The following is a 72089-nucleotide window of genomic DNA, read 5'->3' on the forward strand; positions in this document are numbered from 1 at the left end:
ATCTGCTCGGGCGAGTGTCCGTCTCAGAAGAACACCGTGTGTTGATGAACATGGTGATAGGAAGGATTTCATCCGCGGAAAGCGGATTGTACGAGGCCGCCAGGAGTTTACTGACAGGCTTTGAGGTACGTGAAAAGGTGTACCTTTTGGTAGAGCCGCATATATAAAATGTGCCCTGTATAAATAGTAGCCCCTAAGACTCTGTGTGTCGTCAAGAGTGATGGCGCACAGAGGATCATAACCCCATGTGTAAAATGACACCTTTTTATGAAGGTGGCGAGGCGTTCGGTGGCTAGCCGGACTGATGAATCTGCCGAGCTAAAGCGGCAACTTGACGTGGCGGATGCCGACATCGCGCTTGTAAATAAGCGGCTAGACGAGGCACAAGGTATGCTCCACAGACATCTGATAAGAGGAGTTTGATGCTCATGCCTTATAATATATGTGCTTAATGCAGATGGTGATGCTGCCATGGAGAATATTCGGACGGAACTTGCCCGAGCCAAGGAGCAAGCAAGGAAAAGTGATGCGGTTGCCGTTAAGGCGGCTGAAGAGCTAGCCGAACAGGCTGCTCACTGCCAGAGCAAGAAAGTAATAGCCGAGATGGCTATAAAATTGAGGGATGCTACCGACCGTTGTAAATTTCTCGAACAAGAAGGAAGGGCGGCTCAGAAGGACCTTGAGAAGATCACTACCGAGGCCAAGGATACTCGCTCTGCAATGAGAGCTATGAAGGAGGAGCTGCGTCAGGCCAGAGATATCATGGCTGGAAAGCCCTATATGCTACGGATGAAGTTTGGGGATCCTAAGTATGCTCTGTTAGACCGTCAGTGGAGTGCGAAAAACACTTATCTGGATTTGGCAGCGAGTGCGGCAGACGCAACCGAACACTTCCGAGGTCGAGGTGACCATAAATTGGAAGAACTTTTTTGGTCGCAGTTCCACAATCCAGAACACCCACTTTCGGTATCCAACCGTTTGGCCACCTGGGCGGAGCTGAACAGGTTATCCGGACTCGCCATGAAGTATGTTGTGAGTCGTTTGTGGCCGGGAGAGCCAGAGCCGAAGAGTTATTTTAACTTGGTGCAGCAGTTCCTTGGTTCGGTGTCGCATGTTGATGCAATGAAGAGGTCGGCATGCATAGAGGGTGCACAAATGGCTCTTGCCCGTGTCAAGACATACTGGGCGAATATGAAGGCCAGTGTTGTTGCATCCCGGGATTCGGACAAAGGCCGAGTACCTGCAAGGCACTACTTTGAGGAAGTTCTTCCGGGCGCTCGTTTAATAGAAGCGCAATGCTCGAAGGATGTTGTGTTCGAATAGCATGTGCTATTGTAAAAGGAATATTTTGATAGAATATAAAAGCTTTTTATACTTGTGCTTGCAAGAATTATAATACCTCCTGTGCGGCCGTTAATGTATATGTGTATATAACCTAAAAGATGACAGTTGTTGGCTTCAGCCCCCACGCATATAATGCGGGGGTGTTCGCAAAAAGGCGCCTTTTCACGTCTTGGTCCTACAAAGGAGGTGATAGCGCAGCGAACTAGGCAACCGGACTATAATGCTTTATCACTTTCACTTAGCCATAGGAGTTTGACAGTGGGGCTACTCAATAGCCCCTAGAGGCACCGCGCTCGCCCGAATTCGGGGCGCATGTGTGCCTGACCGGGAAGCGGCCCTTTGTTAATGCGGAGGAATCCTAAAGATTCCGAGAGTCATCGAGTGGTTGACCAGTCTCTCGCTATATCATGACAGTCAGTTTTTGGCTTTCTCTACTGAGGTGCTCGCCCGGCCGAACCGGGGCACAATCGCAGTAGTTCTCCTGGTGCCGCGTTAGCCGATATAACGGAACGTAAGGCGGCAAAACACAGGAGCCGGGCAAACCCAACATTTGACCAAAGACATGATTCGGAGCTGATGCATATAAGGCCAAACTCGCGACGCCGAGCACTCCCTAAGGTATTCGGTCTTTATGAAGACGGGCCGAACCAAAGCCCTTGGTAAAAAAGCCCCTGGTGTCCAGGTACGCGCAAAATTCTGGCGTGGCCACATGCCAAGACGCCAGCCTCCTCCTCGGTTACAGCAAAAACCGGGGGATGTTGTCAACAAGAGACAGTAAAAAAGGTTTATGCAGGGTCTTAATCTAAAAAGAATCCTTGAAACAGGTCCCTACTGCATGTTTGCGCCTGTGTCTCCGTTGTGTCGTATCCTGGACGGGCGTAGCACGGTGTTTGTCTGCGAAAGAGAGGAACTTAGTAAAAAATAAGCGTGCGAGAAATCTGTATTAAAATAAACAAAATATAGTTGGAGCAAAATGGAGTTGTATTGTCTCCTGGCGTAAACACGCGGAGCCCCTTGTACAGGGTTATGCAGCTATTAAGCCTTTGTATGTTTACGCTGGACTCGTCGAGCCATGTCCGGGATAGTAGGGCTGGATCAGTGTGCGGCTGTCCAGGCGGCCGCACCATTACCCGTACTTTGGGGATCAATTGATATTTCCCTTTAATGAGATGATGCCTCGTGGACCGGGCATTTTAAGTGTAAGGGATGCATAATGCGGTATTGTGTTAAAGCGGGCGAAAGCTTCACGTCCCAGTAGCGCTTGATAGCGACTTATGAATGGGGCGATGTGGAAGGTTAGCTTTTCGCTTCGGAAGTTGTCGGGTGAGCCGAACGTGACTTCTAACAAAAGGGAACCCATACTCTGGGTATCTGGACCCGGCGTGACTCCTTGAAAGGAAGTGTTGCCATGGCGAATTATAGCTGGGTTTACCCCCAGTTTGCGGATTGTGTCCTGATATAACAGGTTTAGGTCACTGCCGCCGTCCATAAGGACTTGTGTAAATTTGAATCCGTCAATAATCGGATCCAGGACCAAGGCAGTCCAGCCTGCGTTCCGGGCCCCTCTGGAGTAATCCTGATGATTGAAGGTGATTGGTTGTAACAACCAGTGGCGGTGCTCCTCTGGGGCGGGCCGTGTGGCACGTAGCGCCGTTCTATTTTTCCCTTTTGTCATCTGAAGTGAATTTACTGTTTTGACTTCTTGTGGGAACTTCTTTTGTTCTCCAGTGTTCTGCTTGTGGGGTGCGTCGTCATCCTCGCTTGGTGTGTCGAGCCCCTTGTGTTTGGCGATAAGTTTGTCGGACTGCTTGAAGACCCAACAATCTCTGTGGGTGTGGTTTGCACGTCTCCCAGGAGTACTATGGATTTGACATATTTTGTCCAAGATTTTGTTGAGGTTAGATAGCTCGTCCCTGTCATCTTTGGGGCGGCTTTTTCTGATTTTGCCGAGAGCTTTTGAATTTGGCGTTGACTGCCGTGCTCATCAGGCTGTTATCCTTGATCCGGCGCTGTTCTTTGTTACGGCGCGGTTTCCCGTTTCCATCTCTGAGTTTGGATGTACTCGGGTCGCTGGTGCTGCTTCTTGCCAACCAGCTATCTTCTCCTGCGCAAAAGCGGGTCATGAGGCTTGTTAATGCGGCCATTGTTCTTGGCTTTTCTTGGACGATGTGTCTGGCGAGCCATTCGTCTCGGACGCTATGTTTGAAAGCTGCTAGGGCCTCGACGTCTGGACAGTCGACTATCTGATTCGTTTTAGTAAGAAATCTATTCCAGAGTTTTCGGGCTGACTCTCCGGGCTGTTGAGTTATATGACTCAGATCATCTGCATCCGGAGGTCGGACATAGGTCCCTTGAAAATTTGCCCGGAAAGCATCCTCGAGCGCTTCCCAACTTCCCATGGTGTTTTCGGGAAGGCTTTTAAGCCAATGCCGGGCTGGCCCTTTGAGCTTAAGGGGTGAGTATTTTATGGCGTGAAGGTCATCTCCTCTGGCCATGTGTATGTGGAGGATATAATCCTCGATCCATACTCCAGGGTCTGTTGTTCCGTCGTATGCTTCTATGTTTACGGGCTTGAATCCCACTGGAAATTCATGATCCAGTACCTTATCGGTAAAACATAGGGGATGTGCGGCGCCCCTGTATGTAGGTGTGCCATGATGTTCGGATATTTTTTGCGTTGCATTGCTCAATGGAGCTTGCTTTCTTGGCCCATAGATGGATTTGGTTGGACCGGTTGTTTGATGCGAGTCTTTGGGCGGATCGCGTGCCGTATTGAGTGCGGCGTCCTTTGTCGCTTGAGATCGATCATGAGGTCGTCTATCCGACCTGGTGGCTTCCTTGTTTTTTGACTATGGGGGCTCTAAGGCCTCTTCGTCAAATTCTAGTAGTAATTTCCGCTTCAGATAGCTCTTTGTGTGATGACTGTTGTCGTACTTGTGTGCGGTGTTGAGTACTTTGCCCCATCTGATTCTGAGTGCATCTTCCACTGTTTTGAGCTTCCGCTTCTGCTTTTTCAGGCTACGTGCAGCGGCAACGAGCCTTTGGTGGAGGTTCTGGTGTTCCAGCAACTTGTCCGGTGTGAGGTCGTCCGGACTATTATCTTTCTCGGGGACAGCTTGTTCGGTTTGTCCGCCCTGTTTGGACGGTTGCTCGATGGCATGTTCGTCTTCCGTTGATTTGCCCTACTTTATGGCTGGGTCTCTGTCGAGGTGGGGCTTGGCGCTTTGATTGTTTTTTGAGGGAACGATCCCTGGTTGTGCCCTTTTGATCCTCGTCATTGCTTCTTTTAGGTGTGTCCACCATGTATACATCGTGTGATGAGGTGATTGTCCGGTGCTCTATAGGCGCTGGTTCTTGGTCGTCTCCTTCATCGGCGTCCATACCGTCGATGTCTTCGGAGTCGAAGTCGAGCATGTCGGTTAGATCGTCGACAGTGGCTACAAAGTGGGTTGTGGGTGGGTTTCGAATTTCTTCGTCGTCCGCATCCCAACCATGCTGACCATAGTCCGGCTAGGGCTCTCCTGACAAAGAGAGAGACTTTAGTGAATTCAGGATATCGCCAAAGGGTGAGTGCTGAAAGACGTCCGTGCCGGTGAACTCCATGATCGGAGCCCAGTCGGGTTCGATCGGAAGGGGTGAGGAAGATTCAGAGTCCGGAATGGAGTCCGGCACCTTGGAGTCACGGGCCTTGCAAAGGACTAGGCTGGTATTCGGCTCTATTGTCGTAGAGGTTGCGGCTCCTGGGGCCGCGTCCAACCGACCGTCCCCGACCGGCGCAGTCGGCTCCAAGCTAATGGTCGGAGCGGACACCTGAGCGGCGCTCGGGGCGCTGTCCGGCGACAGAGCTAGATCATGCCCATCGTGATAGTGCGGCATGCTAGATCAAGTCCCCGCGGATGTCGGCTGTGTAGTTTAGGCTTCCAAACCTGACCTGATGGCCAGGGGCGTAGCTTTCGATCTGCTCCAGATGGCCAAGCGAATTGGCCCGCACGAAGCCGCCGAATACGAAGATCTGTCCGGGGAGAAAAGTCTCACCCTGGACCGCGTCGTGGTTGACGATCGAAGAAGCCATCGGGCCTAAGGGTGACGACACAGAGGAACTCTCAATGAAAGCACCAATGTCGATGTCAAAACCGGCGGATCTCGGGTAGGGGGTCCCGAACTGTGCGTCTAGGCGGATGGTAACAGGAGACAAGGGACACGATGTTTTTACCCAGGTTCGGGCCCTCTCGATGGAGGTAAAATCCTACTCCTGCTTGATTAATATTGATGATATGGGTAGTACAAGAGTTGATCTACCACGAGATCAGAGAGGCTAAACCCTAGAAGCTAGCCTATGGTATGATTGTTGTTCGTCCTACGGACTAAAACTCTCCGGTTTATATAGACACCGGAGAGGGCTAGGGTTACATAGAGTCGGTTACAATGGGGGGAGATCTTCATATCGTATCGCCAAGCTTGCCTTCTACGCCAAGGAAAGTCCCATCCAGACACGGGACGAAGTCTTCAATCTTGTATCTTCATAGTCCGGGAGTCCGGCCAAAGGTCATAGTCCGGCCATCCGGACACCCCCTAATCCAGGACTCCCTCAGCGGCGCTTAAAACGCTCCTGCTTGACGGGATCCTCTGGCACGATAAATTCTTCATCACCGAGGCTCACCTCATCCTCAGCGAGAGGCATATAATTGTTATCCTCCGAATCGTCGTTCACGGCCTGTTCATCAGGGCTGGCTCGCCCATCTTCCCGTTCAACCTATTCGAAACTTGGCTTGGCGGGGTCTTTGTTGTCTTCGGCATCGTCCGGAGTGCTATTCTCTCTTGTGCCGGTATCACTATTTTTACCATGGCGTGATTTAGACCGGCACCGTTGACGTTGACGCTTGGACTGTTTCTCGGGAAGTTTATCCTCAACTGGATCCTTTTTGTCATCGCCATTGTCTTCCTTGGGTGTATCCACCATGTATATATCGTATGAGGAGGTGGCTGTCCAGCGCCCTATGGGCGGTGGTTCCTGTTCTTCTCCGACATCATCGTCCATATTGTCGATGTCTTCGGAGTCGAAATCAAGCATGTCGGTCAAATCGTCGACAGTGGCTATCAAGTGGGTGGTGGGTGGGCAACGAAGCTCTTCGTCGTCCGCTTCCCATTCAAGCCGGACATAGTTCGGCCAAGAATATCCTAACAAGGAGAGGGACTTTAGTGAGTTTAACACATAGCCTAAGGGTGAGTGTTGGAAGATGTCCGCGGGGATGAACTCTAAGATCGGCGCCCAATCGGATTCAATGGGTGCGGATACACGCGGTTCGGAGCCTATGGCCGGAGATGAGTCCGAGGTTCCGATGACACAGGCCTCGTTGGAGGTCAGATCTGTGTTCGGCTCTAGCGCCACTGAGTCCGCGGCTTCTGTGGCGAGGTTGAGCCTCCTGTTCTCGGATGGCGTGCTTCACTCCGGATCTAGGACCAATGCGGTTACAGGCTCAATCTCATGCACACAATCTGATGACAGATTTAGGTCATGTTCATCGTGGCGGCAGGGCGTGGCTGTCATGGGCTCGAATACGTCGAAGATCAAGTCTCCGCGGATGTCGGCGGTGTAGTTCAAGCTTCCAAACCTGACCTGATGGCCAGGGGCATAGCTATCGATCTGCTCCAGATGGCCAAGCGAGTTGACCCGCAGTGCGAAGCCGCCGAATATGAAGATCTGTCCAGGGAGAAAAACTTCACCCTGGACTGCGTTGTTATGGACGATTGAAGGAGCCATCAAGCCTTATGGTGACCACACAGTGGAACTCTCAATGAAAGCACCAATGTTGGTGTCAAAACCGGCGGATCTCGGGTAGGGGGTCCCGAACTGTGCGTCTAAGGCTAATGGTAACAGGAGGCGGGGGACACAATGCTTACCCAGGTTCGGGCCCTCTCGATGGAGGTAATACCCTACTTCCTGATTGATTGATCTTGATGATATGAGTATTACAAGAGCTGATCTACCACGAGATCATAGAGGTTAAACCCTAGAAGCTAGCCTATGATTATGATTGTTGTTGTCCTACGGACTAAACCCCCTCGTTTATATAGACACCGGAGGGGGCTAGGGTTACATAGAGTCAGTTACAAAGAAAGGAATCTTCATATCCTAACTGCCAGGCTTGCCTTCCATGCAAAGGAGAGTCCTATCCGGACACGGGGCGAAGTCTTCTATCTTGTATCTTCATAGTCCAATAGTCCGACATATGTGTATAGTCCGGCTGTCCGAGGACCCCTTAATCCAGGACTCCCTCAGCTGTTGCAAGGAATGTTGTGATGCATCGTCGATGCTGCAAGGCGGTGCTCTGAGGACGCCGTTGTGCTACAGGACGATGTTGTTACGGCATGTTGCGAGAGTAGAGACGTCGCCGTGTGAGCCATGGTGCGAGCGCGATGCCACATGGCGAGCGGGCTGCAGTGAGCGATGTAGGTGCTTTGATGACGTTGACAATGATGCTTTAACGACGGGGCAATGACTGCCGCAAGGGTGGATGGGCACCAACACGAGGCAAACTTTGATGTGAGCAGAAACACACATTGTGTTGCGAGGGAAGAGGCCGTGATACGTCCACGAGCAACGCTACAAGGGTGTGGCGTACGAAGGGATATGATCAGCCGACTTGGGCGTGTCACATCAAAATACCAAGGAGGTGACTGGTATTTCCTCTCGTAAAGCCGGCTGGCGCCTAATGAGGCTCGTGTTCTTGGCCAGACTAGATTTTAAAAAACATTGACAACAACAACATGGTACCTATGATGGGAGAGAAGAAAATTGGTCTAGAAAAAGCAAGTTCAACCACCAAGCTAAATCTACACTTCAACTGGTCTCTAGCAACAAGTTTTTAGATTGCACATTCACTGAAGGCTATTAAGATATATGTTAAACTTAATATTGATGCAGTTCATGCAATACTGAAAGATGATATAGGTGATTTCACAGCGGCAGCAAATAAGAAACTTGATATTTGTGTGGATGCTTTTATGACGGAAATTATGACGTTGATTGAGCAAGAACACCCACGTAAATCTTGAAAAATCATCAACTATAACTAGACCAAAAGAATTTCCACTGAGACTCTTGTAAGCATTGGGACCAAAAAGATCCATGTGAAGTAGCTCGAGTGGTCTTCTTCTGGTCATGATGTTCTTCATAGGATGCCTTCCTCCAACCTGTTTACCTGCCTGACAAGCACTGCAAAGTCTATCCTTATCAAATATGACATCGTTAATGCCAAGGATATGATTTCCTTTAATAAGCTTATCAAGGTTTCGCATACCAACATGACCTAATCGTCTATGCCATAACCAACCTTTAGAAGATTTAGCAATAAAGCAAGTTCTAGGTTGAGCCTTTTTAGTGAAATCAACAATGTAAATATCACCTCTACGTATACTAGTAAAGACCATTTTATGATTATCTCTACAAAACACTTGGCAATCTACTTCGGTGAATAGGACATTGAAACTGAAATCAGCAAGTCTGGATACTGAAAGTAAGTTGTAGCCAAGAGATTCAACGAGCATGACATTTTGAATGGATCTATCATGTGAGATGGCCACCTTACCGAGGCCAACCACCTTACCCTTTGAGTTGTCACCGAAAGTGACATACTTTCGAGGACCATTGTTTTCAGCAAGCTCACGAAACATGTCTTTATCTCTGGTCATGTGATCAGTACATCCACTATCAAGAACCCATTCATTTCCTCCTACCATATATCCCCGAAGATTTGCCATAAGACCAAAGTGTCTCATTGCATCATCAAGATCAAAGTCTCTATCATCATCCTCATCATAGTATCCATGTTCAACATCGTCATGTGGTGGATCAAATCCTAGAGAGGGTGATTCGTTAGAGTGAGTTTGACAATGATCTTGCTTATGAATTTTTATAGCTTCAGAAATAATATCACCAATAATTCCAACATCTCCTTTGGCACGCATAAGGTTTGTAAGTTCAAATAGACAATCACCAAACATAGGATCACTTGAATTCATCTTACTCAAGGCAATAGACTTACGGATAATTTCATCTAGATTTTTCAAGGAATAATTTGGAAAGCGTTCCTCGAGAAATTTCCATATAGTGTAGGCACACTCAAGAGTAGGCAAGTTTCTAATCAAGTTTCTAGGCAAGCCTCTAGATTATCAGTTCTAAGCTTCCTAATCATGTCAACTGACTCATCAAGGGTAGGATGCATAGGATCAACATGAGGTGCACAAGGGCTAGCAATGTACTTGTTCAAATGATATTGATTGAAAATCACAAGCATCTCATTTTTCCACTCATGAAAATACTCTTCATCAAGTATAGGCACTCTATGTCTAAGACTCCCCAAAGTAGACTCATCCATCTTCCTCCAATGGTGTTTAAACCAAAGCAATGGAGACCAAAGCTCTGGTACCAATTGAAAGGATCGAGAAGAGGTGTCTAGAGGGGGGGTGATTAGACACTAGGTGCCCAAAGTAGCAGTTTTTAACTTCTTTAAGTTAGAGTGGAGTTTAGACACAAGTTTAACACTCACAATACATAACAAGCAAGCATGCAAAGAGTATATGAGCAGCAGAAAGTAAAGCATGCAACTTGCAAGAATGTAAAGGGAAGGGATTGGAGGATTCAAACGCAATTGGAGACACAGATGTTTTTGTCGTGGTTTCGATAGGTGGTGCTATCGTACATCCACGTTGATGGAGACTTCAACCCACGAAGGGTAACGGCTGCGCGAGTCCACGAAGGGCTCCACCCACGAAGGGTCCACGAAGAAGCAACCTTGTCTATCCCACCATGGTTGTCGCCCATGAAGGACTTGCCTCACTAGTGCTAGATCTTCACAAAGTAGGCGATCTCCTTGCCCTTACAAATTCCTTGGTTCAACTCGACAATCTTGTCGGAGGCTCCCAAGTGACACCTAGCCAATCTAGGAGACACCACTCTCCAAGAAGTAACAAATGGTGTGTTGATGATGAACTCCTTGCTCTTGTGCTTCAAATGATAGTCTCCTCAACACTCAACCCTCTCTCACAAGATTTGGATTTGGTGGAAAGAAGATTTGAGTGGAAAGCAACTTCGGGAAGGCTAGATATCAAGATTCATATGGTAGGAATGGAATATCTTGGCCTCAACACATGAGTAGGTAGTTATCTCTCAGAAATAGGATGCTTGAAGTGTAGGCTTGTTCTGATGGCTCTCTCCATGAATGAAGAGGAGGTGGAGGGGGTATATATAGCCTCCACACAAAATCATGGTAAAGTAGTATCACGCACAGAAGTAGTTTCATCATGCATAGCAGAAGTGGCATCATCAATAACATGCGACATATCAGAGTTCATAGCAGTAGCAGGTTTAGGTGTCGCAAGCTTACTAATAACGGAAGGAGAATCTAGTGCAAAGCTAGATGACAGTTCCTTACCTCCCCTCGTAGTTGAGGGCAAAATCTTGGTCTTAGCGTCTTTCAAGTTCTTCATAGTGATCAACAGATATAAATCCCAAGTGACTCAGAGAATAGAGCTATGCTCCTCGGCAACGGCGCCAAAAATTAGTCTTGATAACCCACAAGTGTAGGGGATCGCAACAGCTTTCGAGGGTGAAGTACAACCCAAATTTATTGATTCGACACAAGGGGAGCCAAAGAATATTCTTGACTATTAGCAGTTGAGTTGTCAATTCAACCACACTTGGATAACTTAGTATCTGCAGCAAAGTATTTAGTAGCAAAAGTGGTATGATAGTAATGGTAACAGTAGCAAAAAAAAAGATAAATGTTTTGGGGTTTTTGTAGTAGTTGTAACAGTAGCAACGGGAAAGTAAATAAGCAAAGAACAATATGTGAAAAGCTCGTAGGCAATGGATCAGTGATGGATAATTATGCCGGATGCGATTCCTCATGCAATAGTTATAACATAGGGTGATATAGAACTAGCTCCAATTCGTCAATGTAATGTAGGCATGTATTCCGTAAATAGTCATACGTGCTTATGGAAAAGAACTTGCATGACATCTTTTGTCCTACCCTCCCGTTGCAGCGGGGTCCTAGTGGAAACTAAGGGATATTAAGGCCTCCTTTTAATAGAGAACCGGACCAAAGCATTAACACATAGTGAATACATGAACTCCTCAAACTACGGTCATCACCGAGAAGTATCCCGATTATTGTCACTTCGGGGTTGTCGGATCATAACACATAATAGGTGACTATAGACTTGCAAGATAGGATCAAGAACACACATATATTCATGAAAACATAATAGGTTCAGATCTGAAATCATGGCACTCGGGCCCTAGTGACAAGCATTAAGCATAGCAAAGTCATGGCAACATCAATCTCAAAACATAGTGGATACTAGGGATCAAACCCTAACAAAACTAACTTGATTACATGGTAAATCTCATCCAACCCATCACCGTCCAGCAAGCCTACGATGGAATTACTCACACACGGCGGTGAGCATCATGAAATTGGTGATGGAGGATGGTTGATGATGACGATGGCGACGAATCCCCCTCTCCGGAGCCCCGAACGGACTCCAGATCAGCCCTCCCGAGAGAGATTAGGGCTTGGCGGCGGCTCCATGTCGTAAAACGCGATGAAACTTTCTCCTTGATTTTTTCTCCCGAGACGGAATATATGGAGTTGGAGTTGAGGTCGGTGGAGGTCCAGGGGGCCCACGAGATAGGAGGTCGCGCCCTAGGGGGGCGTGCCCCCTTGTCTCGTGGACAGCCTGTGGGCCCCCTGGCATTGATTCTTTTGCCAATTTTTTTATTAATTCCAAAAAGTGCCTCCGTGGATTTCTAGGACATTCCGAGAACTTTTCTTTTCTACACATAAAACAACATCATGGTAGTTCTGCTGAAAACAGCATCAGTCCGGGTTAGTTTCATTCAAATCATGCAAGTTAGAGTCCAAAACAAGGGCAAAAGTGTTTGGAAAAGTAGATACGTTGGAGACGTATCAACTCCCCCAAGCTTAAACCTTTGCTTGTCCTCAAGCAATTCGGTTGATAAACTGAAAGTGAATAAAGAAAAACTTTTACAAACTCTGTTTGCTCTTGTTGTTGTAAACATGAAAAGCCAGCATTCAAGTTTCAGAAAATATTATGAACTAACCATACTCACAATGACACATAGCTCTCACAATCGCTCATATCAATAGCATAATCAGCTAGCAAGCCATAATAATAAAACTCGGATGACAACACTTTCTCAAAATAATTATAACATAATATAACGAAATGGTATATCGCTAGCCCTTTTTGAGACCGCAAAACATAAATGCAGACTGACTAAACAATGTAATTCATGGTAAAAGAGATCCAGTCAAGTCATACCCAATATAAACCAATAGTAATGAATGCAAATGACAGTGTGCTCTCCAGTGGGTGCTTTTAATAAGAAGGGTGATGACTCAACATAAAAGTAAATAGATAGGCCCTTCACAGAGGGAAGCAGGGATTTGTAGAGGTGTCAGAGCTCGATTTTAAAATAGAGATTGAATAACATTTTGAGCGGCATACTTTCACTGTCAATGCAACAACTATGAGATGGCTGTATCTTCCATACTACATGCATTATAGGCAGTTCCCAAACAGAATGGTAAAGGTTTATACTCCCCCAACCACCAACAAGCATCAATCCATGGCTTGCTCGAAACAATGAGTGCCTCCAACATACAACAACCCTAGGGGAGTTTTGTTTAATTATTTTGATTTGCTTTGATCTTTTTGGATCATGGGACTGGGCATCCCGGTTACCAGCCCTTTCTCGTGAATGAGGAGCGGAGTCCACTCCTCATGAGAATAACCCACCTAGCATGGAAGATATAGGCAGCCCTAGTTGTAACATGAGCTGCTCGAGCACACAAAACAGAATTTCATTTGAAGGTTTGGAGTTTGGCACATACAAATTTACTTCGAACGGCAGGTAGATACCGCATATAGGAAGGTATAGTGGACTCATATGGAACAACTTTGGGGTTTAAGGAGTTTGGATGCACAAGCAGTATTCCCGCTTAGTACAGGTGAAGGCTAGCAAAAGACTGGGAAGCGACCAACTGAGAGAGCAACAACAGTCGTAAACATGCATTAAAATTAATTCACACCGAATACAAGCATGAGTAGGATATAATCCACCATGAACATAAATATCGTGAAGGCTATGTTGATTTGTTTCAACTACATGTGTGAACATGTGCCAAGTCGAGTCACTCAATTCATTTAAAGGAGGATACCATCCCATCATATCACATCATAATAATTCGAATAGCATGTTGGCACGCAAGGTAAACCATTATAACTCATAGCTAATCAAGCATGGCACAAGTAACTATAATCTCTAAATGTCATTGCAAATATGTTTACTTCATAATAGCTGACTCAGGAACGATGAATCATCATATTTACAAAAACAAGAGAGGTCGAGTTCATACCAGCTTTTCTCATCCCAATAAGTCCATCATATATCATCATTATTGCCTTTCACTCGCACGACCGAACGTTGTGTATAATAATAAGAGTGCACATGCATTGGACTAAGCTGGAATCTGCAAGCATTCAACTCAAGAGAGAAGACAAGTAATATGGGCTCTAAGTTAAATAAACAATCATGCATATAAGAGCCACTAAGAATTTTCAATATGGTCTTCTCGACCCCCAAAGGAAAGAAAAGAAAATAAAACTATTTACACGGGAAAGCTCCCAACAAGTAAAAAAGAAGAACAAGAAATCTTTTTGGGTTTTCATTTTAATTCTACTACAAGCATAGAATTTAAACTAACTAATTTTTTGGTTTTTCTCAAGGTTTATCAAACACACAAGAAGAAAACTAGAAAAAGAAATTTAAACTAGCATGGATAGTACAATGAAAGAGTATGAGCATCGACAACTAGTGTGTGAACATGAATGTAAAGTCGGTGAGAAATACGTACTCCCCCAAGCTTAGGCTTTTGGCCTAAGTTGGTCTAGTACCAAGGACCGCCACTACTCTCCCCGGTGTAATGGGAGGTGTAATCAGGATACCATTGGCTGGTCATCTCCGGGTCCCACTGGACAGATGATGCACGATAAGGGTCTAGTTCAGGTTCCGGCTCAGGTTCAGGTTCTGGAGTAAAAGCTTGAGCTCGATGATTGTTCACCGCCTCCGGTGTGACAAGAAAATTTTCTGCAAGCAAATCAAACAACAGAGGCGCAGGCAAAATAATAATCTCAAAATGTTTCTTATTGAATCTAAGCCTATACAAGAGCATCTTCTCTTCGTTGTCAACAATAAACTTGTGTGCTACCATGCTCTTGTAATCTAAAATGTGAGGAGGTAATTTTGTCTCCTCCTCCTCAAGGTGCCTAATGGGTATCTGGAAATGTTCAGCAAGATGTGCAGCATAAATACCTCCAAATATGGGGTCTTTTGTACGATTCAGGCTAGCCGTTTAGCAACGACGGCACCCATACTAAAAGTATTGTCCCCTAGCAAAGCATGTTGAAGAATGATAATATCAGGAACGCTCAAATTCCCACTATTTCCACGACCAATCAAGCATCTACTAGCAAATATAGCAAAATAGCGTAAAACAGGAAAGTGTATGCTAGAGACCTTCGCCTTGGAGCCCTTCTTTGGCTCCTCTACAACTATAGTTTTAACAAAGCCATCCACATCTTCACGATGGGGTTCATCTAATTCTCCCTCATAAGGTATCCTACATACCGCACAAAAATGACGTAAAGACATTTCTTTGAACTCATCATATAAATGAAAGGATACTGCAGGCGGTGACTTCTTAGGATAATAGTAAAAGTTTTGCACGAAAGTATTTGTAAGTAAGAGATACTGATTGATTCTGTCGTTGATGAAACCGGTGAGGCCTACAGTCTCGATCAAAGCATAAAAGTCTTCATGAATTCCAGCTTCTTTCAAGAAATCCTCACATGGCCATTCGCACGACCGTACTTCCGCTAAGCGAGGAAGATTGTACTTGGCTTTTTCCTTCTCTTTGGCTTGTTTTTCCTGAGAGCTTTGGCTAGAGGAGCCTTTAAAAAGCCTCCTTAACATTTTCTGAAAGTTTCTGAAAATTTAGTAACTTCAAAATAAAAGAGAATAAAACTAAACAAGATTGATAGCAACTACTCCTACAAGTGCCTAGAACCTATATCATGCATTGGAATTGCTTGGGACCTCAAAAAATTAACATGCAAGCTCAAGAACATGGTCACCTAGGCAGCAAAATTTTGCAACGAATAAAGCACTAGAACAAAAACTAATTGGACCAATGGAGGAGTCACATACCAAGCAACAATCTCCCAAAGCAGTTTTGTGAATGGAGCTTTGAGCTAAGAGATCGAAAATCGCAGCAAAACGAGCTAGAACTCGTGCTTGAGCTGGATGGGGATTTTTTTGGGTAGAAGATGGAGTGTGTGGGTGTTGGCATAAGTGGAGGGGAGCCACCAGGGGCCCACGAGACAGGGGGCGCCCTCCTCTCTCGTGGCCTGGTGCTTGCCCCTCCTGCAGTGTTTTCAGTGCCTAAAATCCTCAAATATTCCAGAAAAAATCATACTAAATTTGCAGGGCATTTGGACCACTTTTATTTTCGGACTATTTTTTTAATGCACGAATAAATCAGGAAACAGACGGATAATACTATTTTTGCTTTATTTATTATAAAAGACAGAAAGTAAAAGGAGGGTACAGAAGGTTGTGCCTTCTAGTTTCATCCATCTCGTGATCATCAAAATGAACCCGCTAACAAGGTTGATCAAGTCTTGTTAACAAACTCATTCCGAATAACACGGAACCGGAGAAATTTCGAATGACACTAAGTTACCTCAACGGGGATATGAAAATCCCCAACAATAAGAATATCATACTTTTTCTTGACAGTAGGAGAGGAAATTCAAAACCTCCAAAAATGATAGTTGGAACTTTTTCAATAGAATTGATGCTATGAACTTGAGATTGTTTCCTCGGAAAGTGTACCGTATGCTCATTACCATTAACATGAAAAGTGGCATTGCCTTTGTTGCAATCAATAACAGCCCCTGCAGTATTAAGAAAAGGTCTACCAAGGATAATAGACATACTATCGTCCTCGGGAATATCAAGAATAACAAAGTCCATTAAGATAGTGACATTTGCAACCACAACAGGCACATCCTCACAAATACCGACAGGTATAGCAGTTGATTTATCAGCCATTTGCAAAGATATTTCAGTAGGTGTCAACTTATTCAATTCAAGTCTATGATATAAAGAGAGAGGCATAACACTAACACCGGCTCCAAGATCACATAAAGCAGTTCTAACATAATTTCTTTTAATGGAGCATGGTATAGTTGGAACACCCGGATCTCCAAGTTTCTTTGGTATTCCACCCTTAAAAGTGCAATTAGCAAGCATGGTGGAAATTTTAGCTTCCAGTGTCTTTCTTATATTTGTGATGATATCCTTCATATACTTAGCATAAGGATTTACTTTAAGCATATCAGTTAAGCACATATGTAAGAAAATAGGTCTAATCATTTTAGCAAAGCGCTCAAAATCCTCATCATCCTTTGACTTGGATGGTTTAGGAGGAAAGGGCATGGGTTTCTGAACCCATGGTTCTCTTTCTTTACCGTTCTTCCTAGCAACAAAATCTCTCTTATCATAACATTGATTCTTTGAGTGTGGGTTATCAAGATCAACATCAGGTTCAATCTCTACATCATTGTTTTTGCTAGGTTGAGTATCAACATGAACATTATCATTAGGTTCATGTTCATCACCTAATTGTGTTTCAACATCAAAAATAGAAATATCATTGGGATTCTCAGGTGTGTCTACAGTAGGTTCACTAGAAGCATGCAAAGTCCTATCGTTTTTCTTCTTCTTCTTTTTAGAAGAACTAGGTGCCTCAAAATTATTTCTCTGAGAATCTTGCTCGATTATCTTAGGGTGGCCTTCAGGATACAAAGGTTCCTGAGTCATTCTACCAGTTCTAGTAGCCACTATAACAACAAAGTCATTTTTATTATTCAATTCATCAAGCAAATCATTCTGAGCTTTGAGTACTTGCTCAGCTTGAGTACCAACCATAGAAGCATATTTGCTAACGCGGCGAAGTTCATCTTTAACTCTAGCTAGATTATCACCTACGCGTCCTATCTCGAAAGCATTATTCTTTAACTCTCTACCAACATAAGCATTAAAACTTTCTTGTCTAGCCATAAAGTCATCAAATTCATCTAAGCATGGGCTATGAAATTTAGTAGAGGGTATTTCAACTTTATCATATCTATAGAGAGAATTTACCTTTACTACCTGTGTCGGGTTATCAAGACAATGTGGTTCTTCAGGCGGTAAATTAAGACCATGTATTTCTTCAATAGGTGGTAAATTCTTAACATCTTCAGCTTTAATACCTTTTTCTTTCATTGATTTCTTTGCCTCTTGCATATCTTTAGGATTGAGAAATAAAACACCTCTCTTCTTCGGAGTGGGTTTAGGAGTAGGCTCAGGAGTTGGCTCCATTGGTTCAGGAATTACTTCAGGAACTGGCTCAGGAAGAGTCCAATTATTTTCATTAGCCAACATATTATTCAATAGTATTTCAGCTTCGTCGACTGTTCTTTCCCTGAAAACACAACTAGCACAACTATCCAAGTGGTCCTTGGAAGCATCGATTAGTCCATTATAAAAGATATCAAGTATTTCATTTTTCTTAAGAGGATGATCAGGCAAAGCATTAAGTAACCGGAGAAGCCTCCCCCGAGCTTGTGGGAGACTCTCTTCTTTGATTTGCACAAAATATATATTTCCCGCAAGGCAGCTTGTTTCTTATGAGCAGGGAAATATTTAGCAGAGAAGTAATAAATCATATCCTGGGGACTACGCACACAACCAGGAGCAAGAGAATTATACCAAGTCTTAGCATCACCCTTTAATGAGAACGGAAATATCTTAAGGATATATAAATAGTGAGACTTCTCATAATGAGTAAATAGGGTGGCTATATCATTCAACTTGGTAAGATGTGCCACAACAGTTTCAGTTTCAAGGCCATAAAAAGGATCAGATTCAACTAAAGTAATAATATTAGGATCAACAGAGAATTCATAATCCTTATCAGTAACACAGATAGGTGAAGTAGCAAAAGCAGGATCGGGTTTCATTCTAGCATTAAGAGACTGTTGCTTCCATTTAGCTAATAATTTCTTAAGATCAGATCTATCATTGCAAGCAAGAATTTCGATAGCAGCTTCTTCATTCATAACATAACCCTTAGGAACAACATGCAATACATAATCATTGGGGGGAATGTTCATCATCACTATCATCAATAGCATCTTCAATATTTTCATTCCCCCTAACTCTAGCAAGTTGTTCATCAAGAAATTCACCTAATGGTAAAGTAGTATCACGCATAGAAGTAGTTTCATCATGCATAGAAGAAGTGGCATCATCAATAACATGCGACATATCAGAGTTCATAGCAGTAGCAGGTTTAGGTGTCGCAAGCTTACTAATAACGGAAGGAGAATCTAGTGCAAAGCTAGATGGCAGTTCCTTACCTCCCCTCGTAGTTGAGGGAAAAATCTTGGTCTTAACGTCTTTCAAGTTCTTCATAGTGATCAACAGATATAAATCCCAAGTGACTCAGAGAATAGAGCTATGCTCCTCGGCAACGGCGCCAGAAATTAGTCTTGATAACCCACGAGTGTAGGGGATCGCAACAACTTTCAAGGGTGAAGTACAACCCAAATTTATTGATTCGACACAAGGGGAGCCAAAGAATATTCTTGAGTATTAGCAGTTGAGTTGTCAATTCAACCACACCTGGATAACTTAGTATCTGCAGCAAAGTATTTAGTAGCAAAAGTGGTATGATAGTAATGGTAACAGTAGCAAAAAAAAGATAAATGTTTTTGGGTTTTTGTAGTAGTTGTAACAGTAGCAACGGGAAAGTAAATAAGAGAAGAACAATATGTGAAAAGCTCGTAGGCAATGGATCAGTGATGGATAATTATGCCGGATGCGATTCCTCATGCAATAGTTATAACATAGGGTGATATAGAACTAGCTCCAATTCGTCAATGTAATGTAGGCATGTATTCCGTAAATAGTCATACGTGCTTATGGAAAAGAACTTGCATGACATCTTTTGTCCTACCCTCCCGTTGCAGCGGGGTCTTAGTGGAAACTAAGGGATATTAAGGCATCCTTTTAATCGAGAACCAGACCAAAGCATTAACACATAGTGAATACATGAACTCCTCAAACTACGGTCATCACCGAGAAGTATCCCGATTATTGTCACTTCGGGGTTGTCGGATCATAACACATAATAGGTTACTATAGACTTGCAAGATAGGATCAAGAACACACATATATTCATAAAAACATAATAGGTTTAGATCTGAAATCATGGCCCTCGGGCCCTACTGACAAGCATTAAGCATAGCAAAGTCATAGCAACATCAATCTCAGAACATAGTGGATACTAGGGATCAAATCCTAACAAAACTAACTTGATTACATGGTAAATCTCATCCAACCCATCACCGTCGAGCAAGCCTACAATGGAATTACTCACGCACGGCGGTGAGCATCATGGAATTGGTGATGGAGGATGGTTGATGATGACGATGGTGACGAATCCCCCTCTCCGGAGCCTCGAACGGACTCCAGATCAGCCCTCCCGAGAGAGATTAGGGCTTGGCGGCGGCTCCGGGTCGTAAAACACGATGAAACTTTCTCCTTGATTTTTTTCTCCCGAGACGGAATATATGGAGTTGGAGTTGAGGTCGGTGGAGGTCCAGGGGGCCCATGAGATAGGAGGCCGCGCCCTAGGTGGGGTGCCCCCCTCTCTCATGGACAGCCTGTGGGCCCCCTGGCATTGATTCTTTCGCCAAAAATTCTTATTAATTCCAAAAAGTGCCTCCGTGGATTTCCAGGACATTCTGAGAACTTTTCTTTTCTACACATAAAACAACATCATGGTAGTTCTGCTGAAAACAACGTCAGTCCGGGTTAGTTTCATTCAAATCATGCAAGTTAGAGTCCAAAACAAGGGCAAAAGTGTTTGGAAAAGTAGATACGTCGGAGACATATCAGGTATATATAGCCTCCACACAAAATCTAACCGTTACACACAATTTACCAATCTCAGTGGGACCGAATCAGCAAACTCGGTCAGACCGATTTAGTAAACCTAGTGACCGTTAGGATTTTCGGTGGGACCGACATGCAACTCGGTAGGACCGATATGGTTATGGTTAGGGCACAACATAATCTTGGTAAGACCGATTACACAAACTCGGTGGGACCGATTTTGGTAATAAGCTAACCAGAGAGTTGGTCAGGCAAACTCGATGAGACCGATTACACAAACTCGGTGGGACCAATTTTGGTAATAAGCTAACCAGAGAGTTTGCATTGTAATCTCGGTAGTACCGATTGCTCAAACTCGGTGAGACCGATTTTGGTAATGGACATACACAGAGATATTACAATCCCATCTCGGTGAGACCGAGATCCCTATCGGTGAGACCGATTTGCCTAGGGTTTGTGGCAGTGGCTAAGACATCTGAACTCGGTGGCGCCGGATAGAAAGTATCGGTGGGGCCGAGTTAGACTTTGGGTTTAGGACATATGTGGATGTGAGAAAGTAGTTGAGGGCTTTGGAGCATATCACTAAGCACTTTGAGCAAGCAAGCCATTAAGCAACACCTCATCCCCTCTTGATAGTATTGGCTTTTCCTATAGACTCAATGTGATCTTGGATCACTAAAATAGAAAATGTAGAGTCTTGATCTTGGAGCTTGAGCCAATCCTTTGTCCTTAGCATCTTGAAGGGGTTCCACATCCTTTAGTCCATGCCACTCCATTGTTGAACTTGTCTGAAACATACTAGGTAAAAGTGTTAGTCCAACAAGAGATATGTTGACATTAATTACCAAAAACACCTAGGGAGCACTTGTGCTTTCAGCTTGTCATTGCTATCTCTGGCTTCAAAAGTGCCAGGTTTACTCGAGGTGTTGTTGCTACGAGCTAGCCAGCTATCCTTGCCCGCACTAAAGCGAGTCATGAGCGTCGTAAGGGCTGCCATGGACTTCGGCTTCTCCTGGCCGAGGTGTCGGGCGAGCCATTCGTCACGGATGTTATGTTTAAAGGCCGCTAGGGCTTCGGCATCCGGACAGTCGACAATTTGGTTCTTTTTAGTTAAGAACCGAGTCCAGAATTTTCTGGCTGACTCTCCAGGCTGTTGGATTATATGAGTTAAGTCATCGGCATTCGGAGGTCGGACATAAGTTCCCTGGAAGTTGTCAAGGAATGCGTCTTCCAGGTTCTCCCAACTGCCAATGGAGTTTTCTGGCAGACTGTTCAACCAGTGCCTAGCTGGTCCTTTGAGTTTTAGCGGGAGATACTTGATGGCATGGAGATCATCACCTCGGGCCATATGTATATGGAGAAGAAAGCCCTTGATACATACCGCGGGGTCTGTTGTTCCATCATATGATTCAATATTTACGGTTTGAACCCTTCTGGGAATTCATGTTCCATTACTTCATCGATGAAGCATAGGGGGTGTGCGGCGCCTTTGTGTCGGGCTACGTCACGACGTAGCTCGAATGGAGCCGGTCTGCGGTATTCGGCCCGGACAGGTGTGTATTTGTCATATCTGACGTGGTGGTCATCGTTGTGCATTAGGGCGCACCCCCGTTATCCATAAATCAATCTGGTCTGGCCTGCTCTGTTCTCCAAGTCATACCGCAGGTCATGTATGTATCCCCGAGCTGTTGTGTTTCTATTTGTTCGACGAGGTAGTGTTGTCTGGTGCTCGGGCTGAATTGTCGTTTTATCTCGGCCACGCGGTGGTCTGTCAGCCGCATTATGTGCTGGAAGTGCTGGCTCTAGCGCCTCGTCATCGAATTGAGGTAGCAATTTGCGCTTCAGGTAACTTTTGGTTGGGCGTTTGAGTCCATATTCCTTGGCTGCCAGGACCTCGGTCCATCTATTAGTGAGCAGATCTTGATCAGCTTGAAGCTGCTGCTGCTTCTTCTTCAGGCTCTTTGTCGTGGCTATAAGGCGGCGCTTAAAACGCTCTTGCTTGACGGGATCCTCTGGCACGATAAATTCTTCGTCACCGAGGCTCACCTCGTCCTCAGAGAGAGGCATATAATTGCTGTCCTCCGAGTCGTCATTCACGACCTGTTCATCAAGGCTGGCTCGCCCATCTTCCCATTCAGCTTGTTCGAAACTTGGCTTGGCGGGGTCTTTGTTGTCTTCGGTATCGTCCGGAGTGCTATTCTCTCTTGTGCCGGTATCGCTATTTTTACCATGGCATGATTTAGACCGGCGCAGCTGACGTTGACGCTTGGACTGTTTCTCAGGAAGTTTATCCTCAACTGGATCCTTTTTTTCATCGCCATTGTCTTCCTTGGGTGTATCCACCATGTATATATCGTCTGAGGAGGTGGCTGTCCAGTGCCCTGTGGGCGGTGGTTCCTGTTCTTCTCCGACATCGTCGTCCATACCGTCGATGTCTTCGGAGTTGAAATCAAGCATGTCGGTCAAATCATCGACAGTGGCTATCAAGTGGGTGATGGGTGGGCAACGAAGCTCTTCGTCGTCTGCTTCCCATTCAAGCCGGACATAATTCAGCCAAGAATCTCCTAATAAGGAGAGGGACTTTAATGAGTTTAACACATAGCCTAAGGGTGGGTGTTGGAAGATGTCCGCGGGGCTGAACTCTAAGATCGGCGCCCAATCGGATTAAATGGGTGTGGATACACGCGGTTCGGAGCCTATGGCCGGATACGAGTCCGAGGTTCCGATGACACATGCCTTGTTGGAGGTCAGATCTGTGTTCGGCTCTAGCGCCGCTGAGTCCGCGGCTTTTGTGACGAGGTTGAGCCTCCTGTTCTTGGATGGCGTGCTCCGCTCTGGATCTAGGGCCAGTGCGGTTACAGGCTCAATCTCTTGCACACAATCTGATGACAGATTTAGGTCATGTTCATCATGGCGGCAGGGCGTGGCTGTCATGGGCTCGAATCCGTCGAAGATCAAGTCTCCGCGGATGTCGGCGGTGTAGTTCAAGCTTCCAAACCTGACCTGATGGCCAAGGGCATAGCTGTCGATCTGCTCCAGATGGCCAAGCAAGTTGACCCGCAGTGCGAAGCCGCCGAATATGAAGATCTGTCCAGGGAGAAAAACTTCACCCTGGATTGCGTTGTTATGGACGATTGAAGGAGCCATCAAGCCTTATGGTGACGACACAGTGGAACTCTCAATGAAAGCACCAATGTCGGTGTCAAAACCGGCGGATCTCGGGTAGGAGGTCCCGAACTGTGCGTCTAAGGCTAATGGTAACAGGAGGCGGGGGACACAATGCTTACCCAGGTTCGGGCCCTCTTGATGGAGGTAATACACTACTTCCTGCTTGATTGATCTTGATGATATGAGTATTACAAGAGTTGATATACCACAAGATCGTAGAGGTTAAACCCTAGAAGCTAGCCTATGATTATGATTGTTGTTGTCCTACGGACTAAACCCCCTGGTTTATATAGACACTGGAGGGGGCTAGGGTTACACAGAGTCGGTTACAGAGAAAGGAATCTTCATATCCTAACTGCCAAGCTTGCCTTCCATGTAAAGGAGAGTCCTATCCGGACACGGGACGAAGTCTTCTATCTTATATCTTCATAGTCCAACAGTCCGACATATGTGTATAGTCCGGCTGTCCGAGGACCCCTTAATCCAGGACTCCCTCGGCTGCTGCAAGGAATGTTGTGATGCATCGTCGATGCTGCAAGGTGGTGCTCTGAGAACGCCGTTGTGCTACAGGACGATGTTGTTACGGCATGTTGCGCGAGTAGAGACGTCGCTGTGTGAGCCATGGTGCGAGCGCGATGTCACATGGCGAGCGGGATGCAGTGAGCGATGCAGGTGCTTTGACGACGTTGACAATGATGCTTTAACGACGGGGCAATGACTGCCGCAAGGGTGGATGGGCGCCGACACGAGGCAAACTTCGATGTGAGCAGAAACACACATTGTGTTGCGAGGGAAGAGGCCGTGATACGTCCACGAGCAACGCTACAAGGGTGTGGCGTACGAAGGGATAGGATCAGCCGACTTGGGCGTGTCACATCAAAATACCAAGGAGGTGACTGGTATTTCCTCTCGTGAAGCCGGCTGGCGCCTAATGAGGCTCATGTTCTTGGCCAGACTAGATTTTAAAAAACATTGACAACAACAACATGGTACCTATGATGGGAGAGAAGAAAATTGGTCTAGAAAAAGCAAGTTCAACCACCAAGCTAAATCTACACTTCAACTCGTCTCTAGCAACAAGTTTTTTGATTGCAAATTCACTGAAGGCTATTAAGATATATGTTAAACTTAATATTGATGCAGTTCATGCAATACTGAAAGATGATATAGGTGATTTCACAGCGGCAACAAATAAGAAACTTGATGTTTGTGTGGATGTTTTTATAACGGAAATTATGACGTCGCCATTTGGTTTGAATCTAGTCCAGACAGTTGGCAGTAACCAAATGATAATTAACTCCGATAATGCTGGTCTTGCAACCGTTGTTTCCGAGGACTCTTATCACATGTCAACCCACTTTTTCCATGCAATATATGAACATTGTCTACAGAATGCATTAGCCCATGAATTAGTTACTTTGGCTAGATTCTTCAATCGTAGAACTTGGTTAGATAAAACATGCCATGGGTCGGCGGCCGAGCACGGCACCGCCGTGACGCTCGCGGGCTATTGTGCTAGTGCCCTGTTAGAGCATCTTTAGCCGCGCCTCCAACACGGCGCCTCAAGGCGATTCTTTTGTGCCAGCGTCGAAAAAATGGCCCAGTCGCGTCTTCCAAAGCCTGTTTTTCGTCGGTTTGGTCGAAGTTAGTACCGGCAGACTCAGGCTGAACCCGGCACGCTGGGGCGTCCCCGGGGACGCCGGGGCGAGTGGTTTTGGCGCGAACGGGGGGGCAGGCCCGCCTAGTCAGCAAGAAGCCGCTTCGTCGTCCTCACCACCTCGGTTCCCGCAGGAATCAATGCCAAGGATGGCCAAGGCCGCCACGCTGCCACGCCGGTCAGCCTCCATTGATGCCTCACGGGCGGTAGTGAAGGCACCGCCAACGCGCGTCCCGCCAGCTCCCGCCACGCGTCGCCTGGCATGCCGCCCCCGGGCGCCCCCTGACATGTGTGTGCCGGGGGCGTGGAGGCTGAGTGTCGGCGGCGTCCCGGTGCCGCCGGTGCCTGAAGGGGCAGCACGGCGGGCGGAGATCGCCCGCATCCGCTCCTCCCTGATGAAGGAGCGGCGGAACCAGCCGAGGTACGTGCCCGACAGTGAAACGCTGTGGACGATGTACTTCCAGCGCCGCCGCGAGGAGCAGATCGCCTCCATCAACGGCGCCATTTCCCGCAGCCGCCTCAACACCGAAGGACGGCGCGAGTGGTGGGGCGTCCCCGGCCGCACCCTCGAGGCCGCCCTCGACCACATCGAGACCGGCAACGTGCCGCGCCTCGAGTACCCGACGCAGCCGTCCTTCTCTCGCCGCCACGGCAGTTCCCGGACGCCGCGGCGAATGGAGCCGACGTCCTCGTCGTCGGGCTCCGGCTCGCTCTCCTCCGACTCGTCGGCACTCCGCCCCGTCAAGCCAGAATCGGAGGAGACGCCGCAGCGGCACCACACTCGCAGTGGCGCCCTCGTCATCAACGAGGGTGCCCGCCCCTCCCCGCGCTCCCTTCGTCTGGTCCGGCCGAAGCCCGAGCCGGGCCTGCTCCCCGTGAAGCCGGAGCACGCCGACATGGTGGCTCCCGACGACGAGTCCGCCCTGAAATGGACGAAGGAGGACTACGTCCGCGAGCAGGTGCGCCGCTAGCGCCAGGCGTACGAGGAGCACCAGGCCCGGCGATGCGGCCGCGAGAAGGGCGGCGTCATCGTCCTCGACAGTGACGAGGAGGAAGAGGCCGGGCCGTCTAGCCCCCGGCCGCGCGTCGTCGACCCTGGGCAGGGTTGCAACAGGGACGGTGGCTCCGGCGGGGCGCGCGACGACGACGACGACGGCGGCGGCGGCGACTACACCCGCTTCTACAGACTTCTCGGCATGTAGATGGCGGACGGTGGACGCGGGGTAGTGGCTACCGGCGTTGTTTAGCCTTAGTTTGGCGTAGTTTGCATTTTTTTTTTACAAATTTCAACAAAATTTCGTCGAGTTCGAACCAGATCTCCGTAGTTTTCGCCGAACCCAGGGCAACCTTGCGAGCGATGACTGGGACCGGGCCGCCTTCAGGCGTCAAACTAGCGCCGGTTCGCCTCCAGACAGACTTTTTTTGCCGCCGTGGGGCCCGAACGGCTAGAGATGCTCTTACCATGGCTGCTCGGGCAGGGGAGCTCAGTGAAAACCAAGGTCGGGGCTCGGGACCTCCGTAAAAAGGAGCTACTGAGAATAACTAGGGGATTCAGTTAACTAGGAGTACTTAAGTGTTCTTCCCAATTTCAAGAAAAGAAAGTGTTCTTCCCACTTTCGCTCTGCTCGGACGCGCGCCGCCATGGACAGTTCCTTCCTGCTCTTCCCTCGCTTCCAATCTCATCGCGTTAATCACATTCCAATTCCATCGACACGAGAAATCGGACTGCTCCAGATCATTTGGACTTCGATCTCCCCAGCCTCCCCATTTTTCCAGACACAGAGTTCCAGTTATCTGGTTTCGATGCGAATTACCCAGCGCCATCCCTTCCCCAGTTCTCCAGCCTCGTCAGAGTAGCCGATGGAGATAGATCTGACCCGGGACGCCCGCGACGGCGACGCGGAGAGGGTCGCCGCCCCGCAGAGTAACCGTGCCGTCCGAGTGGAGGTCGTCGCCCAGGAGCGCAACGGCGCCGGTGGCATGGTGGCCGCTGCCGAGGGAAGCGACGGCGCTGCCTTGGAGTCGGTCGGCGTTGGCGCCGAGGAGGGCGTCGCCCCGGAGAAGAACGGCGTCGGCTCCGGTGGCGAGAAGGAGGTCGCCTCGGAGGGGAGCGGCGCCGGCGCCGAGGTGGGCGCTGCCGTGGAGACGAACGGCGTCGCAGTTGACGTCTGGATCTGCCACCAGGTGAGAGCTCCCCTTCTCAACCCTCCCTTTCCCTTCTTTTTGAGCGAATTCGCGAGACGCCAGGCGACTCACGAGGCGATCCCCAATCGCAAACCCTAGCTAGACCCTTCGACCCTCGACTCACTCCTCGCCGCCGTCGCCCTATTGTTGCTCTGGATGCCTCGTGGTCGTCCGTGGCGACGGCATGTGTGGGATAGGCGCTTCTAGGCAGGGCTGCAGCGACGCCGGGTGGCTCCTCCACCGGTGGTGGGAGTAGCTGGCGTGCATGGCAGCCCACGCCCACTGAAGGTGGTGGGCGTTGGCGTTCCAGCTGTGGGCTGCTGGCAATGCAACTCTGATGTGGCCGTACACAGTTCTGCTGGCTGCTCCTACCATGGCGGCACCTGTGCCGCATGCCAGCTCAGGGGGCGTGGTTTTGACGTGCTGCCGACAGGTGCCTTGGTGAGGCTAGGGGTCTGAATGGGAGCTCCAGGAGAGGATGAACGCCGTGCCTTTCAGGGTTGGAGACGCTGATGTCTGAGGGCTTCATCTTCCTCCTTAGAGGCGTCGTCGTGGAGTTTCAGCACCTCTTCCACCCTGGGGTTTCGTGTTCTGGGTAAAAACCTCAGATTTGGCTTGCTGGATCGGCCGCCGCCGCCGTCCATATCCTCCTTGGAGGTGTCGTCTTGGAGCCTTGAATCTCTGGTTCAGGACTGGATGGATCTCGGTGTTGGGTGCAGCTTTAGGAGGCAGGCCTGTGGGTTCTGCCGCATACTTGGGCATTTCGGCTGCAGGTCTAGTTGGGCATGTAAGGTTTCGCCTGGTTTGCGGTGTCCTGGACATGGGCATTTCGGCTGCAGGTCTGTCCTGGCGGCCTAGTTTTGCCCTTTGCAGAACTGGAATCTCTGTCCCGGTAATTAAGTTTTCGTCTGGTTTCAGTGTCCTGGACATGGGTATGGAAGGCATCTACGCTTGTATCGTGTAGTTGATGCTGATGGATAAGTCTACGTACTAAGGTCTTTGTGGGGCTGCAGCACATGGTCCTTTGTGGGCCTGCAGCACATGGTCCTTATGGCAGTTAGGATAGAGTCCTTGACCATCAAGGACTGGCAGTTGAGATAGCATCTTAGACTAGCATCTTAGCAGCATGTTAGCATATGCTTGGCTGGCTAGCAGCCTATAAGTATGTATCCTCAACCCCTCAGGTTGGCATGGCATTGTGTGAGAAATAAACCAACGAAAATTGTCCCAACTCTCCTAGTGTCATCCACAACTATCAATGCTCAGGTTGAAAGGTCTAACAAGTGGTATCAGAGCCTCGTTATCTTGCACCCTGAGCATTTCATGTGAGAAGCCTAAGTCGGTAGCAGCAGCTGCTCCGGCTGCCTCTGGTTACCTCCCTCCCTCCGGACTGTCGAGCAGCAGTTCGTCAACAACCTCCTCTTCACGCAACAGCCCCCCTGCAGCAAGCCATGTCTGCAGGTCGCTCTCAGCACACGGCTACCTCGAGCATACGGCGCCGGCAGGAGGCCGAGCGCGCCGTTGCAGAGGAGCGTGACCGAGCAGCTGTAGCAGCAGCTGCTGCGGTAGCAAGGGTGTCGAGGCTGGCTGCAGCGGAGCTGGCAGCAGCCAGAGCGGAGGTAGAAGCAGCCAGGGCGGAGGTAGAAGCAGCAGCAGCAGCAGAAGCAGCACGTGAGGCTACGGCGGATGCCAAGGCACTCCGAGGCGGCTCCGGTAGCTCCAACAGCTCCGCGGCTGCGGATGACGGCGCCGACGCAGATCGCGCCAAAGTGGCGCAAGAGCGGACGGCGCAGTGGGCAGCCGAGCATGCCTACGCTCCAGGTGCAGGTGTGCACCGCGACGGCGGCTGCAATGACCAGGACCGCGGCCTCTACGAGGTCCGGATTGTGGTCAGGGATGTTGGTCCCAGTGTTGGGTGGCCTACCCTCACTAAAACCAACTACGTCGAGTGGGCCGGGATCATGCAGATCAGGCTCCAGGTGCGGCGCCTACGGGAGGCAGTCCAGGACAGCAACGTCGACCACCTGGAGGATCGACGGGCGCTGGACGCCCTCATCGCCGCAGTCCCGCCCGAGATGCAGTTCTCGCTTTCCAACAAGCGGACTGCCAAGGAGGCTTGGGACGCCATCGCCGCGGCACGCATCGGCAACGATCATGCTCGCAAGTCCACCCTGCAGGCACTTCGTAAGGAGTGGGAGAGCCTGGGTTTCAAGCCAGGTGAGGACGTTGATGACTTTGCTCTCCGCCTCAATACTTTGCTGTAGAAGTTGGTGAAGTTTGGCGATGCCACCTACATCGAGGAGAGAGCTGTAGAGAAGCTTTTTCGGTGCATCCCCGAGAAGTACAAGCAGATGGCTCGGTTGATCGAGTCTTTGCTGGACCTCTCCACGATGACGATCGAGGAGGCGATAGGTCGCCTCAAGGTCGTCGACACCGACGAGCCACAACCTTCCTTGGGGCCCATCACCACCGGCGGGAAGCTGCTCCTAACTCGGGAGCCGTGGGATGCCAGCCTTGGTGACGGGAAGAAGGGGGAGCCTTCTCCCACGACGGGCGGCCGCAAGCGTGGCAAGCAGCGTAAGGCGCGTAGAGGCCCCCCGGGCAGGGCACAAGGACGTGCCGAGGGTGACGCCCGCGAAGGCGCCAAGGACGGCGCCGCTGGCAAGCCCAAGCCGGCACAAGACAACAGTTGCCACAACTGTGGCCGGTTTGGCCATTGGGCCAATGAGTGTCGGCAACCACGACAAGGCCAGGCTCACGTGGCACAAGCGAAGGAGGAGACGGCTCTGTTCATGGCGCATGCAAGCATTGAGCTACCTTCAGCGACTCCAGTCGCAAAGGCTTTCATCCACCTCGATGAGCCAAAAGCACATGCTCTTCTCGACGATGGCTCCGGGAAGGACAAGACTACGGGGTGGTGCCTTGACATCGGTGCCACCCACCACATGACCGGTCGAAGGGAATTCTTCGCCGAGCTCGACTCCGATGCGCGTGGCTCCGTCAAGTTTGGGGATGCCTCCGCTGTGGAGATAAAGGGCGTCGGCTCTGTCATCTTCACCACCAAGACGGGAGAGCACCGGCTGCTCACCGGTGTCTACTACATCCCCGCGCTAAGGAACTCCATCATCAGCTTGAGATAGCTGGATGAGAACGGCTCACGCGTGCTGATTGAGCATGGGGTCCTGCGCATCTGGGATCGCCAGCGTTGCCTTATTGCCAAGGTACCCAGAGGTGAAAATTGACTCTACGTCCTTGATGTGCAGGTGGCACAACCGGTCTGTCTCGCTGTCCGTCGGGACGACGAGGCGTGGCAGTGGCATGAGCGCTTTGGGCACCTTCATTTTGAGGCCCTAAAGCGTCTAAGTGCCAAGGAGATGGTGCGAGGCCTGCCATGCCTCGACCATGTGGAGCAGTTCTGCGACATCTGCGTGCTGACGAAGCAGAGACGACTCCCCTTTCCCCAACATGCGAGTTTTCGGGCCAAGGAGAAGCTGGAGCTCGTGCACGGAGACCTGTGCGGCCCGGTGACGCCAGCCACACCAGGAGGTCGACGCTACTTCCTGTTGCTCGTCGACGATCTTTCCTGCTACATGTGGGTGATGATCCTCGGAAGTAAGGGAGAAGCGGCGGACGCCATCAGGCGCGCGCAGGTTGGTGTGGAGGCGGAGAGCGGCCGCAAATTGCGCATGTTGCGCACTGACAACGGCGGCGAGTTCACGGTGGCTGAATTCGCATCGTACTGCGCCGATGAGGGCATCCAGCGCCACTACTCCGCGCCGTACAGCCCGCAGCAAAACGGCGTCGTCGAGCGGCGCAACCAGACGATTGTGGGGATGGCTCGGGCTCTCCTCAAGCAGAGAGGGATGCCGGCTGTCTTCTGGGGAGAGGCGGTGCTAACGGCCGTCTACATCCTCAACCGCTCACCTACTAAGGCACTTGACGGCAGGACTCCATACGAGGCCTGGCATGGGCGGAAGCCGGCGGTTTCTCATTTGCGGGTCTTTGGCTGCCTTGCGTTTGCCAAGGAGCTCGGCCACATCGGCAAGCTCGACGACAGGAGCACTCCGGGAGTCTTCATCGGCTACACGGAGGGCTCAAAGGCCTACCGCATCCTCGACCCAAAGACACAACGTGTGCGCACAGCGCGAGACGTCGTGTTCAACGAAGGGCGAGGGTGGCAATGGGACAAGGCGGTGGACGACGGCTCGACGCCGATGTATGACGACTTCATTGTTGAGTACGCCTACTTCAAGGAAGTTGGGGGAGCAAGCAGCTCCTCTTCGCCGGGCATGTCTACCTCGGCCCCCAAAACTACATCGACTCCGGCGCCTGCTACGCCAACGACACCACAACCGGCGACGCCGCATACTCCAACCCCGGCGGTCACCACTCCGGGCTCGTCTTCATCAGCACCAGCTCACGCAGAGCACAACCCGATGAAGTTCGCTTCCCCGCTCACTCACGACGAGGAGCGTATCGACGCGTATTATGGTGGTGAACAGCTGCGGTATCGTACGATGGATAATCTACTCAGCAACCAGCCAGTGCCGGGACTGGTGCCATGTGACCTGGAGGCGCAGCTACAGCTCGCGTGTGAAGACGGCGAACCACAGTCCTTTGCAAAGGCCGAGAGAGACGCGGCATGGCGCGCCGCGATGCAGTTGGAGATGGATGCGGTCGAGCAAAACCGCACCTGGGAGCTCGCTTATCCCCCTCGTGGTCACTGTGCAATCACCCTTAAGTGGGTGTTCAAGCTGAAGAGGGATGGAGCCGGCGCCATCATCAAGCACAAGGCTCGCTTGGTGGCCCGAGGCTTCTTGCAGCAGGAAGGAGTCGACTTTGACGACGCTTTCGCTCTCGTGGCACGGATGGAGTCCGTGCGACTTCTCCTTGCGCTGGCTGCCCAGGAGAGCTGGCGTGTCCATCACATGGATGTCAAGTCGGCATTCCTCAACGGCGACTTGAAGGAGGAAGTCTACGTGCATCAGCCACCGGGATTTGCGATCCCCGGCCACGAGGGCAAGGTACTCCGCCTGCGCAAGGCTCTCTATGGCCTACGGCAGGCACCTAGGGCGTGGAACGCCAAGCTGGACTCCACGTTAAAGAAGATGGGCTTCGAGCAAAGCCCGCATGAGGCGGCCGTCTACCGACGGGGCAGTGGAGGAAATGCCCTGCTGGTGGGCGTCTATGTTGACGACTTGGTGATCACCGACACCAAAGATGCAGAGGTGGCGGCGTTCAAGGAAGACATGAAGGCCACCTTCCAGATGAGTGATCTGGGGCTCCTCTCCTTCTATCTAGGGATTGAGGTGCACCAGGATCACTCCGGGATCGCACTTCGACAGTCCGCCTACGCCAAGCGCATCGTTGAGCTAGCTGGGCTCATCGACTGCCACCAAGCTCTCACTCCGATGGAGGAGAGGCTGAAACTGGGCCGCGACAGCACGACGGAGGAAGTGGACGCTACGCAGTACCGACGCCTTGTGGGGAGCCTTCGCTACCTCGCCCACACACGACCGGACTTGGCCTTCTCCGTCGGCTATGTCAGTCGGTTCATGGAGCGACCGACGTCGGAGCACCAGCAGGCAGTGAAGAGGATCATCCGCTACGTGGCGGGGACCCTCGACCACAGCCTCCACTATCCCAGGTCTCCGGGGGCGGCACACTTCGTCGGGTACAGCGACAGCGACCATGCCGGTGACATCAACACCAGCAAGAGCACAAGCGGGATCCTCTTCTTCCTCAGCAAGTGTCTCGTGAGCTGGTAATCGGTCAAGCAGCAGGTGGTGGCCCTGTCCAGCTGTGAGGCCGAGTACATAGCGGCCTCCACCGCTTGCACTCGGGCGCTCTGGCTCGCTCGACTGCTTGGTGATCTCCTCGTCCAAGACACCAGAACGGTGCAGCTCCTGGTGGACAGCAAGTCCGCCCTGGCCCTGGCAAAGAACCCCGTTTTTCATGAACGGAGCAAGCACATCCGACTGAGGTATCACTTCATCTGCAGCTGCTTGGAAGAAGGGAGCATCGAGGCGAGCTACATCAACACCATGGACCAGCTCGCAGACCTGCTCACCAAGCCTCTTGGGAGGATCAAGTTCCTTGAACTTTGCTCCAGGATTGGGATGATTCAACTCTCCCACAAAGCGACGTACAAGACTTAGGGGGAGAATGATGGATAAGTCTACGTACTAGGGTCTTTGTGGGGCTGCAGCACATGGTCCTTTGTGGGGCTGCAGCACATGGTCCTTATGGCAGTTAGGATAGAGTCCTTGACCATCAAGGACTGGCAGTTGAGATAGCATCTTAGACCGGCATCTTAGCATATGCTTGGCTGGCTAGCAGCCTATAAGTATGTATCCCCAACCCCTCAGGTTGGCATGGCATTGTGTGAGAAATAAACCAACGAAAATTGTCCCAACTCTCCTAGTGTCATCCACAACTATCAATGCTCAGGTTGAAAGGTCTAACAAGTGGTATCAGAGCCTCGTTATCTTGCACCCTGAGCATTTCCTGTGAGAAGCCTAAGTCGGTAGCAGCAGCTGCTCCGACTGCCTCTGGTTACCTCCCTCCCTCCGGACTATCGAGCAGCAATTCGTCAACAGCCTCCTCTTCACGCAACAGCCCCCCTGCAGCAAGCCATGTCTGCAGGTCGCTCTCAGCACACGGCTACCTCGAGCATACGGCGCCGGCAGGAGGCCGAGCGCGCCGTTGCAGAGGAGCGTGACCGAGCCCCTACCTTGATTTTCGTTAAAACGCTGAGCCAAAAACTTGGATGGCATCTAAAAGATTTACAAACTCCAAATCAAAGAACCGCACAGATCGAACAGGAGGGAGGAAAAACAGGGGGGAGACAACTGAAAAATCCTTTATGCCATGGATCTGATTTTGTTAAGACAAGATGCGTTTCACACAACTTCCTGACCGAGAGATCTATGATATCTTTAATGTAATCCTGCAACTCTAGTGACCGACTTCACTGGACAATTAAGGAGGGAAATTGGTTTGAAGTTACTAAGGGTTGTTGTCATTATCTTTTTTCCTTAACAAAATCATGTAAGATCTGTTTATCCTTTCTGGTTGTCCACCCGAATTATAGGCTAGAAATCTTGAAAGAAAGCAGAACTGGATCCATCCGGACCTAGCTCCTGCTCCCTTTTGCTTCTGCTCAACTAGTAAGCGTGCACGTGCAAATGCATGTCTCGACTAATATTGCAAACATATGTGAAAATTAACTTGCAGAGAAAGATGTTTTGATCCACTGAAAAATATTGCAAATCAAGAAAGTATGTATATGACCGGTTCAATTTAGTTGGTTCAAATTAGTGTAATTTCACACATAGCACTGCTTTATTGCGGACCTTTGTTGCGATCGTACGAAGATAAACCACACCTCATTAAATATGGTGCCGCATAGAGCCATAGTTAACATCCGGACCTAGCTCCTGCTCCCTTTCGCTTCTGCTCAATGTATCTTCGTTTCATCTCTTCTGTGTTGCTATTCCTCAGTGCCGTCAGAGAAAAATAGGGCCCACGGCAGCTTGCAGAGGGTCCAAGAAGAATGGCAAGTGCGCTCTCAGATATTGCAAGAATTGCATACGTAACAGGTTCAATAATGTCCTCTCTGCTTTTTCTTAGAGGCTGTGGTAGGCAATCTTGAATGGGTTTGTTGATGTTCTCTTTATTTAACAGGTACCCTTTGATTGCGGATGAGGTGTTGAAGGAGGAAGCCTGGGAATGCCCCAAGTGCAGGAATGACTGCAACTGCAGCAAGTGCAAGTGAGCAATCTGAAGCTGGTGCTTGTCATGAGGGATTATAGGTTATTGTTATTGTTTTTATATACTCGTTATCTGGTTTTGTTTGGCAGAAAGAGGAGAGGGGAGGAGCCAGCAGGGCCAATGGTCCATTCTGTCAAGAGACCGAAGGGCAACCTGCGGAGAATTGAGAGCACCGATGCTCTCAAGGATGAAATAGTCATACCCAGAGGTACTCTTGTCAAGAGACCGAAGGGCAACCTGCGGAGAATTGAGAGCACCGATGCTCTAGGATGAAATAGTCATACCCAGAGGTACTCTTGTCAAGAGACCGAAGGGCAACCTGCGGAGAATTGAGAGCACCGATGCTCTCAAGGATGAAATAGTCATACCCAGAGGTACTCTTGTGACTTGCGTTGCTGGTGTAGAGATGCAGCCTGAAGATGTTGGTGCCGCCATTCAATTTTTGGAGTTTTGTCGCTCATTTGGCGAGGTAGTTATGGAAAGCAAATAGTATTTTTTTAATCATATGTTAGTTACACTTCTGCGATAAAATCTCCTTAGTATCACATATGACATATGCATCTACATTTCTGACAATTTGACCAGCGCAATATGTCGTGCAAATCATTGCTGAGACTAGGATGTCTTGAGGGCTTCACAATATTTGTGATAGTGATGCATGTCTATGCAAGTGCCCACTTGGTATATCTCTAATGATCTGTATGCTTGATTTCATCTACCTCCAGAAAGTGTCATAATTATTTTAAATCCATCTTCTATCTCTAACAAGCACCATGGAACAATTTTGAGTGTACAGCAATTAGAAATTATTTTGTGTTGCATTGTTTGATGCATGGACTCCTCATTTGTCATTTCTAAATCCTGTTTGCAGTAGCTAAGTGAGGTTGTCTGAGATTGTTGCTGAGCTCATAAATTCTGCTGTTGGTGAGGTCTAGAATCTTAATCCTGTTCTTGTTACTTCTGTCTTGTTAACACAAAACAGATCATCAACTTGAGAGGCATATTCTTTATGATATGTCAATTTATAATAATCTAAAGAAAGTTTATTTGCATTGTATTTATAATCTGTCATCAAACTTGGTTTTTGTTTCGATAGTTGGAATTCTTACCAGTTCTTAGCTACTTGCTTGCTTTTAGAGACTTTTTCTTCCGTATTATAAATAGAATAATGTACAAAATTATTTAAGCAGATCTTCCAAATAAGGAAGGGCCAATCAGAAAAAATTGTCAAAGACATAACTGGAGATCGTCAACTCCGAGAGGTGTCTTCAGTTGTTGCTGAGCTTCATGCAAACCTGTTATCTGTCATAGAAAACGGCAATTACAAGTAAGTATACTTCAAATTGTATCTCCTTCTAGTTTTGTGCATGTAGTTGAAAAATGAATAAATGAGGTTTTTCCTTTCTCAAGGCCTTTGAAATATCCAAGACATGGGGATGCATGGATAAGAAAACTCAGGAAATATATCACTGACTCGACATTACACGCAAAAGATTTCATCCTTGAGTACTTAAGCCATGGGCTATCTGGATATAAAAATTTGAGCCCTTCTCATAAGCTGGATGTGCTGAATTCTCTGTGTGATGAGGCATTATCATCTGAGTAAGTACAGGCTACCATATGTGCTGAAGTAGTTCACTTTACTACTGTCATATTAATTATCTTGTATCTTTATCAGAAAGTTGAAGACTAGGATTGAAGCTAGAGAATGTGTGGCCAGACAAAAGATCCGTGCTGCAACCGAGAAGGTATTTAGTTGAGAAGTTCCTTTTCTTTGTGGTTAAGTCACTTGGTTGACATTAGTGATCAGCAGTTTTCTCTTCTTTCATAGGAAAAGGAGCTAAAAGAAAGACAGAATGACATGGCTAAAACAATGGGAGGAGAAATCGCTGGCAATGACGAAGCTAATAATATCTTTTGTCAAATAAAGGAGGCAAAAGAAGTCAAGCAGGCAGCCATGAATGGTATGTCGCAGTATGGTCAAATTTGTTTAGTACTGTATTATGCATTTGTTCAGTTTACAGTACCCTTCCCCGGACCCTGCGCAAGCAGGAGCTACATGCACCGGGCTGCCCTTTTTATTGTGCATTTGTTCAGTTTACAGTATGTTTGATATCTTTCACATCAAATATAGCATGCCTTTTAATATGTATATTTTTTTTCTGGAAAATACCTTTGTAATATAACTACATTATTAGGTTTTATATTACTCCCTCCAGTCGACAAAAACATGATGTTTTGGACATAGTTTTGGTCTAACTTTTAAAACTTTAACCATCAATAAGGCAATATCTTCTAAAATATTTTGATTGGGTGAGTGAGAACCATATGTATAGATTTGTCTAAAAAATACTTGCACAATACAACAGATTTTATTAAGTTTTAAACATTATACCATAATAGAAACTGATGGTCAAAGTACTATTCTTGGAGATTGTGCAACTTACTATCTTCTCAAAGACGTGATGGAGTAGTAGAAACAAACGGCCAAAGTTAAGACCGGAGGGAATATCTAACTACCACCGACGTCAAATTGTCCGCTTACCCTCCACCATACATGCATACTGACCATTTATGTGAACATACTGTTTGTATAGTCCAACCCAAGTAGCCCTAAGAAAAAGGAAACATATGATAATATGTTGATTACCTTAAATGTGTTCTGCTCCCTGATGTTGTAACAATAAGATGGAACTTGGCCATCGTTTTAGAGTCCGGCAAACTTATTTGTGCATCCACCATAGTGCTTTGTGCTCACTCTTCTACCTACACACCTTCCCACTTTGTTGTCTAGTTCGATACCATCAGGCCCATTGGTGTTTATCCTGCCAAAATAAAAGCAACTGTGACAAGGATGGACACTGCCGATAATAATGGAAATATGTATGTCACACAATGTTCTTTGTTAGGAAAATATGCAACTTGTATTACAAGAAGGCCAAAGCCATCATATATATGTACAAGAGGATGCCAAAAGGCTAGAATACAAAAGGCCAAAGGAATCCTCGCAGCGCATGGGAGATATATTGAATCTGCACGAAAAACACGAATAAGAGTGGAAACTGGGTATGAACCATGGCAGCAATCTTTTTTATATAGACAAGACCTCACTACGAGAAGACATAAAGTAGATCCAAGTGTACCAGGAAAAATCATCTATAAAGATAATGTAGTAGCGATGACCCCCTTTCGAAGCGAAGGGAGCCGGACCCCAAACATCAGAGTGAATGAGGTCAAAGGGGCGCTCGGACACTGACTCACTATGAGGATAGGGTAGTTGAATCTGCTTACCAAGCCTGCAACCCATACAATCCAACGAAGCGTTACCGGAGGCAGACCCTAGAACACCACGATGAACCAAAGACGAGAGACGAGAACCGCATAAATGGCCAAGACGATGATGCCACTGTTGAAAAGAGTTGGTAGTTGCAGCAACAGGGGTGGTGAGACTGGCGGTAGTGGCAGCGGAGGGAAGACGAAGCCAGTCAAGCTCCCAGAGACCATTAGAGCGTCGAGGGTCAGCACCAAGCAGAGCACCCGTGCGACGATCTTGAAGAGAACAGACATCAAAGTCGAGAATGACCCTACAACTAGAATCAACAATCTGACCACCAGATATGAGGTGCATGGTAAGTCGGGGAACATGAGCTACAGAGGGAACATGAAATGAAGAAGTGCTAAGAGTGCCTCGACTAGCTACAGGGAGGGGAGTGCCGTCAGCTGCAAGAACACGAACAGGAGACTTGACAGGTCGAATGGAGGTCAAAGTGGAAGAATCATAAGTCATATGAAAAGATGCTCCAGTATCAAGAATCCATGGGGATGTACCTGAATGGGTAGAAGGTGGTTTCTCAGTGCCAGAAGGGTCAGTCACAAAACCTGCAGAACCTGTCGGTGAAGAATCCCAAGTAGCAAGCAGGCATCGTAGCTGCGCAATCTCACGCGCAAACAGAGACGGTGCGGAAAAGGTCGAGGTAGAAACACTTGCCGACGATGAGCAGTCGCCACCACCCGTGAAAGCCGTGTGTAGACTCGACGAAGAGCGGTCACTGGCGAGCGCGGAAGCCGTGAGAGGAGTCGACGTAGAGCGGCCACCAGCGTGCGCGGAAGCCGCGAGAGTCGACGTAGAGCGGTCGCCGCGAGAGGAGTTGACGTAGAGCAGTCACTGCCGCGGGCGGAAGCCGCGAGAAGAGTCGACGTAGAGCGGTCACCGCCGCGGGCGGAAGCCGCGAGAGGAGTTGACGTATAACGACCATCACAGCCTGCTGAAGACGCCATAGAGGGCAACATCAGAGGCGGACGAGCACCAAGCACCGAGCGGCGGCGCATATGCGAGACGAGATCAATATATGGAACACCATCGGTAGTCTGTGGGAAGCGACGGAATGCAGGCCCGACGAAAACGACATGTCTCCTTTTTTACATTTTTTTTTACTTTCTCTCTTTTTTTAGACAACGAAAGAACTACAGGGCGTCAAGCCAGGCACTCGTATGTAGTAGGCCAATTGACTGAGTAGCCCACCAGCAGCAGCCCAAGAGGAGCGAACCCGTGCAGGGAGCACGCACGCACAGGGCAGTTGGATCGTTCACGGCCCCGTAGTCAACGCACGCGAGGGCACCAGAAAACAAGCGGCAGACAGCTCGGGAGAGCAGAGGCGGAAGCGGCGGTTGGCGCTGGACCAGATCGCGCGCGGGGCAAAAGAAGGACGGGCGGCGGCGGCGGCGCACCAAGAGGGCGGGCGGCGGCGGCCTGGCCTGGAGCACGCGGGGCGGCGGCGGCGGCCGGGCTTGGGAGGCGAAGCGGCAGCGGCGGCGGCCTGGCCTGGGAGCAGAGGCAGGCGGCGACACGGCCAAGCCGGAGAGAATTGGAGAAATTCTGCCGGCCTGAAAGAAGACAGCGGCGGTAGTACTAGATGGATCCAGCTCCAGCACTAGTTGCAATCGTGCAGAAAAAAGAACCTAAGCTCTGATACCATGTTAGGAAAATATGCAACTTGTATTACAAGAAGGCCAAAGCCATCATATATATGTACAAGAGGATGCCAAAAGGCTAGAATACAAAAGGCCAAAGGCCATCACCAATATAACTCTAACATTCTTCATGTGACACCAACCTACCACCTATTTTGGTGTCGAAGGCCTTGCCCTTTTCACCATCGGGCAGCTTCCGTTGTTAGCGTAGCCATAGCTGGCACAACTTATATTACCAATTGGTTAACATACCAAGTCAAGACCCCTCATGTTAGGATCTTTTTCAACATAGGATCGCTCCCCCACCCTCCAAGGTCCATTTTTTCTTAGATTTTTTAGGTATGAAACCATAGTCTTAAAAATGATCTTTTCCCTAATATAATGCTTTTATTACTCTTGGTGACATCCATATTTCGATGGTGTCACTGTCACCTAAACTATCTAGGCGCTTGCCTAACTAAAATACCTAGGATGATGGCCCTTGGTGTCTGATATGGCCTCGGGGGTGCTATCTCAATGCCAAGGTGATGCCACGATAACCCCTCCCTAGAGTGTAGTAAACTGTTACAGTCGGTTCTTGCAACGTTGTGAAATAGGTAGAACAGAAGATTCAACAAGCCTTGTGAAAACATGACGTGACGGCACCACTGGTCCTACCAGCATAGCAATTAGATTGTCATGAGGGCATGACGCCATGGCCTCACTTTCACGAATCATAAGCGACATGTTGGGTCAGGCAATTGACTACCGGTATGAAGGAATTTCAGCAGTATTACGTTGCTTCGCTTTGGGAAAGCGGGAAAAAGAACCCTAGGGCTTTGATGCCATGTTGGGAATATGCAAATTGCATTTCCATGAGGCAAGTACATGAGTGGTAAACATGTAGAGAACCCCTTATACAATGGGGATATTACATGGCTATATATAACTCTTAACAAGTTTGAAGGTGATTATGGGCTGGTTGAGGTTTAGAGCAAGCACTCCTAAAGCCAGGTCTTGGCAATAATATTGATTAAGTCTACCTTGCCCTATTTAAAGGGGTGGAAATAAGATGCACGTCAAAAATGCTAACTGAGAGTTTGATATCACGATATGTTTTCTTTGATATGATGGAAATTCCATCTTAAATTGAAATAAATAAGTTGGAACAGAAGCAATCATGATTCATGAGGCAGCCCTTTACTTTGAACCTCACATAATCTTTCATTGACAACTTTTAGTTATGCAGCAGAAGCGCAGTTCGAGTGTCAGTTTTCCTTTTCAATTTAATACTTTTATTTTCCATATTTTGCGTAATGTGCAGTCTAGACTGTCCGGGTAATTACTTTTCAGAATGTGAAAGTAAAAATGCTTAATTTGGTTTCTTAACATTTCAAGCATATTAATTCAGTTGGGAGGTGTGGTTGTACACCCCCACCACCGAGTCTCTCCTGACATGCGATTTAGGGTGCCTTTCTTATTCTATAAACGATAGGTCCTCCTATGTATTCTTGTCCTTATGTTTTATTATGTAATGTGTAAAATGTCTAGGCTTTTTTTATTTATTAAAAAGGGGTATTGAGCTAGCCATGCTGTATTAATTTCTTCTTTTACTTTCCAACTATGCAGAATTAGAGGAACTGGGATGTGTCCTTAGGTCCACGCCTGTCATGGTAGACAAAGGAGTAGCATACTGGAAGCTGGATGGCTATTGTAATAACAATACAAACATATTACGCCAAGGTAAGAAATTATTATTATGAGATTTCAGTTTACTCATTTGCAAATATATAGTTATTAGTAATACCATGTTTATGTCAGAATTTGACAACGAAGCTACAATGAAGAACCAAGACAAGTGGTTCATGTTCAGTGAAGATGAACAGAAAGTAGTTGAAAATCATGTAACTACAAGGTAAGGAGTTAATCTTACCAAATTATTTTTCTGTATCCCTCTTTCCTAAATCCTGTAGACTTGTTGCTACAGTGATTTTCTTTCACCAGCGTCTTTCCGTTAGTTACCCCATCTGATATTTTATGCTGTAGACCCATTATTTCTGGTAAAAAGAACTCATATTTGTATGTGTTGCTATGGTTGGGCAACCCTCCCTCCCAAAATAAGTGTCTTGAGCTTAGTACAAATTTGTACTAGAGTTAGTACAAAGTTGAGACACTTATTTTGGGACGGAGGGAGTATAATATAGTAATGCAAATGAAGCATAATGCTATGAAGTAGCATTTTCTAAAAAATGATAATTTTTTTATGTCTTGCAGTGTGCTGTCAAAAGACTTCTCTTGGCCGTACTGTTAGAGTACGGCTCTGATACCAAATTGGTATGAACCGGATCCCTACCAGGGCGTGGTCTCAGGTTGTAGGGGTGGAAGGAGGGATGGCGTGGAGGAAGGCGTGGTTGCCGGCGCTGGGGCGCCGTCGTTGCGTGCACGCGCGCGAGAGAGAGAGCGCGGCGGCGGCTAGGGTTAGGTCTCCCGGCTCCCTAAGGAAGCCGAGCAGATATGATTGCTTCTTGCTTGATTAGATTAATACATCTCCTCTCCTTATATAGAGAAGTTTACTTGACTCCCAAGCAAGCGACCCTCATCTCTAATTAACCCTAAGACTAACGGGCTATACCGCCAGCCCAGGCCTATTAGGCCATTACATACTCTAACAAGTACATTCTCTTATATTCTTGTAAAGCAATAGCCGCACTCACCATCGTCAGTATTTCTTCTGGAGAGCTGCTAGGGTATGATCTTTGTACGACAAGACTGGTCTGGTGTTGTAGGCCCAAACATCAGGAAACGGGCCTCTGTCTGGTCGTATGAAAATCGTATGAAAAAAGGTCGTACGCAAAGTAGTTTCGTTTCTTCTGCATGTCACCTACCTACCTACCTACCACCCTCCTGCTAGTGTGATCTGATGTTTTCATTACCCGCTGTTCAGGCCTTCAGGGACATTTTGGGTTGGGGGTATTCCACCATCCCATGTGGGAACTAACAGATAAAGTAATTTTGATTGGTGGTATGATTATTATGTAGAAAGGTTACCGATTTACTTTGAAAGGATTCACCAATATGCTTAGGTGACAAAATTTACTACCTGCGGTTTTGGGATGCTTGAATAATGTAGTCTGGAGCTCCTAAACAGATTGTCGATACCTTACTTTCATGGATTTGTGGTCGTTGTTTCATTTTGGAAATCTATAGCCTGAGGCTTTTAGTTCTTTACATTTGGTCCCAAGATATAAATATCTTTGTATATGTTCTGTCAAGCCATGCTCAGTTGCTCATATCTGTGTCTTTTTTTCTTTTCTATAAACACTTCTTCATTCAAGCAAGTTATACTTTGAGCATGATTGGACTTCTGGCTGATGATGTGTTCAGTCTTTTCTTCACTGCATAGAATTGATGTGTCAATATGCTCAATTTCTTTTGGTGTTAACAAATGTCTTATTTATTTTGCGCTGGATATTTTGTTTTCTCGTTTTCTAGTTCGAGAAGTATTGCCAGCTCAGTAAGTTGGCCTTTTTTTTATCGATATAGTAGTAAAACTGTTGGCTGACCCAGTATCTTGTTGCAACTGTCTAAAATAGGTCCCAGCGCCCATGGAGAAAGGATAACCGGGTGTAATGATTTACAGATCCCAATCTCCTGCTGTTTTAACTGCTTGATGATATTCATTTGTCCTTTCTATGTGCCTTTCTTTTTATGGCTTCTAGGATACACCACATTTCCTTTCAAGTGAAATGGAAATAAGTTATTTTACAACCGCATCGTCACTATTTATGTTCTAACAGCAAAGCATATATAAACCACCAGTGTTGACTCTGCTGTGCTTATCAACCTGATGAGTGTTCACTTACAGTTACAGCTCAACTTCACCGGAAACATACGTAAAAGATAACATCGGAGATGTACAGAAGTTTGCACACGAATCTCCATTGCTTTTTCAAACCCCTTGCCATGCTATAGCAGGAAGAAGCTACTGCGTTGAACAGAATATCACCTGCGGTAGTATTGCTGATATAGTCCCGAACATAACTTTTAGCTAGTCTACAAAAGTATTTAGGATAAAACTATATTTTATATGCCACCGTAAAGCGAGTCATCACATGGAACTTCATGGTTAAGTATTTATCCTATTAGAGTTTTGTAATGATTGTTTCTCTTAAGTATTAAGCTCAGAGTGGGAGCTGTGAATTATTTTCATCTTCTTTTGATGTTCTGTTTTGGCAGGTGAATGGACTACCCCAGATGACAGTTGCTACAGAACAACCAACATTTCTCAAAGATTGGGTCATAGCATTTGAATACAAATCTTGTGGCATCTTTCTTCTCCCCTATGGGAACACAGCAAGACTTTGTAGCACCTTCTGATGTATTTTTTGGGGATGTTTTAAAAATGAGAGAAAGCTAGAGCATGCAGCTTTGCTGAAATTTATCGTTAGCATTTGAATGTCGTGCAGCCAAATTTTCCTGCTGTATCGTACTCCCTCTGTAAAGAAATATAAGTGTTTAGATCACCAGGTGCTCTTGTATTTCTTTACGGAGGGAGTATTATTGATCATTCTATAGCAGAAAAGGATTATTTCCAGTCTCGAACATGAAAGAGCTTTGATTGATTGATTTATTTATTTACCTTTTTAGAAAGGCAGGATTCATTGCTTGCATGTCTGGTTGGTGCCCTAGGCAGACATGGTCAGAAGTGGCGCCTGGAGAACAGATATAGCCTCGGGCATGCTGTCTGGACAATAGGGACGGCCAGTGTGCGCATCGCTGCACTCGAGCAGCTATACGGAGAATAGGAACGGCATTTGCATCAGGGAAAAAATCAACCTGATACCATGATGCCACTCATCAAAATTCAGTAAACAAGAGAAATGTAGGAGAGGCTGACATCGAGGACCCAATAGGTTTCTCAACCTGTATGCAAGAAAACGCCCCTTCCCGCAAAAAAAAGAAAAGAAAAGAAAACGCCCCTTCCTCGCATCAGTCTAGCCGTTGAATTTCAATCCAATGGCCGGCGTGCTTCTAATTTCCATCTTGTTCCTTAAGCCACACAAACCAACGTCGGCCGGACAATGTGCTACCGGCCCTTGAGACCGGCAAAGCTTCCTCGAAGCCCCAATTGCCGTCCAGGCCATCCCTTTAACCCTACACAACTCTTGTTCTTCTCTAGCGACAACAACCCCACCTTGTACCTTAACTAGTCAACCCTTAGCCTTGGACGTCACTGTTGCGTTGTTTTCGGCTCAAGTTGTTCCGTTCGGACCTCGTCGATGTTGCGCTTGCCACCATGCTGCTGTCTTTACTCTCGGTGCTAACGTAGAATTGACTAGCGTGAAACAAAAGTTCAGTTCAAGCATCATGTAAAGAGCAAAAGCACAGAGAAAAAGTGCTGGTTCCTACGTGTTGGTTCCTACTGTAATGCTGACGTCTGAGACCAACAAATTGTCAATGTCATCAATAAACGAGAAAAACTGTACAAGGAAAAGCTTACACCGGGGACCTAGCAGGTTAAACATGGCCATACACATGCAAGTGTCTCCTTGTTTCTCGTATCACTCATTCTAGCAACCCTAGGATTCAAATCCAATTGTTGGCGTGCCCCTTCAATCTTCCTTCTTCTCCCTCCAGCCACCCAAATCAGCTCCAACTGGACCGCCCGCTCCCAACGCTGTGTGGATGACAGCGCCGTTGCATGCCCTACCGTGAAGCACGCCCCATGCCATCCCTTTAACCCCCACACCACATGTTCTTCTCGTTCAGATCCTCACTTACCCAACTTCTTAACACATTCTTCTGATTTGCTTTTCGAGTCCAACATACCCATGTCAGGTGGATCCAGCAGATTTCATAGACTGACATCTGGTACCTTGTTTTTGGATCGAGTAAGTATCAATTTGGTTGGGCAAGCGTTGGGCCTACGCTGCCCATGTTTTTTTTCATAGAACATGACCGACCCAACTTTTTTTCAAGAAAACTACACATTCCACTTTTATTTATTTTTTAAAGAATTCTCAAGTGCAAATCTCCCAACAGGATAGATGGATTTGGGCCATGAAGGAAATTTTAGTCTTTTTCTAGGTTGGCACGCTAAGCAAGTGAACTATAAATTCTTAAAAAAGGCTATAGTTCCGCCACATATTTGAAGTCTGGCATTTGGGACCGACCTTTCCCTAGAAAAGCATTGGGACCCATGAGCTTGAAGCCAATGCAAGGCATTGTCAACATGATCAACAAATGAATCTGCCAACTGTAGTCGTTGGATTGATATCCAACGGCTATTGTGCTTCTGCAATCCGTCTTCTTCCTCTAACCACTCAAACGAGTGCGGTCAGATCATCCGTTCCTGCCTCTCGCGGCTAACGGCGCTACAATGCTCCCCTCGCCGCCCCATCCTATGCTAAACCGCCTCCCAAGCCATCCCTCTACCTCCACACCTCCTGTTGTTCCCCGGTGACGGCAACCCCACCCCGCACCGAACCAGCTAACCATTGTCCCCTCACGTGGGACTACACTGCAGCGTCTTACTAGGCTATGAGTCATTCCCGTTCGAGGCCTCTTTGTTGTCTGCCGCCTTGGTGCGCTCGTCGAGGCGTCACCGTCTGGTGTTGCCAACGTAGTCAACAACCGAGAGTCGTCGAAAGAGGACTGCACATGGAGAAGCTGACAATTAGGGACCGACTAGGTTCAAGATCACGCGCAAAATAGGTGCCTCCTTATTTCAAGAAAAAATGCTTCCTCCTAATTGAATTTGGATATCTGTGACCCACTAGGTTGAAGCCTACGTGTGTATGGTGTTATATGTCCGGTACCAATCGTGACGTGCATACTGGTCTCCAATGGTGAGCCGTGGTCGAGGAAGGAGGTGTAGGTATGCAACAGTGTACACTTGGGTAATATAGCGCGCACGCGCACACAGAGAGAGAGAATACACACACGACTAACACACTCAAACTGACCGAGAGAGATCGAGAGACTACGCATATACCAGTACGGTCAAGGAACTTTGTGCGATCATCCAGTTGGTCCTTTCCGAGCGGTGGAAGCATAGGAAGAACATCGTCTTCAGCCAAGACGTGCCATCTCTAACGATGGTGCTCACTAGGATAAATCAGGAATTCGGGGAGGGGGTTCGGCAGCAGGGTAGTATCAATGGACAATGGAGCGACCTTTCAGATGGAGTTCATAGAATGAGTGTGACGCTTGTCTAGATGGAGAGTTGTGTGTGGGGTGCGTCCTTGATGTATTCAGATATACTCCCTTCATTTCTTTTTAGCCTGCATGAACTTAGTCAAACTCAAACTTTGTCAAGTTTGACTAAGTTTATAGAAAAAGATACCAACATTCGCAATATGAAATCATTATTGTTAGATGCATCATGAAATTAATTTTTATACAATGTAGCTTTAGTATTGTAGATGTTGATATTTTTTTCCTACAAAGTTAGTCAAACTTTACAAAGTTTGACTGATCAAATTTTACATGCGTACTAAAAAAGTAAAAAGGAACAGAGGGAGTACAAAATGGTTGGCCATATTCGTCCATTCTTTTGTAATACTCCCTCCATTTTCTTATACAAGGTTGTTTCATATTTTTATGTCTAACTTTGACTGTTAATTTTACCAACAAAAAGTAAGTTGTATGCCATAAAAAGTATTTCGCCGGATGCACATTCCAAAGAACTTTCCGATGATATGTTTTTTATGACATACAATTCATATTTTGTTAACCAGAATTATAGGTCAAAGCCAAAGTGACCTTGTATGAAAAAAAATGAAGGGAGTATATGATACGCATGCCGCCGGTGGGTACTGCACATGCTTCATTTTACGGGTGAAAATACATGGACATCCATGTGACAAATTTACAATTATCGCTGATCCACTTGGGGGGAACGATATCACAAGTTGCAAATTGATCCGATCACTGACAAGCCACTGGACTGAACCACCCTGCTAATTCTCGTGTTTCCGCCAAAACCAAAACCAAATCTAAATCTTAATCGTTTGTCTTGAGCTTAACTTGGCGTCTGGACCGTGCCCCGAGGGAAGCCACAGGCACCCGGCACGCACCTCCGACGGTTGGTTCGACCCGCGACATGACGCTCTTTCTTTATGCTCCAGCGGCAACATAGGCTGTGGAAAACAAAACTTTAGTGGGTGGTAGCATATTTGACTATAGTAATATCCAGGAACATGCCAATGGAGGCCGGATCACATGGCGTGCAACATGGGCAGAATGCTTGACCAGACACCTGCTCCATGCTACACAAAAGAGAAGAGGCTCGTGACCAACATGTTAGTGCAGATCCACCATCAAAGGAGATCAAGAGGATGTGGTTATACAAAGTTAAAACGAGCGTTGCTTGTTTGTTATGGCTATAAGCCATAGGATGTATGTTAATATGGACTACAAATATTTGTCTAGAGAGTCTCACATGGACAAGGATGGCTGGCGTTGCTGCGGCAGAGCGGAGGGCTGTTGCCGCCGGTCTACATGGCTACTCGAGTATTAGGCCACTGGACGGTTGAAGGAAGAAATCAAAAGATACTCCTTGCTAGCTTTGCCAGAGAGGAGATCCGGGAGTGTGATCGGACAAACTCGATGTGTAAATGAATGAATGGCGGGATTCAATGCGAGCTAGGAGTGCCTGCACTGACCGGTCTGACGGCATCTGCGGCGCGTAGTGGCCAGATCACGCAACATTGGAACACAGACTTGCATGAGATGAGAGACGACTGTGATGAGCGGGAAGAGCGCATCTATGATGAAAATGTACATGGTTTTAGCATGCAAGCAATACGCAATATGTGCAGATCGACTAACGTGGCAGTCCTGTGCATGCACCATTGTATTGTGCCACAGTTGCTGTACTAGTATGTTGCATCAATTATTTTCTTCTTCTTTGCCCGCGTTTATCTGGCAAGCGGCAGGCTTCGTTTCTCTGTTCGAAATCGAGCCGGCTGCATTTGCCTAGCCTACCCGAGCCGAGCCGACCGAGAGCACTCCAAATCTTTTTCTACTACTATACTGCCCGTGGTGGATAATCTGTGTCAGAGCCGTAGCCTTTTGAGCACCGCTAGCGGGCAGGCGGGTCCACTCCGTTAACCAGTCCACCGCCACCGGGCGCCCCGCACGGCCGCACCTCACCCGGCCAGGGCAGGGCATGGCATGGCAGCTACAACAGGAGCATCTCCTTTACCGAGCAGATTTCTCACGAGGCTACTCCAGTAAAATATCCATAGGTGCAACGGCTGGCCGACGATCACAGGGAAGGACGGACTGAAGCCTCCCCTACGCTACGCTACACACCCCTTGTTGCAGCCTACGCATGGGGAAACCGATGGATCCGCGATCGCGCCGCGCCCAGTCCGGCGTGCCCAGCATATGAGTGCGTGGTCAGTATGGGATGCCGGGCGTACAAGCATACGTACAGGTACGTACGCCCAGGAGCGCAGCGGCAGGTGACGGACCGATGGACGGACCGGTGAGAGGATCGAAACGGGTTCGGCCTTCGGCGCCATACCATGCCTAGTCGACCGAGCCCGGCCGCTTGACCAACAGCCAGGTCAGGGGCGACGCAGGCATCCAGGCCGCGCCCGGGTCCCGCCGGCTGCATGGTGCATGCGCTCCGTCGGAGACGACAGGACCGTTATTATTCCATGGCGCTGGTGCTGCACTTCCACCCACCCACCCACCGTAGAACACATCGCCATTCACTCCCGCCGTGCATGTGCGTCCATCATTAACGGCTACTCCTAACCCTAGCTTCTACCACTAATCACGGCAGAAGAAAAAGAGGCCCACCTGCTGTCGTTTTTGGCTGCCATGTCCACAGCACCTGGTCACGGCACGACACATTGCACATCAAAGACGCTAGTACTAATCCCACCACCTAATCCGGATGGCAACACGACAAGCCGGCGCGACGGGCTCCACACATCACGGCCGCTTCCGTTGGCGGTCGAGCACGTACCACGTACGTACATCACGTAGTACGACCGAACAGCAGCGGGGAAGGAAGGCGGCATGCCTCGTCTCATCCCATCCCGTACATGCCCCCGTCTGTCCCACCGCATCGTACTGGGGCCTGCCGCCTGCATGTATACCCCACCGGTCGACAGGAAAAGTTCCTGCGCTGCCCTCTGCCCAGTACAACTTTGACCGCCACAGTATCGCCCTCGGCCCTCCGGAAACGACAGCGGGGAGGGGCACCGCAGTCTTTTCGTCGCAGCTCAAATGATTGGGCGAATGGGCGCCAAAGGTTTCCCTCCTTCCTCCCGATTTTCGATCCGCGTCGTTTTTGCACGTAGACCCCCTTGCTGTTCTCGGAAAGGGCCGCTCATGGAGGGGCCAAACGGGAAAGAGCCCCACTCCACTCGCCTTTGCCTTTTCCACGAGGGGCGGCAGGGCCACCGCCGGCGGCCACCACGTGGTGACCGCCGGGCGGGGCAGCCGGTGGGCAAACAGCTGGCGATCACGTGCCCGCGCGGCGCCGAGGACCCGCCCCTCGCCGTCGGATCGGACGGACGGTCCAGATGTCTTCCACGAGAGAGGATAAGGCTCAGGCTCAGCCAAAGCAGTGGAGAGTGTGGTGGTGTTGAGTGGGGTTGGTGGTGGGGGGTCACGTGCCGGGGCCCTCGAGTCTCGGCGTGGTCAACGTGGGGGATAGCAAAGTGGGGGAGCGGATCAAGTAAATTCTCCAGGCCGAGATAACGAGATAAGGTAAAAAAACGAGAGCCGTTACCGCCGTAGAAAAAAAAACACGCCGTTCGCTACAACGGGAATACGTGGACAGGAAAGAAACAAGCATCTAGGTAGCCTTTTGCTACGTGGACAATGGATATTTGTGGACAGATTTGTTCCCTAGCGAGCTAGCTAGGGTAGCAGTAGTAGCCTTTCGCCATCGGACGGCGCGGCGACGGACGGCACGGCACGCGGGGAGGATATGGTTTCCTTGTACTTTCCGGTGTCGGCGTCGGCGTCTCCGGCGGCACCAGACCAGACCAGACCAAGACGAGGCCGTCCATTTCATTCATTCACGGATCAGCAAATCTAATCGCCGTGTCGGCACTGTTTTGGATCGGCGTCCATCATGGCGGAGAAAGGGAGAACTGTTGCGCGTGCATGGGGGTGCCGAAACCCCGTATCCATCTGGACGACGACGATGGGACTTGGATTGACATCTGTCTGCACGGCAGGAGCAACTCATTTTCTTCGATTAGCAAAGCAGTCATCTTAATAGGTACAACAAAATTAAGAGCAACTCCAACAAGCCGACCCAAACGAACTGCGTTTTGTCCGCTTTTCATTCGTTTGGGCCGGTCGCCCATTCAGCGTCTGTCCTCTTTTAAATTTGGGTCGGCAGAGTGCTAAACGCGTTGATCCATATTTGCTAGCATTGCCGGCTAGCCGGCCACTTTCAACGAATATGCACGCATTTTGCATTATTTCATAGGCAGACATATGAAAAAATAGTATAGTTTCAACTGAAAAGATATTTTCCAGTCGACCAGAAAAATGGTGCCACCACTAGGATTCGAACACACGACGAGTTCATTGTGGCCACGATGCACTACCAACTGATATGACTATCTATTATGTTTCATTCGCAGATTAATTGGTATTTCTACCTTAATAATTGAGAGCGAGAAAGAAACAACGCCTTTAACGAGGAGGCAAAACCATTTTGCTCCAAGTTTTTAAAAGGACCAATGCAACGTGTTTTGTACTTCACTTTGTCTTTTTTTGTAGTGATGAAATAAATATTTCACTCCTATAGAATTCGAACAACGATTTTTTTTTCTCGTTTGTCATACCTCGGTAAATTCTACGAAACTACTTCACAGCCGATGCGAAATGGACGATTCATGGACGATTGATGATCAAATGGCCGTGCTGGACTTCATGCAATATTTTGATGGCTGGATGTGTAGAATCGTGCAGCAGTCGTGCATGGGTGTCGTTTGTGTAGCACTACTGTAAATTCTATGTAATGAGCGTGATAATTATATGCACCACAAACCTAATAGCTTATGTACAAATATCGTGGTAGCTTTTTTGACCCAAAAATAAACTAATGTAAACATACACTCGATAAGTTTTTTGTATGAATAGCATGGTAACTCACACATTGCAGACCTGATAACTTATGTACCCCTGTCCTGATAACTTCAGCGACCGGGAGGGAGGGGAGTCGATCAAATATCCCCGCGATAACTTTTCTGTGGATAGCATGGTAACTCACACATTGCAGACCTGATAACTTATGTACTCCTGTCCTAATAACTTTGTCGACCGAGGGGGGGGGGGGATTTGAAAAACTTTTGTGTGAATAGCATGATAACTCACACATCGCAGACCTCATGACTTATGCGCCCTATCCTGATAACTTTGGCAACGAGGTGGGGGGGGGGAGTTGATGAAATATCCCCTCGATAGATTTCGTGTCAATATCATGATAACTCACACATCTAGACCTGATAAACTATGGACCCCGGTCCTGATAACTTTGGCACGGGGGGTGGGGAGGAGTTGATGAAACATCCCCTCGGGTAACTTTTGTGTGAATAGCATAGTAACTCACACATTGCACACTTGATAACTTATGTACCCCAGTCCTGATAACTTTGACATGAGGAGGGTGGGGGGGGGGTCCGGTAACATTCGTGTGTGTGAATAGCATGGTAACCCACATATTTTGCAGACCTAGACCTAATAACCTATGTACCCCGGTCCTGATAACTCTGGGGAGGGGGAGGGGTGATAAAATATACCCACGGGAACTTTCATGCTAATAGCACGGTAACCCACATCTCGCGGACCTGATAACTTATGTACCCCGGTCCCGATAACTTTGGCGACCGGGGTAGGGATGGGGGAGGGAGGGGCATCATGAAATATACTCCTCGTAACTTTCATTGATGAAGCGGATTTTTTTTTCAAAAAATAGCTTTCGTTTTTCTTATGATAGTTGTAAGAAAGAGTTTAAAAGACTTACCGTTTTCACCTAATGAACAACAAACTAGGTTGGCGTGATGGTAGTTGGGCTTGTCCTTTCCACCTCGACGCATGTTTGAATTCTATGTAGGTATTTTTTTGTGTTTTTACTTATTGTGCAATAAATCGATCGGGGGGAGAATAGGAATAGTGGATGGAGCGTTGTTTCAGCCATCGAAGGATCGTGTGCATCTGTTGCTTAACGTCCAGCCGACTGGATGTTAGCACAGTCTTAGTTGCAAAACCAAATAAATTATGCATAATTTTGCAAGCCGAATAAAAATTAAATTGTCTCAAATACATGTGAAAAGAAGATACATCTATTGGTTGCCAACATGAGCCCACATATACTCAACCAAATCATTTTGCAGCTGCATGTGAGTTTTCCAGTCACGCATTTCATGCCGAAATAGGATGAACTGTTCAAACATTGCCGCTCCTCCGTGCTCAGGGACATCATTCTCACCCTGAAACCGAAACCCTTGATCGTAGATACATTTCGAGCGCTCATCTTCTACGATCATATTGTGCATGATCACACAAGTTGTCATCACCTCCCACATCTTCTTGGTGCTCCAAGTCCTAGCAGGATACCGAACAATGCCCCATCAAGATTGCAAAACACCAAAGGCACGCTCGACGTCCTTCCTAGCACTCTCTTGCTCTTGGGCAAATCTTTTCCTTTTCTCTCCAACAGGGTTAGGAATTGTCTTCACAATAGTGGTCCACTGAGGATAGATATCGTCACCTAGATAGTATCCTTTGTCGTAGTTGTTGCCTCGGCAAGCCTTGCAAACACCGACGAGCGTTGAAGCACGTTGATATCATTGTGTGATCCGGCCATGCCAAAGAAAGAGTATCAGATCCAAAGATCTTATGAGGCCACGGCCTCAAGTATGACAGTGCAAGCCCTGACATGGCCCTTATACTTCCCTTGCCAAGCAGAAGGACAATTCTTCCACTCCCAGTGCATGTAGTCTATGCTGCCAAGTATCCCTGGGAAGGCCCTGGTGGCATTCATCGCCAAACAAGCGGGTTGTATCTTGAGGAGACGGCTCTCTCAAGTACTCAAGGCTAAACACATCAATCATAGCCTTGTAGAACTTGTACATGGAGTCTAGGCATGTAGACTCGCTCATACGGACGTACTCATCAATGAGATCACCGCGCACTCCGTATGCAAGCATCCGGATGGCAGCAGTGCATTTCTGATAAGATGAGAAGCCAATATTTCCAAGGGCGTCCTCTTTGCACTCGAAATAGTTTGTATCCGACCATCCCCCCTCTAATACGGTCGAAAAGATGCCTACTCATACGGAAACGCCGGTAGAATTTCTAATGGTTGAACAGCGGGTTGGTTGAGTCAAAGTAGTCCTTCCAAAGAAGGAAATGGTCGCTCTCTCGGTTGCGATCCAACGCCAGAAGGTGCCCCAGGATCGAGCCACGGAACAACGTCCGATGGCTATTAACAATACAAAAAAAAGACACATCTGTGACATTTTGGGCCGGACAATTTTTTTTGTCATACTTATGACACTTCTATGACGATAATTGTGACAAAACCCGGTATCATCATAGATGTTGTGGGCTCCTACTTCTATGACAAAAAATCATGACAGAAAATTGGCTTTTCGTCCTGGGCGGACCGGAGACGCAGCTGCATGACATTCTTTGGGCCGTCCATGACGAAAAAAACCATGGTAGAAGCTAGGGCGAGGAAAATATCGGGGTGTTCCTGGTTACGGTGGGTAGTCGGGGCCGAGCGATGCGCGTTTCCCTCGTACATGTACGCGCGTGGGTGCGAGGCGTTGGGATGTAACTGAACCCGAGCGAGGCGTTCGCCTATACTTAACCCGAGCGATTGCATTGCAGGCTACGCGTTACTGAACCCGAGCGATCGATTGATGGTTGTTAACTGAACCCGATCGAGCGATTCCTTCGCTACTGCTTCTAACTGAAGCCGATCGATGCCTCTGGATGAACAGTGAGCGTTGCGGGGGGGGGGGGGGGGGGGTTGGATGAACAATGAGCGGTGGGGGTGGATGAACAGGACCCCGTGGTGTTGCCTCTGGATGAACAGAACCCCGATCGATCGAGCCGGTTGGGGCTGGATGAACAGGACCCCCTGGAGGGTTGGATGAAAAGGACGACCCCGTGGAGGGCTGGATGAACAGTAGACGGTGGAGGGGTGGATGAACAGTAGCCCGTGGAGGGGTGGTTGAACAGGAGCCCGTGGAGAGGGGTGGATGAACAATAGCCGGTGGAGTAGCGCGCGGTGGAGGCTGGATGAACAGGAGCACGTGGATAAACAGGAGCAGGTGGAGGCTGGAGGAGGTCGACGGTGGATGAACAGTAGCCCGTGGAGGCTGGAGGAGGTCGACGGTGGAGACGAACAGTATCCCATGGAGTCCCGTTTTGTGGTACGCCACACCCCTCCCGATGAACAGGACCCCCATTTCGACCTAGCGCTCCAACACAAGTCCGTTTCCTCCGTTTTGCGGTACGCCACACCCCTCCCGATCAACAGGACCCTGTTTCGACCATAGGAGGTCCAACACAAGTCCGTTTCCTCCGTTTTGTGGTACGCCAGACCCCTCCCAATGAACAGGATCCCCTTTAGAACGTGGACGATCGAACACAAGGTTGTTTCCTCTATTCTGTGGTACGTCAGGCCTCGTTTCCATCGCATGTTCCATCCAAGCCCTCCCGATGAACACGACGACGATTCCCTTCCGACCCAGCTGGTTGGCTCCCCATGAACATGACGACGATGTTGTTTCTCCGTTCTGACCCAGCTATGTACACAAGCCCTGGCCGTACGTATGCGCGAGTAGGCGTTCGAGTCCCCGCCCGTATGTACGTACGTGGCCGTATTTTCTTTCTTGCACACTAGCCGTTGTACGTACGTGTACATGCTACATGCGCGCCTCTACTATGACACGTGCGCGATTCTACATCGACCAGTATGTATGTACACGTTCACGACCAGAATGACAACGCTACGTACGCTTTGACCAGGTGGGTTCCGACTGTCAGGCACTTCCTTGCGTGCGAAGATGTAGATGGTGGGTCCCAGCAGTCAGGGAGGAAATCGTTTTTTTCAGACGCACTTCCTTGCGTGCGAAGATGTAGCTGGTGGGTCCCAGCAGTTAGGGGGAAACGTTTTTTTGCGAAATACGGTGGCCCGTCCGTGGGTCCCTGCTGTCAGATGGAGGAATCATTAGTTTCTGCGTAATATGGAGGCACTTCCTTGCTGCGGCCGTGGACCCAGCTGTCAGCCTTTCCACGTACAGTCCATGTCCGATGGAGGTCGTTCCTTGACCACGTTGACCACGCCACACCGTGAGCACCAGGGCGGTGGACGATGGTGAGGCCTAGGAAGGGGACGACGCGGAGCCGGGGAAGACGCAACAGTGGAAACCCGCGCAGAGAGGAGTATGAGGGTTCATTGGTTCGACTGTGGTGTGAGACTGTCGTCGCCGCAGGGCCTGTCCAGCGGTGGAAATAGTAGGGGCGGTGGGGCCTCCGCGGCAACACAACCAGCCACGGGAGGCAGGAGCACGCGGCACGACCGGCGTTGCTTTGGGCGGCTGGACCAAGAAGACCAGAGGTTGAAGAAGCACTACGGCCGTTGGATGGACATCGTACGGTCACTGTAGCTAGAATTGTTTATATTGACTAAGTTGACAAAGCCCTTGGTATGCGTCAACTCAGTAGGCCCATAGGTCAGCCTACGAAACGGTGCGCCCCAGATGTCAGGGGAGGAATCATTTTTTGGTCGGATGAAGCAAGAATATCCGAGATTGAAGAAGAAGCACGACATCCGTTGGATGGACATCTAACGGCTATAGCTGCTAGAACCATGTGTTGTTGACAAAGCGTCAACTTAGTTTTTTTATGGGACGCATCAACTTAGAAGGCCCACAAGTGTGTGGTAGAGAACATATAGCCCATTTGCGATTTGTAAGAATGTACAACCCATTTTTTAATTCTAATGAAATTTACTACAACCCATTTATAGTAACTCCGATTGGGGTGAATCTTTCGCCCAGATCTTTCTCATAAAATTAGCTTTCTTGAGCAAGAAGAAGAGCGTCAACCGCCTTACGGGTGGACCACGAGGGTCAGGGGCGCGCCTGGGGGGGGGGGGGTAGGGCGCGCCCCCTACCTTGTGACCACCCCGGACGCCGTTTCACGTTGATTTCACTTCCCAAAAATCATAAATATTCCAAAAAAAATCGCCGTTCGTTTTTATCCCGTTTGGACTCCGTTTGATATTGGGTTTCCGCAAAACAAAAAACATGCAACAGACAGGAACTGGCACTGGGCACTGGATCAATATGTTAGTCCCAAAAATAATATAAAAAGTTGCCAAAAAAGTATATGAAAGTGAATAATATTGGCATGGAACAATCAAAAATTATAGATACGACGGAGACGTATCAGCATCCCCAAGCTTAATTCCTGCTCGTCCTCGAGTAGGTAAATGATAAAAAAAATAATTTTTGATGTGGAATGCTACCTAGCATAATCTTGACCATATGTCTAATCATGGCATGAATATTAAGACACGAGTGATTCAAAGCAATAGCCTATCATTTGACATAAAAGCAATAATACTTAGGGCATCCCAACAAACAATCATGTATTTCAAAACATCAATGCTTCAGAAAGTTATCCCTACAAAATCATATAGTCTTGTATGCTCCCTTTTCTTAACACAAGGTACCCCTCATGCCTATCCCGGTGTCAGCCAAGCAATTGTTTCATACTTTAGTATTCTCAAACTTTTTCAACCTTCACGCAATACATGAGCGTGAGCCATGGATATAGCACTATGGGTGGAATAGAACATGATGATGGAGGTTATGTGGAGAAGACAAAAAGGGAGAAAGTCTCACATCAACGCGGCTAATCAATGGGCTATGGAGATGCCCATCAATTGATGTCAATGTGAGGCGTAGGGATTGCCATGCAATGGATGCACTAAGGGCTATAAGTGTATGAAAGCTCAAAAAAGAAACTAAGTGGGTGTGCATACAACTTGCTTGCTCATGAAGACCTAGGGAATTTGAGGAAGCCCATGGTTGGAATATACAAGCCAAGTTCTATAATGAAAATTCCCACTAGTATATGAAAGTGACAACATAGGAGACAATCTATATGAAGAACATGGTGCTACTTTGAAGCACAAGTGTGGAAAAAGAGATAGTAACATTGCCCCATTTCTTTTTCTCTTTTTTGGTGGGCTTCTTAGGCCCCCTTTTTATTTAGGCTTCTGTGGCCTTCCCCCCCTTTTTTATGGGGCAATGTTCTATAATGATGATCATCACACTTTTATTTACTTACAACTCGATATTATAATTCGATACTGGAACAAAGATATGACTCTATATAAATGCTTCCGGCGGTGTACCGGGATGTGCAATGATCTAGCGTAGCAATGACATCAAAAAACGGACAAGCCATGAAAACATCATGCTAGCTATCTTACGATCATGCAAAGCAATATGACAATGAATGCTCAAGTCATGAATATGATGATGATGGAAGTTGCATGGCAATATATCTCGGAATGGCTATGGAAATGCCATAATAGGTAGGTATGGTGGCTGTTTTGAGGAAGATATAATGAGGCTTATGTGTGACAGAGCGTATCGTATCACGGGGTTCGGATGCACCGGCGAAGTTTGCACCAACTCTCGAGGTGAGAAAGGGCAATGCACGGTACCGAAGAGGCTAGCAATGATGGAAGGGTGAGAGTGCGTATAATCCATGGACTCAACATTAGTCATAAAGAACTCACATACTTATTGCAAAAATTTAGAAGCCCTTGAAACAAAGTACTACACGCATGCTCCTATGGGGGAGGTTGGTAGGAGTTAACCATCGCGCGCCCCCGACCTTCACGCAAAGATAAACAATCAAAATACAATGCGCGCCAATTTGGTTACATAGTTAGTAGACCATACGTGCATGCTTCGGGAATCACAAACCTTAACACCAACATCTTTACTAAACACAACAATCTACTAGTACATCCCACATATTATCACCTCTATATCGCAAAACTATTAAAAGGAATCAAACATATCATATTCAGCGATCTACAAGTTTATGTAGGATTTTATGACTAACCATGTGAATGACCAATTCCTGCCATCTTTCTAAATAGATATAAGTGAAGCAAGAGAGTTTAATTCTTTCTACAAAAGATGTTCCCACACTCTAACAAATATAAGTGAAGCAAAAGAGCATTCTACAAATGGCGGTTGTCTATATGAAGAGAAACAGGCAATCCAAACTTCAAATGATATAAGTGAAGCACATGAAGCATTCTATAAAGCCATACTCAAAAGATTTAAGTGAAGTGTAATGAGCATTATATAAATCAACCAAGGACTATCTCATACCAGCATGGTGCATAAAATAAAAATGAAAACTAAATGCAAAAGACGCTCCAAGACTTGCACATAATGCACGAACGAAACGAATTCGAAAACATACCGATACTTGTTGAAGAAAGAGGGGATGACTCCCCAGCATCCCCAAGCTTAGATGCTTGAGTCTCCTTGAATATTTACTTGGGGTGCCCCCAAGCTTGAGCTCTTGCCTCTCTTCCTTCTTCTCACATCGAAACATCCTCGATTAGACACTACATCCACACAAAACTTCAACAGAAAACTCGGTAAGATCCGTTAGTATAATAAAGCAAATCACCATTCTAAGTACTGTTGAAAACCAATTCATATTTTGTTTTTGCATTGTGTCTACTATAATATAACTTTTTCATGGCTTAATTCACTGATATAAATTGATAGTTTCATCAAAACAAGCAAACTATGCATCAAAAACAGAATCTGTCAAAAACAGAACAGTCTGTAGCAATCTGAACATTCACCATAATTATGGTACCCCAACAATTCTACCAAAATTAGGAAAAATAGACAAGTTGTATAGAAAGACAGTGCAAAAGGAATCAGAACCAATTGACGTTCCAGTTAAAAATGTAAAATCGCACACTACAGCCAAAGTTTCTGTCCTGCACCGTACAAACCAACAAGCATTGTAAACATCCTAAAGGCAAACCTTAGCACATTATTTTTATAATACAATGAAATTGTACAAGGGGATAATTATTTTTGATGAAAAGTTTCTGTAATCAAGATTCACAAAGTTTCCATGAGCATGAACAAAGTTCAAGGAGCTCTCCCACTTCAACAATGCTTGTCTTTCTCACTTTCACTTTCCCTTTTGAAAAGTTTTTGGGTTCCCCTCTTTATTTTTGTTGTTTTTAAACTATATGAAAGCACTCAATAGAAATAAATGACTCTTAAATGACTCTCTAAAACTTCCGGGTTGTCTCCCTGGCAGCGCTTTCTTTAAAGCCATTAAGCTAGGCATAAAGTGCTCAAGTAATGAATCCACCCGGATCCCAAGGTATATCAAAGACAATTTTAATTAACAATGATTTGTAATTTAGTATTGAGCATAAAGTAACATATGTCATGCAACAACGAAGTCTAACTCTCTTCCTATGCATCGGCATGTCATAAGAGAACAATTCATGCACACATAGTAAAGGCCAATGCATAGTATAAGCAGTTTCTTGCAATTCTATCGTGTTGGAAACATAGAGAGGTGGAGACATAGTTCCTCTCTCATAATAATTGCAAGTAGGAGCAGCAAGCACATGCATATTATATTCATCAAAATTATCATGTGTAGTAATAAAAGGCAACCTATCAATATAATCCTTAATAAGTGCAAGCTTCTCCGATATAGTGCAGTCGGGAGAATTCAAAAAGATAATAGGACTATCATGCGTGGGTGCAATAGCAATAATTTCATGTTTAACATAAGGAACTATAGCAAGTTCATCTCCACAAGCATGATTCGTATTGGCATCTTGGCCACAAGCATCACCAAAAAGGGATACTTCAAGATAATCAATGGGATCATAATAGTCATCATAGCAATCATCATAGCAATCATCCTTCGGTAAACACGAAGGGGAATTAAACAATGTATGAGTTGAAGAGTTACTCTCATTAGAAGGTGGGCATGGGTGATCAATCCGCTCTTCCTCCTCTTGTTCTTCGCTCTCCTCCTCATCTTTTTCATCCAATGAGCTCATGTTTCATCAATTTCTTCTTCCATAGATTCCTGCAAAATATTAGTCTCTTCTTGGACAGCGGAAACTTTCTTAATAATTGCATTAATTTCATAATTGTATTTATAATTCTCATAGCAATATTTGAGGATAGCTAAATTTTCAGATCTATAAACAACATCATCAAAATCCTCAAACTCTTTACACATAGCTTCAATTTCATAAGCACCCATAAAAGCAACAAATTCTTCTATTTGTTCCACATCATAGTAATCATATATACCATTAGCATAAGAAGCTAAGGTTTTATTATCATTAAATTTGCATGAAAAGGGAAGGTACAGAGAATTCATCCTAGAGCAACAAGTATAATCATATTCCACGCATAGTTGCCAAGCATACCACTTCAACATATTAATTTGATCCCATAATAGTTTCCCTTTTTGTGTCGAGCGATAATCCCTAAAGTATTCACGTTGATCCAACGTTACTCCCATTATAAAGTTGAATGGGGTTTTCTCAGGATTATCAAAGTAGTACAAAATATTTTTCTCATGATGAGAATCAAGGGTTTTAGGAGTTACCCCATCCTCATGAGTAGCAAGTACACCTATTTTTTTGGTATTTTGTGTTCCATATCCATAACTAAAGATAGAGAACAACTAAGAACAGCAAATAAAAACTACTTAGTGATAAAGCAAACAAGCACACACGAGAATATTCACCCCACGCTATTACTCCCCGGCAACGGCGCCAGAAAAAGGTCTTGATAACCCGCAAGTATAGGGGATCGCAACAGTTTTCGATAAGTAAGAGTGTCGAACCCAACGAGGAGCTAAAGGTAGATAAATATTCCCTCAAGTTCTATCGACCACCGATACAACTCTACGCACGCTTGACATTCGCTTTACCTAGAACAAGTATGAAACTAGAAGTACTTTGTAGGTATTTTTGGGTAAGCTTGCAAGAAAGTAAAGAACATGTAAATATAAACTAGGGGCTGTTAAGATAAAGAAGCAACAAAGTAAATATAGCGAGTGTGGAAAAGTGGTGGTAGGAGTTGTGGAATTGTCCCTAAGCAACTGACTATGTTACTAGACCGGTAATCACTATTGCAATTCTATTTGAGGGAGAGGCATAAGCTAACATATCATCCCTTACTTGGAATTCTATACACTTATGATTGGAACTCTAGCAAGCATCCGCAACTACTAAAGATTCATTAAGGTAAAACCCAACCATAGCATTAAAGCATCAAGTCCCCTTTTATCCCATACGCAAACAACCTACTTACTCGGGTCTGTGCTTCTGTCACTCACGCCACCCACCATAAGCAAATCATAAACATATTGCAAGCCCTACAGCGGGAATCCCTCATGCTTGCGCGACACGGAGGGCACAATAGGACAACACCAATAATAAAACATGCAACTCAAACCAATCATAGCAATTCATCAATCACCGATAGTACAATAGGAATCTACTCAGACATCATAGGATGGCAACACATCATTGGAAAATAATATGAATCATAAAGCACCATGTTCAAGTAGAGGGTACAGCGGGATGCGGGAGAGTGGACCACTGTAGATAGAAGGGGGAAGGTGATGGAGATGTTGGTGAAGATGGCGGAGGTGTTGGTGAAGATCGCGGTGATGATGATGGCCCCCGGCGGCGTTCCGGCGCCACCGGAAGCAAGGGGGAGAGGGCCCCCCTTCTTCTTATTCTTCCTTGACCTTCTCCATAGATGGGAGAAGGGTTTCCCCTCTGGTCCTTGGCTCCCATGGCTTGGGAGGGGCGAGAGCCCCTCTGAGATTGGATCTATCTCTCTGTTTCTGCGTTCTCTGCTTCTACCCCTTCACCGTTTCCTTTATATCTGGAGATCCGTAACTCCGATTGGGGTGAATCTTTCGCCTAGATCTTTCTCATAAAATTAGCTTTCTTGCGTGAGAAGAAGAGCGTCAACCGCCTTACGAGTGGACCACGAGGGTCAGGGGCGCGCCTGGGGGGGGGGGTAGGGCGCGCCCCCCTACCTTGTGACCACCCCGGACACCGTTTCACGTTGATTTCACTTCCCAAAAATCATAAATATTCCAAAAAAAATCTCCGTCCGTTTTTATCCCGTTTGGACTCCGTTTGACATTGGGTTTCTGCAAAACAAAAAACATGCAACAGACAGGAACTGGCACTGGGCACTGGATCAATATGTTAGTCCCAAAAATAATATAAAAAGTTGCCAAAAAAGTATATGAAAGTGAATAATATTGGCATGGAACAATGAAAAATTATAGATACGACGGAGACGTATCAGTACTGCTATGTTGAAACCAACGAACTCGTACATAACGGTTCATCGTCTTTAGCAATGACGGGGAAATATCTTGAATGTTGTGCAAAAAAACAGACAGACAACACAATAAGTTCTGCTAGCACATTAAGTTGACGCACAACCCTTTCTAAAAGAAGTTCAGGTACAAAATTAGAACAGGTCACAATCAAATGTTCTCGCACATCAGTGCTTCACACCCATAGCTTAGATTTAACTACTATCTGACAAGATTCAGTTGTTACCTCAAATTATAGAACATCCAGGCAGCCAACCCTGCCTCTTCTCCCAAAGAAGCAGTGGCCGCCGCCGCGCGATGGTGTAGGCCCTGTGCCATCCATCGTTCTGAGCAACACGGGGAAAGTCTGACGTTGACTCCTGTAATGGACGTCGTCGACGGACCCTGGCACCAGCGGCGGTGGCAGGACTTCGATTGATGGATTGACCACTTCTTCGACATGCACGAACACTCGATACAAGTACATCCCTAACGTGGTCCGCGGCGGCCTTGGTGGCGACGAATAGTACATCCCCGGTTCCTGCACCGGTATCTCAACACCAATCACCTTCGGTATGGTGGACGGCTTCTTCATCCATGCCATAACCGTCAGAGCCCAGCTATCTGGAGGAACAAACATACTTACGAGCTCACCTCCAAGGTCGTTGATAAGCTCATTCATGGACTCGTTGTTCCAAGCACGTCGAGGCATGCCGTGAAAGATAAGCTTTGTTTAAAACTCAAGCTCAGAGGGCACCGAGCCCCATCCTCGGTGCCACCGATCAAAGCTCACCAGTGCGTCATCGTAGAACAAACGCCGGGAAGATTCGAACGCACAACTGCAGTCGAAAGTTGTCTGGAACCTGACGAAGAAATCAGCCGGTGGCGGACAGACTTCGACGAGCAAGTCACTTATTTGGATGCCGTGCACAATGCCAAGAGCTTTGACAAGGTCGTCCGGCGAGACGGGAGGCCGGTCGCCGTTGATGGTTACCATCAGCGCTTTGCCGGCAAACTGGTCGTCAAGCGCCGCCATGTCACTGTTGAGCGACAGAACGCAGCAACTGAAGGCAGGACGGACCTCAGGATCTCCGGCTCGGAGATCCGCGTTGATCGGCGACATGACAGTGCGCTTGAGTACAGGGAGTACAGGAGGGGGATTTGGGGGAACTGGAGTAGGAATCGAGATTCCAGAGGTGGGGGAGGGACGGGAGATTAGGGATGAAAAGGTAGCATGAATTTCGAACACGCGCCAATATGCTCTCGGCGCGCAAGCGCACGAAAACACCGGTGGCACCCACATGTCGGCCTAAGAGTCCTTATTCTTTCTTTTTTGGAGAGCCCGGCCTTTTTTTGAGGATCTTTTGAGAGCCCGGCCGGAGAGTCATAATTGACCTGTTTGGCATTGCGCTACTACTCGGCCCATATTCAACGACACCTCACTGGCCCAAATAAGTGTACATCATCGAAAAGACACTGAGCTCAAATTATATAACTTGAAAAAAGGAGATATACTCTGAACACTTGAGAATGGTGATGCCCTCATTTAGCCCACCAGTAGTTCGAGACAATAAACATTTTGAAACAACGATATATACAACATTCAAACACTGACTAGTGACTACTACAATCATAAACAGCAAGACATGATAGTTCATAAGAAGTCTTGCTACACCACCAAAACGCACCCATCTGCAGCGCACAGACTCTCGTGATCCAGACGAGAATGACATTCTAAACAGAGGCAACTATTACATAGTAAGAGTGACATAGACGAGGATGACCAAATGACAAGGAATATGCATAACAAAAGAAAGAACTACCCATCCAGAACCAGCAACAAAGATAACAAAGTTACTCGAAGAGATGATCCAACATCATCATAATTTGCAGCCCCGCTTCAGCGACCAGTGATCTAGAGACACCAGTCCTCCACCCTTTCGACGCAATAGCCCAATTACCTATCAACCTGAAGGCTTGAACCACATCACTACCTATCGTAATTGAGACATCCAAGGATCAAAGTTAATCCGGATGCCTTTGTCATTCTCACCTTCTTTTGGCTGCAGGCTGTATCGTTGTCAATCAGGGGAGTTTGCTCCCGAACTCCTAGGGCTCGCCATGTAGACACAGTTTTCCATAGCAAACAGAGCCTCTCTGCCATCAAGGTCCTTGCCAACGGTGATCTCCTGGTTAATCGGATAATTGAGTCTGAGAAACAGAGAGTGTGAACCAAGGCTGTTTACCCGCCTCCAACTAAAAAATCCTGAAGGCCCCAACAAGCTGGTATCCTGCTCATAGACGTAACAACCACTGTCCGGATACTCATGTATTTCACGGTGCTTGTATATAGTGGGGGTTTTGCAATATAAATTTTCCGGCTCATGTGTCCGAATGATCATCAGTTTTTTGCCGTCGTCTGATCGAGCGAGGAACTAGCTGTGCTTCCCTGTTTTTGGAAAAAGTGGTGTGATTACAGAGGGCAGTAACCGTAGGGACACTGCATCATATCAAAAAGGATAGGCATTGTTAATGTAAGATAAGCATTGTTCAGAGTATGAGTTGGATAATGCAAGAAATAGCATTGATATGTCCCTGTTGGAACTGGGAGGAAAATACAGGGAAATGTATACTGGGTTCGAAAATATAGAAGTGCCATGCATGGTTATACTCATGTTATCTCGCAATCGATTCTTCAGAGGAAACTACCATGTCATGCGTGTTATGTAATCATGTTCTGTCCTCACAAACAAATTCTTCAAGGTAACTAACAGACCATGCATTGTTATATACTCGTGTTCTGTGGGCAAAATTTTTGTGAGGGTGTTATTCTAGCCATTGATTGCTGAAGGGCGAATATAGGTATGTACACATGGTAAGCATAAGCATTACAGGATTTCGCTACTTCCAAATATCGAGTTCTCCATATGCACGTTTACTTCTCCATATGCACATTTACTTCCCTAATGTATGGTTAGATGAAACAAACAGTGTGGTGCATGTTTCTACATCGTGAAAATGAGGAAACTAACATGGCCATTGATACACACTCATATTTAGTAGTAGTATATAGATTACTGTAAAATAAGGAGAATATCCATATATTCCTAACCGTTTGATTATTCAGGGGTACAAATTGGTTGTAATGACATGGTCACAATCGCATGAATTAACTCATTCCAAATACAGCTGATTTACGGCGTCTCTAATACATTGCCATAGTTCTACTCAAATTCTACTCAAACAGGGATATGCCAATCATCACAAAAAGTTCAAACAGTGTCATGGCGTCATCATTAACATGAGACGAAAACAACTTACACGCGCCATCCTAGCAATACATGGTGCCATCTGCTTTGTTGATCGCGTAGATGATGCCATTGTGTTCAACAGCATCACAGAAGTGTGTATCAGCTTTGATGATGATCCACTGTGAGCTGAGTTGTCTCCAGCTAAAGAAGGCACCGGCGTAAAGATAGGCGAGTCCGCAGTCGAACAAGGCAATTAGCTTGAAGTCTGCGTAATTTGCATGTCGTGTGGGCACTTGGCAGATTACAATCTTGTGCAAAACAAGGTCCGTCCAACTGACATGGTAATCTAGATGACTTGGACCGCGATGGTAAAACTCTATATAATCCAATGGAGGAACGATAATCTCATGGGAGGTCTGGAAGTTCACGAGCACCAACTTTTTACCGTCTTCTCTGAATCCAGCCATCCAGTGGGAGTTCATGCCGACCCAGTACATACCTGCCAAGAAGTTTCGGGCAATGGTGATCGGATCGAAGTTGAGGGAAATGATGTACGGCGACCCACTACATACCTGCAAAGAAGTTTCGGCTAATGGAGATCGAATTGAAGTCGAGGGGCATCATGTACGCCTACGTATCATGGTGAGCCAATCTCGCAAGACCAGATAGCAGCAAGCAAGGTGTCTTGAAAAGCTTAGGCCTCGCTTCGATGATGGTCATGTGCATGTCCCTCGAGCATGCAGCCAGCCGCAGGGCGTTCAACATATCCATACACGAACAACATAGGTCGAGGATGTCACTGGGGAGATTACTCCAATCGCGTCTCATATGGATGTTGCGCGGTTTGCGTTCATCCATGGTGGAGTTTGGAAGGTGGGGTTTTTGGGGGGCTTGATTTACGGGGGAGAAGGTTGTCGGTGCTGGAGCGGCTAGCGAGGGAATAGTGGTACTGGGGGAGGTAAGCGAGGCGACGGTACACAGGGCACAGTGAGATGGAGACGGAGACGGAGATGGAGATGGAGATGGAGATGGAGTGGTGCTATGAAAGGGGAGAGGGAGACGAGGCGAGGCATGCCAATGTGCTATATAGCGGCGGTGACAGACTGCACAATGCACAGGGTGAGGCTAACTTTGGTAACCCGAGCACGCCTCCTGGACTAGTGTCACGCGCAAGGTGTTGTCACTTCACTCTGAGGACCGGATGAATAGTATTTTGACCATCAAGTGTACCACAGTTGTACCACTACTACTAGTAGTAGGAACATGAGTACTCCAGTACTGTATAGCGGAAATAGGTCTCCCGTGCTAGCATGTCTGTTCACTTCATCCTCTAGGTATCATCCATATTGCAAGCAGAACCAAATTCTCGTGCATGCGGAAGCGCGAAGATGGGCCTTTGATGAGGATAACCGTGTACTCCCTTCGTCTAGGTGAGCGCAACCTAGGTGGTTGTAGATTGGACGAGAAAGAGCACCGGGACGAGCAAAACTTCCAACCACGACACTATTACAAATGGAAGCAAAATCAGCAATTAATACGTAGTTATAAGGATGCCTTTTCAGCTCTCCAAGCAGGCCCAATCAACGCCCTGCCTCGATGCATGCAGTGGTCGTTCTGGTGCATCAAGGATCGCATGCAGATCATTCCACACTTGAGAAGAGGAAAATGGAAAGGTAGAACGCGACAACGGAGGAAGAGAACGCTGGCTAACGAGGCTGGGAGGGGATCGAGCAGGAAGTTAATGTTCCACGCCTAAAGGTTTTGGGAAAACCTGATTTTTATAAGGTGACTTACTCACCTAGACGGAGGGAGTATTCCTTAACCAGAGAATGTTGTGTCTCCCACGCACTCGCCAATATCCATCTGAACTAGCTACGACACATTTTTTATCTGTTTGCATAGGTCCCACCTATCAGGAAGGATGGGCACGTACGCGAATAGGTAGGACTCCTCAGTCTACCCGCATAGCCTTTTCGTTTAGTCTACCTAGCCGTCTAATACACTGCCTGCACGCCACTTCTACCATTTACTTCTCCATCAGGCATATGTGTGAGAGACATTATTATACTTTGAGACATTAGTGGCTGTGGGTGGGCGGAATTAAAGGGGTGTGCGTGATAGACAGAGAGAGTGTGTGTGTTTCTGTGTGAGAGACTTGTAGGACGGGGTAGAAAGACGAATTCTAACCTTGACGGAGGGAGAGAAATACACGGAGTGTGCGTGTGTGATTCCGATGCCCACAGGGAAATGAGATATGTACGTGTGTGAGAGAGATTGCACAATTCATTCATGTATCACTATCTAGCGATCATTGACGTGCATGGCTTGAACATAAATCAATATCTACTTCGTATCGTGGCCAAAGGTACAATATCGATTCAACGCTATAAAGATTGGAAACTCACATATTACATTTTTTTCTATTTAAATAAACCTTTTCAGTTGTGCATGCCAAAGTTACAGTGATGTTTCTTCAAACAACCAATGTAGCTATCATGTGCATGCACCATTGTTACTCTTGCATTCAAATTCATTAGTCTTGGATGATTTAGGTTCTATTATGAAGTAATATATGTAATATTCATATATGAATTCAACGAGTACGCAATTTATGAAATGGAGGCTATGTAATCATATGAGGTAACACCTTTAAGTAGCGGACTACAATATCCATTTCTTTTTGTGCACCTCTACACTAACACGTCAATGCATTATGTTTAAAGTAAATAACGAATGGCACTAAATTATCTATTTACACGAGAAATACATAGGCTAAGCATTTGATCCCTTTTTTTGTGAACGCACCACTACACTCGTACGATTGGCCGCGCCCGTGTGAACGTTAAAGTTATCAGCGCATCATCCCAAGTTATTGTCTTTTTTTCTGGGGTGGACTTCACACCAGTTATTAACTGCTGACGCGTGCCCCGTGTACACAGTCTAGCATGACCTTCCCGCTAGCACGGTCCAAAATTAGTTGAAACTGGATACGAACGATCCCGCGGGCGGCAAAATCTCCCGCCTCCTTCTAAAATTTCCGCCACCTTAGTCTTTAGCATGCAAAATTCCCCTTTTGTCCTTGGTGCACGGAGACCAACAGTTACAATACCGCCCTCATCTACATAATAGGTCGGGGCTGCTTTGGTAACTTTCGGTTCCCTCCACTACACGGCACCCCCATTTCCTCTACCCCTCCCGCAAAAACGACTAACTCCAGATCACTAGAGCATCTTACATCACGTCGTCCGTACTTCATCGACCTTCCTCCCCTCCCCTCTCGAAACCCTAGACTGCTCATCCACCGGCGTACCATAGCCCATTCACTACCAGCGGCATCCACCTCGTCGGATCTACTTCCACGGCCGCATCTACCCCTCCCACCTCCCCTAGAAACAAGTAGACTGCTCATCCATCACTGTAGCACAGCCCATTCAGTGCCGGCCTTGTCCACGACATCGGATATGCTTCACCGGTACTCTCGTCAACCGCCGCGCATCTGCAGGGGCTCATTCGTACTCCCCACCGGAGACGCTTCGTCCACACCCCCCGGAGCCGCCCCACCTCCGCCCCCGTCAACGGCCTCTGATCCTCTTTGCCGACACCTTCCTCAACCCTACTGGAGCCACTTCGCCGACACCATCGTCAACCCTACCAGAGTAGCTTCGCCTATACCATTCTCAACCCTACCGGGGCCGCTTTGCCAACTCACAAGTCCACAGCCTCAGATTCGCTTCCTCACACCCTCATCCAACCTACCGGAGCAGCTTCTGACGCCCCGTCCACGGCCGCAGATCCGCATCGTCGACACCACCCTTAACCCAACCACCGGAGTAGCTTATGACGCCCCGTCCACGGCCGCAAATCTGCATCGTCGACACCATCCTTAACCCAACCACCGAAGCAGCTTCACCTACGCCCTCGTCCACGACCACGGATCCGTTTGCCCACACCATAGTTCACCCTACCAGAGCCGCTCCACAAACACACTACGCGATGGTTCTAGATCTCCTTACCGGACCCCGACAGCCAGCGCAACATCATCACCCTTATGTTTCTAACCTGATTCCCACCGTCTGGCAAGATGCCAAGCACCCGCCGTGGCCTAGGTACTTGTCACCTTTAAACCCGTCCAGCATCACCTGCCCGATGTACTTCAAATATACTAATAGTCGCTGTTACCTGTTATGCAGCTGGCAAAAACTATAAGGATGATGTTTCTTCTGGATCTAACAGCTTGGACAACCAAGATCCTGGACTGAGGCATTGCTATGATCTTGTAAGTGCGTCTCTCTCTCTTGTATTGTTCTGCCAGCATGCTTTGCTAGGATTTTCGACCAGTAATCCCTTTGTGCAGACAATGATTTCTACTACTGGCTGCTAAATTGGATATGTAGATGTCATACATGACACTACCTCGTACCTCCGTTCCTAAATATATGTCTTTCTAGAGATTCCACTATAGGCTACATACGGAGCAAAATGAGTGAATCTACACTCGAAAATGCATCTATATACATCTGTATGTGGTCAATACTGGAATCTCTACAAAGACATATATTTAGGAACAGAAGCAGTACATTACATAAAATCATGGGTGGCATGTAGGAATTCCAGTGCACTACATTAGGCTCCCTTAGAGTGTCTGCTAGTCCAGCACACAGAGCCATGGCTAGTTTATGCTACGCACACAATCATTAATTGGTGGTTTAAATATGCGCAAGGGATATGCAATGTATTATCATGTAGAGATGTCTGAAATTAGCCGTGTCAATTTGCAGATAGGGTTACACAATGAAAAAGTACAAGATTTATGTGGCAATTTCATGGAACATGGCAAAAAAAGGAGAGGCGGCGGTGAACCTATACAGTGTGCTATGGTACGTCACTCCTCCATTGCAATCATTGTGACATGTTATTTGTATGTCAGTTCTATTGGCCAAGTTTCTTAGGGACAGTTATTACGGGTTATCCTAAGAAAATAAGCACCTGTGAATATAAGCTCCATGTAATAAGCCAACCAGTTCTTTTCATTGCGTTTTTAGCTTATCTTTGGTATGATCGGTGAATCTAGATTGCATTATATTTTTTCATTTTGTTGCCCATATGAAAATTAATTTGACTTGCAAACACCATAAATTGAACCCAGTGCAGTAATTAATATGATAGGAAAATAGACCATCACTATTTGCTCAAAATGCAAATACAAAGATACCATCTACTTGGC

At 47.3% G+C, this 72089-nt stretch overlaps 1 protein-coding gene across 7 annotated transcripts; it reads left to right on the top strand.

The window, feature by feature from the left end:
• The first annotated feature begins 26779 nt into the window (after positions 1 to 26779).
• LOC123136480 (uncharacterized) lies at positions 26780 to 44806 on the top strand. Of its 7 annotated transcripts, none has more exons than XR_006467018.1 (14): positions 26780 to 27449; positions 34953 to 35050; positions 35136 to 35222; positions 35312 to 35408; positions 35491 to 35691; positions 35808 to 35903; positions 36413 to 36549; positions 36633 to 36824; positions 36901 to 36970; positions 37054 to 37186; positions 41802 to 41915; positions 41994 to 42087; positions 42447 to 43798; positions 44409 to 44806. XR_006467018.1 is itself a non-coding variant. In XM_044555851.1 (14 exons), exons 1-14 carry the CDS (start codon positions 27126 to 27128, stop codon positions 44410 to 44412), a joined length of 1680 nt encoding a protein of 559 aa, XP_044411786.1. In that variant the 5' UTR covers positions 26780 to 27125; the 3' UTR covers positions 44413 to 44806. The 7 variants fall into 7 exon arrangements, 5 of the variants coding, with proteins under 5 accessions (XP_044411786.1, XP_044411787.1, XP_044411788.1 ...); XR_006467017.1 differs by having other exon boundaries at positions 42447 to 42534; positions 42571 to 44806; XM_044555851.1 differs by having other exon boundaries at positions 43766 to 43798.
• Positions 44807 to 72089: the final 27283 nt, after the last annotated feature.

This window comes from Triticum aestivum, chromosome 6B (genome assembly GCF_018294505.1).
Source record: "Triticum aestivum cultivar Chinese Spring chromosome 6B, IWGSC CS RefSeq v2.1, whole genome shotgun sequence".
NCBI lineage: Eukaryota > Viridiplantae > Streptophyta > Magnoliopsida > Poales > Poaceae > Triticum > Triticum aestivum.

Excerpts from the sequence above, each read along its gene's own strand:
- LOC123136480 (XM_044555852.1), top strand. The coding sequence starts at position 27,126 with ATGGAGATAGATCTGACCCGGGACGCCCGCGACGGCGACGCGGAGAGG. Across the intron at positions 35,223-35,311 it reads TGCAACTGCAGCAAGTGCAA|AAAGAGGAGAGGGGAGGAGC; the intron begins GTGAGCAATCTG and ends TTTGTTTGGCAG. Across the intron at positions 42,088-42,446 it reads GAAAATCATGTAACTACAAG|TGTGCTGTCAAAAGACTTCT; the intron begins GTAAGGAGTTAA and ends TATGTCTTGCAG.